General features: G+C 25.3%; 3 protein-coding genes and 1 non-coding gene across 4 annotated transcripts; 1 reads left to right on the top strand and 3 right to left on the bottom strand.

The window, feature by feature from the left end:
• Window positions 1-32,414: 32,414 nt before the first annotated feature.
• On the bottom strand, window positions 32,415-38,072 carry LOC112603741 (uncharacterized protein KIAA2013 homolog). The gene is made up of 12 exons (XM_025352466.1): window positions 37,876-38,072; window positions 37,694-37,769; window positions 37,527-37,624; window positions 35,820-36,297; window positions 35,633-35,747; window positions 35,460-35,576; window positions 35,113-35,378; window positions 34,951-35,038; window positions 34,710-34,849; window positions 32,901-33,050; window positions 32,720-32,844; window positions 32,415-32,643 (listed from the first exon to the last, which is right to left on the bottom strand). The coding sequence occupies exons 2-12, from the start codon at window positions 37,747-37,749 to the stop codon at window positions 32,447-32,449; spliced, it is 1,830 nt and encodes a 609-aa protein (XP_025208251.1). The 5' UTR covers window positions 37,750-37,769; window positions 37,876-38,072; the 3' UTR covers window positions 32,415-32,446.
• A 3,590-nt stretch (window positions 38,073-41,662) lies between these two features.
• On the bottom strand, window positions 41,663-51,817 carry LOC112603742 (RUN domain-containing protein 1). The gene is made up of 13 exons (XM_025352467.1): window positions 51,330-51,817; window positions 49,294-49,378; window positions 48,921-49,061; window positions 48,692-48,863; window positions 48,495-48,589; window positions 47,159-47,249; window positions 46,559-46,650; window positions 45,386-45,513; window positions 44,933-45,134; window positions 42,983-43,192; window positions 42,804-42,901; window positions 42,570-42,664; window positions 41,663-41,815 (listed from the first exon to the last, which is right to left on the bottom strand). Exons 1-13 carry the CDS (start codon window positions 51,452-51,454, stop codon window positions 41,709-41,711), a joined length of 1,641 nt encoding a protein of 546 aa, XP_025208252.1. The 5' UTR covers window positions 51,455-51,817; the 3' UTR covers window positions 41,663-41,708.
• A 3,450-nt stretch (window positions 51,818-55,267) lies between these two features.
• Window positions 55,268-66,499, bottom strand: LOC112603739 (carbohydrate sulfotransferase 11-like). Its single transcript, XM_025352463.1, has 3 exons — window positions 66,230-66,499; window positions 60,502-60,710; window positions 55,268-57,405 (listed from the first exon to the last, which is right to left on the bottom strand). The coding sequence occupies exons 1-3, from the start codon at window positions 66,324-66,326 to the stop codon at window positions 56,713-56,715; spliced, it is 999 nt and encodes a 332-aa protein (XP_025208248.1). The 5' UTR covers window positions 66,327-66,499; the 3' UTR covers window positions 55,268-56,712.
• Window positions 66,500-69,581: 3,082 nt separating this feature from the next.
• LOC112603772 lies at window positions 69,582-69,775 on the top strand. The gene has a single exon (XR_003115183.1). It is a non-coding gene; the product is annotated as a U2 spliceosomal RNA (small nuclear RNA).
• The last annotated feature ends 2,314 nt before the right edge of the window (window positions 69,776-72,089 follow it).

Genomic DNA, 72,089 nt, shown 5'->3' with positions numbered 1-72,089 from the left:
ATTATTGTTTTAATCTCCATAAAGGAGCTAATGATCAGGTACTTGGAATAATAATTATTGTTAATTTTAATATTTTATGGCAAAATTTAGACCTATAGGTACTATGGAAGTAACATGTTTTTTACATCTGAACAAAAACTGACAATAGAAGTGAGTTTTATTTTTTATTTTTGTCACTACTCATAAAGGTACATGCAAAGAAAAATTCATGAAACCTGGAAATCTTTTTCTAACTTACCTGATAATTGTTCAAACTCTTTGCATATACCATGATAATTGTATTATATATTTTATATAATAATATAATATAATATTACCTATATTAGGTTGTAAGTTAAATGATTATCAAATTAGTTTTAATTAGGTACACAAATCTTATAATGTATTAAAATGATTTATAAGCGTTTGGTTACAATTGTTTGGCACGTTTGCACTAACGCATAAATATATAGGTACATCATACTATAATAATATTATATACCTATTATGCAACCACGCATATATTTATAGCTGCATCGTATATATCAATTACAAATTAGAATATTTATATCTTATAGTATATATACTGTATAATGTATATAAACGTACCATATTACGCTTACGTATACTTATAATTTTAATAAATGAACACTATATTATAATGATGCGTGAAACATAATTTGTATTTCGTAATATTATAATATGATAGGTACATGATAATTGACAATATTAGCCATTGCGTGTGGAGAAAATAATAATAATATATACAGGTACCTATGTCGGTGTCAGTCTGTTGCATCAACGATAAGCAATTTGGATGTATATTGTATATATTTTGTAAATCATGGAATTTGGAGGACACAATAATACGCATGTAAATCCTATGTGTGTATTCGGGAGTGTTTCAGAAAACAACTGAAGTAAAACGCATTTTTATTGGCACATGCAATTAATTCAGGATTTATTGCTGCGATGTAATATTTTATCTACCAGCAGCTGATACGTACATATATTCACAACGAAAATTTGATCAGAATAAGAATGTATTCAAATTACTTTGCATTGAAGCGGAAAAATTTAAAACATTATATTTTATATTATTTGTTACGAAACGTACCTACATACAACGTGTCTTAAACAACGTTTAATGATTGTCAATTGGCCTTTGATAGCATAACAATTATTCAGACAATAATAAACACGCGTGTTTCGCGCGATCGAGTAATAATAATGATAATTTATAAACTACAAAGTCATAAAAAATATGATTTATAAAACGTTCTGAATATTTTTTATAAAGGTTAATCGAATGTCAAATAAATGTATAAATGTTTTTAAATATTTGATATGATATGAATAAATGTATTTATAATTATTGTTTATTATAATACCTATTCGATATAATATCTAACATAATATAATATTAAATATCATTAAACGTTTTTAAAGACATTATGGCTAAAACATTATAATATTTTAGCTTATACTTCGTTTATACAGCAGAATCGGTCGCGACATTAAAATCACATATATCTATTTAATTGAAGAACTCCATCTTTCAGGTACGACTATATTCTCAGATCCTCTCAGCACTATAAATAACAATATAAAATTACAAACATACACGATCCTTTATATATCAGTATAATACAATAAGGTATCTTTGTGTGGCATGAGCTATTGAGTGCAATGAAAAAGCAGATCTAACAGTAAAAACCCCAATAATATCACCTCTAATATCCCAAATCTCAATACCAACCGAAAGCGACCTTCTCTTTGTAACAAAATCAAAATACGACTCCGACTGGAAAATCAATTAGAAATTCCGATAAACAAAGCTAAACGTTATGCAATGGATACATTATCTCCGGAAAATTCAAGGCATGATTAAAACCCACAAGTACGCTTATGGGCTATCTATCACAGGTATCACGCATAGTTTCCCTATGGATAAAAATGAACCAATAGGGCCCACACATAATCTAAACTAAATGTTACACTTATAAAAATCTAAAAACAAAATATAATCTCTCGGATCAAATATCTTTATTTCTCATCTCGTAGATTCGAACAAATACGCTCTTATTCATTGATCTAGGTTAATTTTTTTTTTTTTTTAATCTACTATTGCATTTATCAATGGCCATCACATCATCACCTCAAAACTCTTAAAGAAATTATGATACGTATTTATTTTATATCTAAGACTATAACATGTAATTTTATTTAAATTAATTCATTATTAAAAACAAAGTAAAATTGTAATACTCTTTATTTATTTGTATGGGTCATGTTTCCACAGGTCACATAAAAAAAACATTTAATACAATGTTTTTCGTTATCATACATTATTTTTTTTTTATACTGTATTTTTAAATTATTCTATAATTGTCGAGAAAATTAGTATTTACTTTTAAAATTATTACTCCGTATACTATTTGAATATGTCTAAACACAATAATCTATAACGTACCTATAGCATTAAACTATAATTATGAAGTGATTAAATAATTGGACTGAAATATTTAATAGTTTATTCTAACCATACTAGTTGAACTAAATTGTACCTGCAGATACGGATAGCTTAAGTTGTCTATTTAAACACACATATACATATACATAAGCTTATACTGATTTTATTAGTTTGCGTTTTTCAAATAAGTGAATAAAAACGGATTTGGTTGTCAATGTAAAATAAATTCAAGGCGAATACACCTATTTTAAATTACTCAGTATGAAACAAGGGTATACAAGAGTAATTGACATCTTGTATAACATAAATTCTACCAGTAAATTAATTCTTTGTGATACGTAGTAATGCAAAAGTAATTTATTCAGTTAACTTTATGTCGCTTTTATTTTTGCGAATTATACCTAACCTACATTTAATAATATTATATGAGCAGTGTGTAATGTTATTACTTTTATTATGAAAATATGAGAGACCAATGGAGTGGCAAGTGGGGACGGATGCATGGTGGCCCATCGTATTTTCTTGTTACCCGCCGTGTTAATCATATGTGAAAACGAAAAATTTCTAACATGGTGGTCCGCTTGAAGCTATTGTTTAAAATATTTTATAATATTATACACGAGCATTTGCATGCACTACTTATATATTTTAAATTGCTTTACGCAAATATTATGTTTTTCAAGCAATTATTAAATTTTATTTTGACGATTCTTTTTTTGATTTGAATTTTTATAAACTGTAAAAAATTATTATGTTAATACATTTTTAATACTTTTTTTTTTTAATCACTTTTCCACTGACGTGTCTTCTAAATTTACTATAGTCATAAAGTAAACAGCTAAAGTTTTTAAATATATTTTTAATTTAATCTGGAAGTGTAAAAATTATTAATAAAAAATTATTTTTGGCACTTACATATTTTACAATATATATTTTGATTTCTTATGTTGTATTAGGTACCTATTTTATAAGTAAATACCTACGCATATTAGATTACCATATACATTAATATTCAACTACTAAACAACAACAATAAATATATAAAATAACATGATAATATTTTATAACTGATGTTATTTTATTTTTTTAATTTATAAGTTTTTTGGTATACCTACCTATTTATTATTGACTTTAATCTTCATTGTTGATAGCACTGTGTGTTTTGCATTCGCGTCTATAAACAATTTACCAAACGGAATTGTTGCAGTTTAATTTCTAATTTCAAGTACAAACTCAAGCTTCTGGTATTAAATTCTATTATTATTTATTAATTAATGTACAACAGTTGTTTAATTTACTATCACGAAACACCAGTAGGAGGTATATATTAAAGCATAATAATTAGTAATGACCCAATTACTACTCAATTATTTAACGTATATTTCATAATGATGAATATATTATAGTAATCAACAATTTTCAACACGAAAACTGTTTTTCTCAGGGCCGTAACTATAGAAAATGTATTTATATTAGTCACTTTAATAAAATATTATATTAAATATATACAGTGTATACAAATTATTTTCGTTTGAACGTAGTTTTCATAAAAAAAAAGAGAAAGAGTGAGAGAGATAAAATGCACGAGAGTGAGAGGTCGTATAGGGGTATTCATCACAACAATCATCCCCTCTCGATTCTGTGATATTGCTTTGCTCGGCCAGAGCATCACACAATACAAAAACACCCTTTACATTTGTAAAATGCCCTACAGCTGCTGAAACCCATTCTTCGACCATCGTCATGTATATATAGCCAGAGTTGCAGCAGCCTCGACAATATATTATACATGTATATACGCCAACGGAATAGCACGAACACCCTTATTATTATTTTCCTTTTTGTCCCTCTCCCACAGGTGACCGCCATGTGTGTGACTACGCGTAAAAATGTGAACGAGTATGACGAACAGCAAGAAAATTTTTAACTGCGTTGTAAATACAGCATAATGTATATAAACAGTGCGCGTATACACAAATGGAACAAAATGAATTTATTATCCTCCAAGACATATTATATTATTATTATTACTAAGCGCGCATATGTATGACGTTGTCACGTCGGAGTTTCATTCATTCATGTATTATATTATTATTATACATACATGTATTAAATTCTTAAATATTCTTAATATGCCATGCAAATACATACAAAAAAAATTATTTGTACACATGTCTTCGAATGCACCGTGACACATTTAAGTGTTAGTAAGCACTTAATAGTAAATAATGTCAAAAAACTCGACTTTGTTATCCTTTTATAAACAATTTAGATTACATTATCATAATACCTACTTATACATTTTAGATACATTCTAGATACATTTTCAGTATCAACACCTTTAAAAATTAAAAAAAAAAAATTAAATAGTGTTGAGTGCGTACAAAGCTATTGAATAAATTTTCTATTTAACTAGTACCTATAATAATATTTATATAACCATTCTATTACAACCGGCCTACTATTTGAAAATAAAAATACAAGTTTTTGCGTATTTTTATTTGTATACTATATTGGAATTATATTGTTTATTTACTTTATTATATGAAAATATGTCTATGTGCATAGTAGGTACTTAAGACTCTGAATTTACAAAATAGCAATACGATACGAAAATTTATCAAAGTTATTAAAATATATTATAATAATTATTTATATATAATTTTGAAGAAGCATAGTAGTTATAGGGAAATATTATGGTTAACAGGATAAAACTACGAAATAATTTAAGATTTTATAACTATTAAAAGATATAAATGTTTTGGTATAGTACTAGAAAATTTATCTAAAATAAAATTTGAATTATTACGCAATCGATTAAGTTAAAATTTTAAATTCTAACCACCCGAATATTTAGAATATTTTTATCAAAATGCTACAAAACAAGAATAAAAATTAATCGTTTGAAAACAACTGCTGTGTATATTATCAACAATTTCATTCTAGCACATTAATTTTAATTATGATTATATATAGGTAAATTTTAATCAATCCGTTTTCAGTACCTATTTAAACAAAGTAAACTATACCGATTATAAGTTTAATGTGTATTTTAATTTTATGAATGTATGAATTTATAAAATTATATTACAATCTATATCACTGTATTAAGTTTAAAATAACTATATATATGCAACTTATATGTACCTACATATACATGCGATTAATGTGCTATGCGACCAATTTGACACGCGACCAAATTAATTGCCGTGACAAAATGTATGCGATTATCATATTATGACGTACATTCGAATTCCAAAATAGTAAAAATAGTACAAACAACAGTATAATTGTTTTATATTATATTTATTATTTAACATTTAGAAAATATTTTTTTTGTACTTTGTACGTATATATTAATAATATTATAAAATATAAATTATGATATACATTGTACATATTGTTACCTCGAATATCTTATTTAATATTATATATATATATATTAGTATAAAAGCATCTTTCTTATTTCCTCAGTTAACTGATTAAAATTTATTAGTTACCTGCAATTTTACATTAATTTCCAATTGTAATTTCGAAATCATGTTTTATTGATAGACAATAGTATTATGTGGTATAATATGTATGGACTATATTAAATTAACGGAGTAACGTATTGACCGTTTCTTAGATTAGGTCAAATGATTTCCAAAAGATTCTTGTTTATTTCACAAATATTATTACATCCATTTGGATTAAATTTATATTACTTGGAAATGTATTTTCAAATATTAAAATCAACATATTTATACGACACATTGGAGACTCGTAGTGCGAATATGTTTTATTTTGACGATTATAAATTATAATAATGCGTCATAATACTGTATCATGTTTTTGGTCATAATAAATGAAACCATGATTAAACATCAAGAGTATAATTGAGTTTCTATACATTTTTTACATTATATTATATTAGTCCCTAAATAAAAATATGAAATAATCCTTTATTTGGTTATTCGGGAAGACATATTACATACTACATACTACATAGTATAAATATGTGCTATCGCAGGTCGTAAATAATTGTATCTGTATGCATTAATATTATTATACGATAATACATATTATTATTAAAATGTTTTATTTTTTAGGAACTTATTTTCGGGCACAACATTATTTTAATATTGTTTCTACTGTAAATTAAGGAAGCCACTAAACATAATAGGTATAGGTACTTCATTTAATGTTTCAAATATTATCACCCACCGAGATGACGATTTTTGAAACATATACATAATTATATATAAACTCGTAAAATGACATAATATGACTTTGATATTGAATAATATAGTTTTATTCTGGTAGCATTGCGTCACTTAATTAAATTCATCATGTTTCCTAAATAACGTAAACAAAACTTTATACATTACCTACGTTACACACAATTGTGAGGATCTACGTAATTTATAAAATAATAATTATTTCTGTTAAATCTTCCCATAATTTAAACGTCGGCATCGTGGATATCGTATTATTCTAGACTCTAGAATCTAGAGTGTTGTTGTTGTTATTATTATATACAAAATGGTACCGTGAAACGTAATATCTTTCCTATCCTCCTAAATTCTGATTGGTAAAATGTAAATCTACCCCCCTCCTATTACCATCAAAACCGCTATACTATCCGTTGTTATACATAAATACACAATACACCTATATAGCAGTATTAACTATTAATTACTGCTTTCGATATAATATTTTATGATACATCAAAATTCATAAAACAAACACATTTGAAATAATTATTCAATCCACCAATAATATTCTAATGGTATTGACAATTTTGACGATGGAGACGACAGTAAATAATAATAATAATATAATATGACACTGCATGTTGGCTACAAACAACCGGCATCGTATCCACCGTATTTTGTTTCACCGGATAAAACCGATACTGCGTCGCAATAAATTATACAGGGTGATTCTCATACCACGCGCACCCTAATATTTTCCTTTAATAATGAATTTTTTCAAATTCTTATTTTTTAAATTTGTATATTTACTTAAAAAGATTATTTTAAAATTTTCGATATTTGTTGTACTACTTAAAGTCTTAACTTATATTTTTTAGATGATAACATCCCCTTTTTATGTGAATTATTTAGTAGATCATTTTTTTTTTTAAATTATGATTTACCTAATTCAAAATCCGAACGATTAGTTTCTTAGTTCTTAAGTTCACTAAGGATAATTTAGTTTTTAAAAATTAATTTTACAAAAATATAAGATAGACGTAATATTATTACTAGTATATTTATTATGCTTCGACTATTTTCACAAATTATAGGTGGGCAATTAATGTTTATGGATTAATTTTAATAAAACTACTATAACTCCCCCCCCCTTAACTTTTGGACTCTTAATGGTATATACATATAATAAAGTTTCAATTTTCAATAAGAAAAAATGTAAATTAGTTTTATTTTACTAGTGATTGAGTTTCTTTATACTTTCATGTTTTTTTGGATCACCCTGTACATACAGGTCCAACCTTAACCGCGCGAGACCGTCTTCTGTGGTGCCCAGATGTTTACGGCGGTGGCACATAATAATATTATATACATTATACATATACATATATACTTGGATATGTACTATATATATATGTATGTATATATATGCGTACGATATATATAATATAACATAATGTGTACGCTTAATAATAAGACGAACACCAAATATATAAGTATAGTATAAATACATAATATGATGCAGTCGCGTTTATATGGACGGGCTATACACTATAATAGGTACCTACTACCTACCTAAAGCTGTTTGTTCCCCTCTACCCAAATGGAATCTCACACACGTTTCGAAGATCTTTTTTTCCTTCACATCATTCGTACATATTTCGTAGTCGGCAAAGGTATTATATACCTGTATAGTATAAAATATATACTACATGACATATAGTATATATAGGTATAATGCGTTTCATGACATCGGCAAGACCGGCGAACTGAGGACGGTGTTATGATGATCGGTGGCAGGGAGTAGTGGACGAGGGCGATGATGAGATAACTACTATTATACTAATACTGCTACGATTAAACGCATTTATATACGAGACGACTAGCGAGACTTGTTAAGCCTGCAGCGGGTGATCGGTGTGCGTAAAAGAAAAGATTTAGCTCCCAAATCGTGCAACCCTTCTCCGACAGAGCGTCACCTGTAGTCACTATATAATAACTATAGTTAAAAAATATACAGTACCAACGTTTACACTGAGATAAATTGTAAATAGTATGTATTCTTAACACTGAATAAAAGTTAATTTTTCAATTCAAATAAAAATTGAAATAATATAGTTATGAACTACAATAATATTATTTATATTAAATAAGCTAAATATTACACGTTATAAACTTTTTGATATTATGGCCAACATATTTGACTAAGACAGTCAATGATCAAAAATCCAGGAACAAGATGTCATTTTTTGTAATAGTATTTACCTTTATGTTAAACTACTATAACGTCTATAACTTTATTAGTAAAATTATATATCTATTAGTATTCTATCATTACGAGTACATCCACATACTGCTAAAACATATAATTATTTGTATAATAATAACTACTTTAAAAGAAATAATTAAAACATAACACAACATTACACTTACTATTTATTAATTATTATTTTAACTAAATTTAAGTTTGCATAACACAAACAATATTATTGTATCTATATAATAATAAAATTAATATAATATAAGTATGGAAAACTCTGCAGAAGGCCAGACTTGTACTCACTTATCTCTATCCTGCAATGGACGACTATATAAAGAATATAAAATGATTGCCAAAAATATTAATCTTATTCAAAAATGTACAGAAATAATGATAAACCGAAAACTGAGTAGTACGGTGTAACAACTAACAGGGTTATGCTACAGTGGATACGTTTTTTTTATTCATATTACGAGTATAATAGCCCATATAGGTACAATTCATACACGAGCTTACGTACGAAATTACATCGTCTGACATCGTAACGCAATAGTTTACCTAACCTATAAATAACAATAATACAACAATTCATATAAATTATGAATATATTTCGGTACTTTGAAAATAACATGCGTTATAACTTATTACCTACTCGCCTATATGCAAAATATAAAACATTTGAATGCAATTTAAATTGAATCTCAAAATTCTCAGAATAATTATTATTCGCCTTTAGGTATGTAATCACGTAGTATAGTATTTGTATGGAAATAGAGACGCAAAACAGTACGAAAATCGTTACAATAATACAATACGTGAGTCTCGTTCCCCAATTTTCTATGCTATATAATATATATATATATATATTTACGTTATTATTAAAGTTGACAATTATATGCCCTAAAACCTTAGAAAATATATCTACAGTTAAACCCTAAAAATTACTTAAATATGCTCTTAAAAAAAAAGACACAATAATTAATTGTAATGTTCTATTTTTAATTAAATTATTTATTTATTATAATATATTATACCACCATTATCAAAAGACAATACTTATAAATTATCGTAATAATATGAAAACCATTATTTAAAAAAAAAAACATATTCACGTTTTTTATTTATATCAGTGTCGTTTGTTCCACTAACTTTAAATATATTACTTCGTACAGTTTCTTTTAATTTAACTGAGTCTTCTAGTAAAAGATTCTGGTAAAATGTATTGAATCGTTTGTTATTGGGTGCCAAGTCGTTAAATGTTACGTTTGTTTACCTATATAGTTTATACGTTTTAAGATGTTATAAAACTGCAAATCATTTTTCATAAGTAACCTTATCCTCACATATTTTACAAAACAATATTTCTCCATCCGAAAAAAATATATTTTCACTATATTCAGGGTTGTAACTTTTGACACGACTAGTGTTAGAAGTTTTCGATTTCGTCATTTTAAAATGATCTATTTAACAACGCATCTCACGAGTATAAATCATGACTGATAACTACTATAGGTACCATAAAATACGTTTTCTATTATGTGAAATTATTATATGATACCAATTGATGATTACCGGTTAACAATTCGGGTTAATGTTATTTTAATCTCACCTATTTTTATTAATAATTTGAATTACAAATAATAACTTATATGATTAAAACAAATTAATATTTTTATTTTAATGATTTTACGATTCTCGATTCGTTGAATCTTAAAAATTCTAAATATGTACCTACTAAAAATGTACAAAATCCTAAAATATTATAATATACAAAAATGTGCAAAATTATATTTTGTATACAGCATCGTCATACACGTTTTTTGCTTTCCTTATTATTATTATTGTTTTTTGTATCGTATAGCTTCTCCAACTGAAAGTTTTCTGTTTACGCCAAAAACGAAAAATGTATGATTCCCATTTCTGTCAAAATTTATTTTTATGAAAAGACGTTTCCGCCAATTATTATTTGAGAGCCATGTACTAATGTTTCATATTGTTATCAAATTAAAATATTCTTATCATATTATTCGAATATATAGGCAGAGTTAAATTAGAGTTTTTAAATATTATACAATTTCATCTCACATATTTATTGTATTTATTTATATTTCGATATTTCAAATTATAATACAAGTAAATGATAACAATACATTAGTTAAATTAAATTAGAGTTTTTAAATAATATTATACAATCGTTTATCACATATTTCGATATTTTATACATACCACAACGCATTTAAAATTAAAACCACTGGTTTCCAAAGTTTTTTTGGTGGAAACGGGAATTGTACCTTTTTCGTTTTACGTGAAAAAGGCTATGCGTAAATCAAGGAACCGGGTTTTTGGCGGAAACGGGCCATGCCCCTCCAACTTTAGCACCACTTATGCAGGAATAATATCACCACAATCGTATACGAAGGTACGTGCCACATAAAGCGTCATCTTGATAATGTAAGTTGGTTAAGTTAGGTATACGTAAAATAATAATAAACCATAAATTTGACTACATATGTTAATGTAACTGGGTACAAAGAAAATAGAAATTATACTAGTTAATAGATATAACTATAACATATTTTATTCATGTAGTGAACTGTATATTAGATTATTTATTACAACGCAATTTTGGAAACGTTAAACGTGGCGATACATGTGCATAGTGCACGTTATTAATATTATGTCTAAAACAGAGTACATTTTGTTATATAACACATTGTATTATTATGTTCAATATCGAAACTGCCGGCTATGATCCTATTTTCAAATTTTCACACATAACATCATAAGAGGACGTCACAAACGCATAACGCATAGTCTCCGGTCTTACAAACGTAGTACAACATACCATATTTTCATTCAGCAAAACTAATTTTGTGTTGTTACTTTAATATTGTAGTGAATATTATATTATTATCAAATATAAGGAAAAATATTATCTCAAGTGAATTATTTCAATGTACAAAATTTGTCATTTTATAACGATTATAACTCATTTAAAAATATTAAAATATCAATAAAAACCTACGAATTACCCTAAATAATATTCCTATCTTTAAATTTGATTATAGGTTCATTCTCTTCAACAATACAAAATTAGCTTTACTAGACACAAATTTTCGTGTGTATGAGATAAAACAACACATATCTGCATGGTGTCCTATTAATATTAATAAAACTTTATGAATAAAGTATACGAGTACACTATAGATTTAAAAAAACTTATAATTTATTATTATTGTCAATAATCAGTTCTACATCTTCTGAACGGTTGATTGTTTTCGAATATTTTACATGGAATTAAATGACTCAATACTAAAATTCTAAAGACACAAGACTATTTTACTAATCTTTCATTTTTACATAATATTATTATATATTGAGTGATATTGTTCATAAATTATAATCTTGATTTGTAATTTACTATTGGACCGACGTGATTGATTTCCAAGCCTTAATAAAAGTATTTTTTATTAGTTGTTTAAAATGTCATTTTAAAAACTGTTTACTTATTATACTAGGTATATTATGTCAAGGTATCTGTGTTTGCTTTAAATTTAATAAAAAAATAAAATTTTTTCAACTTGAATTTATCAATTTATTGAAATGTGATAGCAAGCATCCTTTTTACCAAATGGTTAGATGTACCATATGCCGATGAAAATTTCAATTCAGAATGATGAATTTTAGATAATTAACTACCTATGTATAACATTTTTAATCCGGCAAAAAATAATAATGTATAAAATATAATATATAATATATAATATTTTATAATATTTATTATACTCTATAGATTATAGATGTAATAATATAATATAAAGCCATACAAGTACATAAAAAGTTTTTCCCTTCTCCTCTTTTAAATTAATAGTCATACATGCCCTTGCTAATTGAATTATTTACCGTAAATTATTATAGTAAGGAAAATAGAACTAATAAAAGCGATTAGAAAAATACAGTTTAATAAGATCGTTTATTGCATAGTCCATCATAGGGCATAGAATTTTTTTTTAATTATATTACATCAGATTTTCCTATTCCTTGTGAATTATTACTTAAATAAAATGTATAAATATCTTATTTATCTTTTTATTTTAATGCTATATTTTTTATAATTCAAACGGTAACCTATAAGTACTTCATATTATAAAATATGGATAAAAAATATAATATATATGTAATATACGAGTATATACTTTCATATATACATTTTTTTAATTTTTTTTTATACATAAATGTTTTATTCAAGGTTACGAACGAAGAAACCTCACTCTCTATCTCTTAAACTGATGTACCGTGTCAATCATATATTCATGTACATAGTCATATCTTTCTACCTAATCGTCATCACTTTCTCGTATCAGTAGAGGAAATGGCTGTTAGAGTGTTCCAATCAATTGAACTGTCATATCGCATTCGTGCCTTTTTATCAAATCATAAAGTCATGATAAACAGAACGTGTCCTAAAATTTAAATGATTTAAGACACATTATATTGTCATTGTTTTAATAACTAACTAAACGGCAGGTCAGCATATTAGTTTTACTTAATATTCCTATTAATTTTTTGTCGATTTAACCGAGTGTATGAATTTACTTAAGCATTTTAGAATTTCAAAAAGTATCTAGCGTTTCAATGTATTATTGTGTGTGTGTGTGTGTTTATTATTTTTCTTTTGAGAGGAAAGACGTATGCATCATATACACATATCATATGATATTAATTATTACTACCATAATATAAATATAAGTAGACCAATAGGCAATAGGTACATATTTACAAAGACTTGTATGTAAAAATGTACAGCAACAATAGTAGTATTATAATTCTTTTAACCTAATTTTGTATTATGGTAATGCTTGGGTTAAAAATATAAGTAAATATTGATAAGCGAACAAAGCGATTAGCTTTTTTTTTTATTTTAAAAACTTTATTCTCTTTCTCCCGATTAAAAACTAAAATTACGCTACTAGATGGACAATTAAACCAATGATTAAAAATGTGCACACAAAAACTGTACTTGAACATATTATATAGATAAAAAATATTTAATGTGGAGAGACAAGGGTAACAGCATTAAAATAATCTACGAGTTTAATAGTACCAATTAAAATATTAAGCTATATAATTTAAATAAATATATTTTTTATTGTTAGAGCTTTGAATATAATAAAGTAGTATAATATGCTTTATAAGTTCATTATCAAAATAAAATTGTATTTCATGATTTAATAACATTTTACATTGAATTTATACAAAAATGTTTATTTAATAATTCGTGTATAAAATATGTGAGATACTTTTAAAATATTACATTTTATTCAACACATTCTTATAATTAAATTTCACGTTTGTTTACATTTTGTTATAACTTTATTTTTGATCGCTTCCCGTCTAATATAGTTATAGTGTCATACACAGTATGAAAAGAAATATAAATAATATATTTATTATTTTCTAATGTTGTACAGAAATAAAAAAGATATGTATGAATGATGTTGTACCTACTCTAGAATATTATTGTATATTTAATAAATATTGTAGCAATGATAATTTTTCAAGTGTTATGGTTAACAGTTTTTAAGCAAAGAAATGCAGAAATATCAAATGGCGTATACCAATAAAATGATTTACCAATACACCATTGATTATAAATTAGAATATATACTTTATCCTACACAAATCATAAACTTTGCTTTATAGACGAGTGTCTCCTTTCGTAGCTAAAACCTAATTTGCTAAAACCCTATTTATCGACATCTCAATTAATCGACTAATAATTTATATACTCTCAATTTTCTAGTTCTCAAATTTTTCGAAAAATTTGCTACCCAATCATGAATGCCCATAAGTAACATTTAAAAAAAAAATCTTAAATTGAATCTAAATAAAGGTGTTATATTATTTAAAATATAAATATAAAACAAAATTATAAGTTATTATTTATTTGTATTAGTACATTATAGTTTAATAGAATAACGGTAAATAAAAACTGCGCATTTCTTTGTTTTATAATGTCTAAGTCATTAGGTGATAATACTATGGTAATATTTATTTAATTATAAGTTAATAATATATTTTCCGGGGAGGGGAGAATTAAATCTAATAAGTCAGTATAATACTCGTATGTGGATGTGTTAAATTTTAATTTAATGTCAGCCTTATCACCAAGAACAATAAAATTCATGGTATTATGTTATATGTACCTATACAAAATTAAAAATCATTATAAAATAATTACATTCATCGTTTTGCTAAAAATCTAAAATATTATAATTTATGTAGGTAATATTATGTGATATATAAACTGGTTCAATAACGAAAATTCGTAAATAATAATGATAATTGTAATTTAATATAAACAGTGTGTATACTGATTCAATAAAAAAAATTTATAGTTTCATAATCTCATAAACTGATTTGTCAATAATAAATTTATTCTTCTATGTGTAAATGGTATAATGAATGTATTCGATAAATGATATTTATTATTTCTTCGGATTTTAGTCTGAAAAAATTGCATACTATACCTAGGTATTTGTACCTATTTATAATTCTATGAGTAAATAATTAATTATTGTCAAATATTTTATTTACGCGTATTTTGTATTTGCTAATCTCTTTTTAAGGTTACGAGATCTGTACATTTCGATCGGTTTAAAGCTGCATGCTAATCTTCCAATAGCTGTTCGTATCTTATCAAGATGTGTGTGGAAAAAACATTTTCACATTGAACTTGACGTTATTTCTGTTAACATTATTGTAATATCAGATTAGTTAATACTATTGTCGCCTGACGGTGAACTGAGAATATTATTAAAAATTGATAAAACTAGTAGGTAGGTATATATTTATTGACACGTCGGCAAACTAGAATTTCGGCGAAATGGGAATGTTTTCAAAATATTATTTGTTTGGGATATCAGCGAATTGAGTTTTGGCGAAGTGAGTGCGAACCGTACCACGGTGTATATACATTACTTACCGTGTAAAAAAATCATATTTTTAACCTTTAATAGTACGTATAAGTAAACTGACGGCCGCTTATAATAACACAACATAATATTGTGTTTAACACCATGTTGTACGCGCCGATGAAATAACCATAATATTATGCAGGCACCCAATGGAATATATCGGAATATATTTTGTACCACTGCACCAGGTGTTATAGAAAGGGACATACCTATACTATATTATATAGGTATATGGGCACAACTGGAAATACCTGTGGCACATCGGCGAGGATCCTGCTTCGCTTTATTATACCTTTCGACAGCTGGTCCACATGCAGCGCCTATACACACACACACAAAATATATATATTATATTTTTTTTAGTTTGCAGGATGGTATGGGTGGGTAAGCATATAGCAGTTATATATGTATAGGTACCTACGTCACCATAATATACGAACGCGGTTCATGCACGAACGGTCTCCCTCTTTAAATGCACATAATAATACATTTATACGACGATACAAAGAGTATAGATATACACACACACATGATCAGTATATACGCGTGTGGTGGTGTTGTTCCATGTATATATACAACTACAATGTATTATAAATATAAAGGTAGGTCTACTCATGTGTCGAGTCAAATGACTAAGAAAGCCGTAACAACTATTGTTGCATTTGCTCTTCATTAACCCGATAACAGTGTTTATTATTATTATTATTATTACGTCGGTAGACTTTTTTAATGGATTTAACTGAGCCACACGGAAGAACAGAAAATGTATATATCTTTGTTTTTGTTGTTGTGGTGCAGTTGGTGGTGGTAGTTGTAGTGGTGGTGGTGATAACGATGGTAGTTTTTGTTGTTGTTATTATTGTACTGAAACACACGGGCGCCCCGAGACGAAGGCAGTAGTAGTATTCTACTATGTAAGCGGCAGTTCAACCTCATCTGAATACTTAAAAGTTAAAAACCCAATATTGTCGTATAAACTGCAGTGCACTCCGTAATAAATATCATAAAAAATAATAATAATGTATCGTATGTAGTTTTCGTATAGTATTTCGTGTGGTCCTCTCCCTCTCACTGCAAGCAAAATTTTGTGAAGGTCATTCGAAAGGAAACTTGGATTTATGTATATATATATATATATACAGTAAAAGCCGCTTATTAGAAACACTTTGGGACCAAGGTGAATTGTGTCAATTAACCGATTGTTTCTAATAAGCGATTGAAAAAAAAAAATGAATAATAGGTACGCGAAAAAAATATGTATGTATGTATGTACTTATATTGTATAATTTAAAAAAGTATGCACAATTGTGTATATTTTACGATATTATGTAAAATATTTATCATTCGTAATTTGTTTTTTTACGTCGAGTAACTCCATGACCATATTTTCATACGAGTAATATTGCCCCTTTAGCTTTGTCACTTATTTTGAGTGCGTATGTGTGTTCAGGTAGAGCTCCAAAATAAAGCCCAGTCTCGTCCGCATTGAAAATATCAGAGCGTGTGTATTGGGCTAGCAAATCGGTCAAATGAGTTTCAAACCACGAATGGTCGCATGAAAATTGGCTAAAATCTTAGCGTTTAGACATTTTTAGATTTTTAGAAAAAGGAAACACTAATAATCTTTACATACGCACGCTGAAGCTAAACTACAAACGGTACGACCAGTACGTACAGAAAGAGCATTCTCGCGATAAATTACAGTAAAAATAAACGTAACGACAGCAAAGATAAAATTGAAGTACATTGGTTATCGCTAGATTATCGGTGTATATGTCAACTGACCTTCTCCCAATTGTTTCAAATAACCGATGTGATGTTTCAATAATCCGATTTATTTTCAATGTTCTAATATACGGCCGATCCGTCCCGAGACATTTTGTTTCAATAACACGATTGTATCAATTATCCGTGTTTCTAATAAGCGGCTTCTACTGTATATATAAGTACCCACACGCTGTAAACATATCCACCGCTTATTATAACTGAACCGAATGCAATGAGATTTAAGACAAATGACGCTCCGCAATCACGACGAGTGTCATAAATCACAATACTAATATATTACTAAATGATAACCATCGTGTTATTGTACTATGGGAAAAAATTGGTTAAACGACATCGTTCGGATAAACATTTTTTATAATAATACAGTAGAAGCCGCTTATTAGAAACACGGATAATTGATACAATCGTGTTATTGAAACAAAATGTCTCGGGACGGATCGGCCGTATATTAGAACATTGAAAATAAATCGGATTATTGAAACATCACATCGGTTATTTGAAACAATTGGGAGAAGGTCAGTTGACATATACACCGATAATCTAGCGATAACCAATGTACTTCAATTTTATCTTTGCTGTCGTTACGTTTATTTTTACTGTAATTTATCGCGAGAATGCTCTTTCTGTACGTACTGGTCGTACCGTTTGTAGTTTAGCTTCAGCGTGCGTATGTAAAGATTATTAGTGTTTCCTTTTTCTAAAAATCTAAAAATGTCTAAACGCTAAGATTTTAGCCAATTTTCATGCGACCATTCGTGGTTTGAAACTCATTTGACCGATTTGCTAGCCCAATACACACGCTCTGATATTTTCAATGCGGACGAGACTGGGCTTTATTTTGGAGCTCTACCTGAACACACATACGCACTCAAAATAAGTGACAAAGCTAAAGGGGCAATATTACTCGTATGAAAATATGGTCATGGAGTTACTCGACGTAAAAAAACAAATTACGAATGATAAATATTTTACATAATATCGTAAAATATACACAATTGTGCATACTTTTTTAAATTATACAATATAAGTACATACATACATACATATTTTTTTCGCGTACCTATTATTCATTTTTTTTTTTCAATCGCTTATTAGAAACAATCGGTTAATTGACACAATTCACCTTGGTCCCAAAGTGTTTCTAATAAGCGGCTTTTACTGTATATATAAATCCTAATAATACGTTAATAATTGAAAAAATGCACTTCAATGTCGATAAATAATGATCTCAATGTGCAATGTTATCCCCTATGAAGTAAAAATGGAAAATATTCACAGTTTCTAAATATTATAGTTTAGTAGGAATCGCCTTGAATCCGATACGTTCACTGGCCGAATCTACTATAAAAATATGCTATAAGTACCTAATTATATTCCAAAATATAAAATAACCTAAAAGATTCACTCAAAACAAAACACATAAGACGACTACAGAAATAATTGATTATTAAATAGCATCAATATTTTATGTGAAATGTTCAACTCTGACACTACAATGTGTAAGTGTTAAGAAAAAATTCCATTTTAATGATAATTAAGTCTCTATAATATTAATAATTATCTTGCACGGCATTGTTTATGACGTATTAAATGTCCGTATATTTACTCTTTCTAAAATTCCGTTAAATTTCGTAAACTGCATAGATTTCTAAGACAGTTATTTAAACTGTTTTAATAAAACATAAAATCACAGTAACTCTATTATTTTTTGTTATCAATGACAACGGCGTATAAATAAAATAAAATTATAAATTTTTATGGAGTCGATTATCTATATTCAACATTTTTGAAAAATAAAAACTAAAAAATAATGTTTTAAGATACTAGTATATAGAAATTGTTGAATCTATTGATGAACATTTTATGAAAATTGGTTGAAAACTTTGAGTTTTTCATAAAATTCATCTGCTGTTTTAGTCTTTAGATCTTTGGTTTTATAAAATAAATATATTTATTAATTATAGTCTGTGACAAATATTAAATAATGCAAGTGGATTTACCCTGTCTTAAATTATACGCATTTTTAACACATTAATTTAAATAGTTTTGACCAAATATAAAATACAGATCTAAGGTTATTTCTAATATTATATAATAACTATTTTATTTTCTGTAATTAATAGCAATCCAATACAGTAAAAAAAAATAAAAAAAAAAATTTTCTTGTGCAACAAATATCTATGTATAAGTACCCCTCTAAAAAAATTAAAATTTAAAAAAAAATGACTTCGAAGTGCACATCCTCGGGTATTAAATTACCTATAAGTACCAAATTTCAGAATCATGAGTGCAATTGACTTGGCTGTGGATCGCTTACACAGTTACACACACAAACAACATTGTCTTTTATTAATATAGAAGATAATATTAATGTATAGATTATGGGTTGCGTACAATTTTTACTAATGAAAACAGGTGTAACAACGGAGTGGAAAAAGTAACTATAGGTATACCATTAACGAACTACGCATATTAAAAATAATGTTCGTAAACGAAATGCTCTATATAATATGATATTATTATAAAATGTTGGTAATTATTTTTACCCTTCATAAATCTTTTAGTGAAATTTCATTTAAAAACTTTTTAGACTACTCGTGCGTTTGACGGGTTATTTATACCAATAAGAAGTCTGACGGTGTGCTTCTGTTTGCTTCGCCTGCGGATATAAGTAATATTAATATGTTGATCTCCAGGATAATATTCTTTTCACAAGATTTTATCAATACGAAACCACTAAAATAAACAAGTTGTGTTCAGAATCTGAAATACTTTATGATGTCTACGTTTTTACTGATCGCTAAATAATGTTTTATAATATAGTGTTGTTTCAGTTTATATATACGTATATACAATATACATATATACTTACAACACATAAGTCCCCGATATATTATGCTGAATATGTTTTATATTAAAATAAAAGAAAAATTAAAACTATTTATAATATAATGCGATTCATCAAGCATGCTTACCCCTATTTTTCCCATTAATAATTCAAATTTTGATCATTGAAACTTTTAAAGTAATACCTACAAAAAATCTCGAGAACCTTAAAATATGATCTTTAAGTTTATTAAAAAATTTCAAAAATCTGTTTTTTAACAATGCTATTATTGAAGAAAAGTTGAATGAGCATAAGCACTTGGTGAATGATCCTGTATACTAATAGCGTTACAAGTATATACGTATCCGTATAGTTATATATTTTTATTGTTCAAAGTTGAAACATAAAACATGATATATTAATTTGCGTACACAACACAAGTGAGACGACTACTGTATAATCTCAATTTAAAAATAATGTAGAAAAAAAATCAAGAAAGTGAAACTAACATTATACCACTATAATATACCTACATGCATATAATAATTTTATACGCGTATATGTATACTTTCGTCGTTTTAAACCGACACAATATAATAATATGATGTATTTAAATATTTTTAGTATTTATTTTGTAAATATACATAGATACGAGTTTGCGCTATATAATAAAATAATATAGTACACTAGTCGTCTTACTATCTTTGTATAATATATTAATATTTTAATAATAATTAAACTAATATACCACAAATAAAATAAATTAACATTAAATTGTGTTTTGATCAGAACTCGGTTTAAAAGGCAAACGTTCAACCGCAGCAACTGTAAACAGACGAAATTCAATTTTTCTACAGATAAATGTTTTTTTAATCATTGTTAATTATTATTATGTTGTAAGAAATTAGATTTTTTGCAAAAATTTAGTATCAAAGATAGATATTATACTTAACAAATTGTATTAAAAACATTTTATTCTAGAACAAAAAAATTAAAAACTGACTTAAATAAATAATTACAATAGCAATTTAAAATGTATCACTCCATGTAGTATATAATATAATACTGTTACAACAGACACAATAAAGACATATTTGTAAGTTTAACCTAATAAGGGTGTTTTACCTAAATTTCCGGCAAAAAGTTCTGTAAAAAAAAAGTCTGGTGGAAAAATGTCCAATAAAAAGTCCAACATTCATTTTTAAACTATATAGTACACGGGAATTATTTTTTCAAATAAATACATATTATATATTAACATTTAAATCGTATTTTACTTTGTTTAAATAGCTATACATAAACAAATAAATATAATCAAATAAAAAATCTTTAAAATAAAATACAAATTCATATGGTTATATTTTGTAAATTATGAACAATTTACAGTGTATAGTATATTTGGCATTTGCATACATTATACATATTATTATACTATAGAGTAATTTAATTTACTATAATAGAGTATCTACATAACATGATTATAATAGAAATATAAAAAAAATTGAAAGATGAGTAGTTGGAGCGACGTCCAGCAATTCGAAAAGTGATAGTTAACATTGCTGAAAATTTAACAAGGAAGGGGAATTTCCAAGTACCGTACAATTTAGTTACAAATATATTATTTAAAATATTAATAAACTTGAAATAAATTAAACATGAGTACTAAACACATTTATGATGCTATACGACTTCTACAGCGTAGGTATCTACTTATCGGTTATTGCCTCATTTAATATACGATTTTCGTTAAACTCAATTCCATTAGTTCGACTGCAATTAACATTGCCTTATATCATTTGAAGACAGCTGTGTAATCTAAAAGATCAAAAAACATACGATAAATGCGTCTGTTCAATAAAACTTACCTAACAAAATAAAATCGCCCACAAATAATAATTTAATATTTGTATTAATTCGAGTATTCATAGACTTTTATTTTATTAAACTTTTTTTACCAAGTTTTTTATTGTCGGACTTTTGTTTAGGGATTCCTTAGTAACAAAAAATTATAGCAATTTCTTTTGCGCTTATATAAATTAGGCATGTATATGTTACAGCCTATGGGCAATGTTTTAGATTGCTCGACCAATGCATACTTTGCCCGGTGTTTTTGGACAATATATTAAAAATACTATTTTTCCTTTGCAGGGTTGTACTTTGAAACGATGATTTTACATCAAGATTGTACATCCAATATCAATAATTATTAATAAATTAAAAACTGAAGAAGATTTAGAAGCTGCTATAACATCTATGAATACTGGAAATTATTGTAAAGTTAATGAAACATTGATTGAAGGAAAAATAGATAATAGAATAAATAAAATAACCACTATAAGAACAGAGTCACTTGTAAATTTAATAATTCAAGCGAATTGATTTACATTACCCAACTTAGACTGGGCAATTCTATACAGCTCGAGTAAAGTACAATTTTGCCTACATTGCCCATCATAATCGGGTAATACCATAATACCCGAGCTATGTAAATATTTTCCGATAGTCTATACTTTGCCCGTAACATATTATACACTATCTACACCGCCGTGCGTTATATACACACTCACGTAATAATATTATAGTTAATATTTGTTAAACATGGTTTAATATGATTGTAATTTGGGTTTGAGCGGAGGTACATCAGTAGGTAATATTTACATCGACAGAAACCAATATTGATGCTATTGTTAGTACCTACTTATATTACACAGTTCGTTGTTCACTCGGCATTCCGTGCGAGAAATGTTTCCTGGGAAATAGTATCTCATATTATCTCATTGCGTTTATATAAGTGATATTGAGTTGTTGCCCCACGTTCATCAGATTTAAATCCGTGAGATTTATTCCTCTTGAACAGTCCCAAACTCGAAATGCATACATTTTATGCTGACGAAACTCGGTGCGTCCCGGTTAATTAGATTGAGATTAGTATTGATTAACCGCTTCGTTAATTCTATTCGAAATTCAAATTTTTAAAATGTGTTATACACTGCATTATTATAAATGTAAATAAAAATTTATAATTTAAAACTGTACAAACAATATCATAGGTATGGCGGTATATATTATTATGTCCTGCGTATGCAGCTGGACGTGCCAAGTCATTATTGTTTGTAATTTTTCCGTTTAGAACATTTCCGAACCGTCTATAACTTGAAATATATAATATTATAATATATAGTTGATTCATACAACAATAAGAAATAATAAAGCATACGCCATGACTCATGTGAACACTGTATATATTATAATTTATATCAAATATGCTACGATCGACGACCGCCTCGCCCTGACTTGTGTTAGCCGGTCTGTGTCGGAATAATTTCGACTGTGGTAAACTCGGTAAAGTAATAATAATAATAATAATATAATAATCGTTTGAACCATCGACTATAATATAAAATAATACCAAGTTGTTTATACACGAATGATTGAAAACGTAGGTAGATAACATAACTGTAAGGTAGGTTATACATATATTATTATAAGACCATCGAATATAATGTGGTATCCGTATAGAAAACGTGTTTCCATATTCATTTGTATACGCATGACTTACAGCTTGTTTCCACTACTGTTTCGAGTCACGCTACCTGAGATAAGTACCTACGTAATTCAAACCTCAAATCGTGATAACTCCACAACAAAGATCATCAATATGTCTATTATGACCATGTCAATTCAGTAAGCATAGAAAAAACATAGCAATAAAATAGATTAGGTGTATAGTTCATTTCATTATGCAAGTAATAAAAATATAGGTTGATTGAGATTACTTACCATCCTATTTATACGATGATATACGACGTTGGCATATTATATAATATTCAATTTTATAAAATCACTGTTTTTACTCGTTATTGCACCATTTTAACTTTCCAATACTCGAGACCTAACACCGACATTCAATTCCATACGATACTTGACAAGTACAGTAAAATTATTGACTTATTATGTCTCGTGTTTGTATTAGTATCGATTGTCTAGGAATAAGGCACATCATTATTTTTATTGCTACAATGTAAGCTGTAATAAAGTATTCATTCAACAGGCTATAATGTACCTACAATAATTAATTTAGATTAAGTCCTAATACTGCTAAGCCTGTATACTATTGTTTAAAAAATGTATTTAATAATAAACTTAAAAAAACAAAAGATAATAAAAATTGTATTAAGTGATTTTTTTATTTTTTTTAAACCAATAGGTACACTTATTAATATTTAAATATATTTTCATTTTCCTTAAATTCTAATTAAAATTGCCTATATTACATTTTTTTTAATGCTTACCGGGGTAACTAATTTTGCTAAAATGTATTTTATAATATTTAATTAATAGATACGAATTTGAAATTTTTATTTCCGATCTTCATTAGGGTGTTTGACTTTTTGGGCGACAAATCGAATTGTGGATTAAGCTACGTATTTTGAAATTAATTTTGCATTAAAAATAATTATTAAAAACAAATACTAATACATAGTAATACGGCATAGTATGACGTGAGTACATAATGGATATAATCATTACAATCTCTTAAAATATAACAAAAATATAATATTAAAGATAAATAAATAAACGAATAATAGGCAATAGCTAGTAATACAGGTCACCGACTCTTTCGACAGTGTTTACTGATTTTATTATTAAAATATGGGGTTAGGTCTAAGATCAAGACGTTAACAAGTATTTTTGCTATAAGTTATAACTGACGTGATACCTAATAATTGTAATTTCAAACTTTGTTTATAGAACCGTAAAAATAACATAATTAAACGCGAGTTAGTCAAACATGCATTATGTTGTTGAATAAAATAGTATTGTCAACTGTTAATCTTTTACGAGTATTTATAATAAATGTATTAAATACAAACATATAACTCAACAATATTATGAGTACTTGTTTTTATATCGTTATAAATATGTTTTAGTCATCGAAATAATAATTTTATACGTCGTAGGTATTCATTATAGTCGATTGCATTGGAGAACTATGCCGACGGGAATCAGGACTTTTCCCGAGAGCCGTGGCTAGTAGTGGGCAGTGGGCTGTTCATACATATTAAAATGATTAAAACTATAATTATTGTTTATGGCTGTAAACAAAAATGTATTGAACAATATTTTTATATAGAAAAAATAATTGACATTGTTAAAAATATAAGTGATTTATGAGATAAAAAAAGTATGTAATTTTTTGAATGTTACATTATGTTCTGTCTTTATTAAGTGTAAAATACAAGTTATTTTGTTCAATATTTTGCTGATTACTAATTAGAAGGTAATATACTCTATAAAACTTTAAAATGAGTATACATTTATGAAAAAAAAAAAAAAAATCACTGAATTTATTTTGGGCGAAACATATTTGACGGCAAGTAGTTTTACCGAGCTGAATTATTTTCATAATTAAACACTAGACATTAATCGGCTCTATATTGTGCGTATAAAAATATAAAATATAAGCAATACATTATGCAGTAAAAAATCCTTTTTTATTGATATTTATCAGTATACTAGATCATGAAAATTTAAAAATTTTTCAATCAAAAATCTTAAAATCAAGAAAAATATAATAATTTGAAAAAAATTTTTTATAACACTGTGAATTATATTTGTAGTAATTTGAACAATGATAAAATTACAACTATTTTTTTTTTTGTAAATACTTATTATTTTAAAATTTTAATATATTATTCTAACATTAAACTATGTATGCTTATAGCCTTATAGGTATTATTATTTGTTTAACCAAACCAATAGTTCAAACACTTAACAACATAACACTAAACAAATAGGCGTGTGCGGTTAGTATGATAGAGTAGATATATATAATAAAATGAAATTGACAAAATATTTTCGATCAAAAAATTTTTTTGAATTTATGCAAACGAATTGGGTATGATCATGTGAATTGGAGACGACGGTGAACAGAATTTATAATTATACGCTATAAGTCCAGTTTTGACATTTTTAAGTATGGTCACCACAGCCCGCAGGCTAAACTAAAACTGCAGACAACAGCTGCACGTTATCGTCAAGAATCACTGCAAACGCGTGCTTTCTGCAAGTACAAATAATGTAGTTAGGTATATGCCACTATGCCTCATAGTATTGTTGCACCGACGACGACACGGTAAAATAAAAATATTATTTTGTGAAATAGTTCTAAAAATATATCAAACCGATTGACGACTGACCTGCCTGCTCGACACCCATACGTAAATTTATTGATTATTATATTATACATGTACCTATATTGTATAGGTAGCATTACATGATACTAGATTATGCAAACAAGTAAGTATATACAACCTCCTTGTAGTAAGTACAATTTTCGACCGTGGAATTCGATCGTCAGTCGTCACTCGTGTAGTCATTTACCTATATTGCATCAGTGGCGCCTGCAGCACGGTTCGGAATCGTGTTTATGGCCAGAATACTGTAAGTACCATAATAATATAATATCTAATAAGCAATATCTATATAAGTCTTAAATAAATTAAATTAAATCCTAACACACACGCAGCACTAGAATTAAAAACAATTATTGGAGGTGGAATGTAAAAGCGTAAAAATAATATACGTATAGGTACGCCCTTGAAGATTTAAATGTGAAAATTATTAAGATACGTTTATAGAAGGGATACACTAGAAAAATTTTTAAAATAATCGACTGACTCAGCGTCGGGTTACCCTACAGGCAAAACAATCAGGTGATTAGAGCGGTAAATTTGCCGCTCTTAAGAAAAAAAATGTATTTATAAAATTATATTATAATGTCTTATGACTTATGACTGTAATGAGTATAGGTAGCAACTAGGTTATTAACTCAGTAAGATACGGGAATGGTTTCGGTGAATGCGATCAACTGTAATTGTTATTATTAGCGAATCTATGTTTTTTTCAGAAACGGTTTATATTAAATATATTATGTTTACACATATTACACATTATGGCGATAGCCGATACGACGTTGTTTTTGTCAATTATATTTTATTTTCGTGATTCTATTACTTACAATTACAAAGAATGTTATACATATTCTTTAATCCTTATTATAACATTATTCTGCTTATTAGTATACCGCGACACTGAGACAGTGCAACTTGTGTACGAGAGTCTTTATTCATTTTTATTATAATTCTTCAAATTATTACATCACAATGAGTGATGGTAGAAAAAGGAAAAGTGGTGCAAGATACAAAAAGCTGCGAGAAAAGCATGAAGAAAAAGAGAAAAGGGTTATTCAAAAAATAAGAAAACTCGATACTTTTTTCACAAATTTAAAAACAGGTAAAAACAATTTACTCTATATTTCTATAAAATAAATATTTTTGATGACACGTTCACTGCGGTTAGGTTAACCTGCCAATAAATTGGCGTCATCCGCACAATATTTTACAATACAATGTGTCTCAGCCGACGCTTGAATAAAATAATATTAATTAAGTTATATCAATTATATAATATCGCCCTCGTACCACTTTGCCATCGATCGATTCGTAGTCGCAAATCGACGTTTTTTTTTTATAATATTAGATGTTTTAAAATTATTTGATATATCACAGTCACGAATCGCAGTTGTATTATTTTTGTGTGCCAATCGGCATTTCTTATTTGTATTATTGCACCTAACTCCGTGGTGTTTAGTGTGCGAAATTATATTATAATATATTAATATAGGTAATATAGGTAGCATTTAGGTAATATAGGAATGTGTATTGCAATATAATCCGCAAAGAATGTTTCAAAAATAAATATTAAATAGTTTGGCTCTTCTATGCATCGAAATATCGAATCTGAATTAGTGTCGACAATTGATTTTCAAGACCTAATCAAAACATTCGCTAACCTAAAAAGCCGAACAAAAATATTTTAATAAATTTATTATATAATATTTGACGATTGTATTAAATTTAATATAATAAAGAATTATTAAACTAACAAAGTATTTCTATATGTATTTTGTTTTAAAAAAAAGTATAAAACGAAAGGGCGGCAAATACCCTGCTTGTAAGCGGCAAATTGCTTAATCCGCCACTGGACTGACTCCTCTCCCTCAATTCAAGCGCTGCATAATAAACAGCGACTGTATTGACGTAGGTTCATCATTATTCGCCGACTTTCATACGACCACATTTTAAGAGAACATGTCACTTACATGTGTTGTCTCCATCTTAAACACGTACGACATAGTAAATTTTCGTTCAACAGTTTCAATAGTGTGCTTTTAATTTTGATATTAGAGTGATTTTACCTATTATCGAACTTTTAGGTAAGAATATTATTTCAACTTTCTAAAATTTTAATTTTGGCTCTCCAAATTACGCCTATTGGTGTCATTATTTTACTACTTAACTAAAAATGTTTGCATTTTATTATGGATTTTAATAGTATACATAAATATTAAAATATTAAATAATACAATATAATAATATTAACAATGTTGTATACTGAAAAATGCAATTTCATCATTGATTCATAAATGTAACTTTTAAGATTAAAATTCTCAAAAATAATAATCTTATTTCAATGATTACAATTTACAGACTATTATCAGTAATGAAGATAATAATTTTGTAATTTTCCTTATTGACCATAGTAAGTTGAATACCTGAGTTGTAATTATCTACCATGGTATAGGTTTGTGGTTATCAAAATCGTGTTATCTTATATTTTCTTATCAATACAATTTCTTTTCGTTTACTACATTTTGAAATTTAAATTTTTTATCACAGCTAGAATTTTATTGCAATAGTCGTTTTCTAAAATTGTTGAAACTTGGATATTTGAATATAAATACACGTTATAAATATCCAATATTCTAATGGTGCTCAGCCCCCCTAAATAATTTTAATGGGTTAAAATATTATTAAATTATAAAAAAAAAAAAACAAATGAGGAATTGGTTGGTCAAAATTCTTTAAATTTAATACAAAACCCCACTTAAGTTAATTTTATACCTGCATAAAAATATAAAAAAGCACTTAAAACAATTATACGTTTTAAACATTTTAAGTTCCAACTTAGATGAAATTACTTATTTAAACGATAAATAACGATATGTTAATTATTTTGTTATAATTTAAAAACATCATTCACTAGAAATTCTTATGATTTTATAATACACAATAACATTTTTGATTTATTTTAAAATATTATTATCTATAATTTATGCTATGAATATATTTTTATTGTTTTATATAATTTACAGAAAAATGTTATTAAATTTAAAGTTAAATTTTATACTTAATAATATATATTAATATAAATATATGTAACAATTTAATTACAATAACAAATCAGCAAATAACGATATGTTAAAGTACAAAAATGAAAAAATACAAAACTTTTTCATTAAAATCCTAGGAAATATTTTTGTGTTTCTGTCATATTCCTAATACAGCTCAAAAATGAAAAATATTCTTAAAACGTTAAAATTACCTAAAACTTCATAAACCAAGGAAAATGAAAAAAATAACCTAACCAAATCTGTTGTTAAATTTTAGTATTCACCTGAATCATATAATTGTAGCTAATAAATTTCTAGTCAGGTAATCCAAAAAATAAGATGCAAATTTATTGACAAATTAATCTTCGTGATCACCTATATTAAACTTAACACCAAAATTTTACACATATTAAATATACAGTATACTATTCTCAAAAAGTAATTATTAATGAGATTCATGATAAATACATTTCATAAATTTCATTATTTTGAGCAGAGATTTTTCTTCTATATGATGAGGACACTCAAGAGATAATTTGTGTTTAAAAAAACTATTTGAAAAGAACCACATCTAATATCACACATAATTAATTTAGATACATAACATATGCATCTATTCATTCAAAAAGTTTGAAAAATCGATATAATCATTTGAAATTTTTAAAGAGACTTTTATTAGAATATAATATTAAAACAAATTATAAATTTAAAAATTAATCACAAATTTGACGATGCATGGTAAAAATTTAAAAACAGTCATAGATAAATGTAGTAATACTATACTTTATGTTAAATAGTATTACATTTTTATTTGGTTAAATATTATGAACATTAAATAATGAAATGATTTTTACAAAAAAATGCTTAGGGTAACTTAATTATGTTATATTTTTACAATTGATTCATATTAGTAGCATTATTATGTTGGTAATAATCTAATAATCATAGTTAACAGTATTATCACAAAATACAATAAATTAATAAATAATAAAAATAATATAATATTAGTCTTAACATGAAAATAAAGAAAGTAACTGAATAGAATTGATTACACTTTTAACAATTATACATTAACCTTTATGACATTAAAAAAGTTATCAGTTTTTTTTTTTATTAACTTTTCTAACAAACTACTTGATTAATTTGTTTCTATTAATTATCTGTTTCTTAGTATAATTTAGGTAGTATAGTAAAATAGCTAAAACATATTGTAACTATAGGTAAATAAATAATAGGCAACGTATTTTTTATAAATAAGTATAGTATTTGCAAAAGATTGTTTTTTTTTTTTTTTGCAATTTATTAATAATAATATGTAAAATATTTTATTTAGCTTAAATTTAATCATCTTTGGAATTGTTATTTTTGTAGTAAGATTTCATAATAAATTTTAGGTCTATGTACTAATGAAATATATTGAAAATACATTGTTAAATATTAATCGAAATAAATATATTTTCATTAATTTAGATCGCTGTGAAAATGATAGAGTTAAATATATTTTCTTTTGAATTTAGTAGTTATTATACATTTTCAAATAAAGTTATTAATCCTTAATTTTTTAATAACAAGATTTCACTGAGAAAGCTTAAAATACAATGAATGTGAAACATATTATAACATTAATTCTTAGTTGTAGAATAAAAAGTACATTTAGTGATTTTATAGCAAAATTAATTGAATAAACTAAGAGAATAAATATTTTTTTATATTATTTAATGTCAATCTCAATTACAAATCAAACCCATAGAAAAATAAACAAAAAATATCAAATAGTTCACATTTGATTAATAAAAAAATATCAATCATTTATATTAATAAAAGAGGATGGGCAAAATAGGTATGTATTTTAGATATTATAATCTTATAATATATTAAATTATGTTTTGAAAACTTTGAGATTTTACTACGTATTTTTTGGTTTAAAATTAAAATAATTGATAATACTGAATATCGATCTAAATGCCATTTTTATTATATGATTTTTGTCCCTTTTTTATTAAAATCTAACTCCAAGCAAACATCTTATAAAAGATTAAATTTTTGAAAAACTTACTATTTATCAACATACTTTATATTTTTATGTTTTTTTAGCTAAAGAATATGGAATTTTCAATAGCCATAAAGATTATATTTTATTAACGATAGTTAAAACATAAATTATCAATAGAAAATTATTTACTTAGCATACAATAATATAAATGCGATTCTACATTTGAATAAATTATTCAACCGTTTTTTACAACCCTGTAAATAATTAAATTATTAAATGTTTTTATTTATTTTTTCCTTACATTTAATAGTAAGACATCAATCTAAATGGTGACTTAAATGTGAAATATTTTTATAATTATTTTATATTCTTATATAAATAATAAGTTCAAATCCTTAGTTGTAGTTTTGAGTTTATTATTTGTATTTTATATTTTATAAACATTAATTTTAGCTAAGATAGTAATAAACTGTCAATCAATAACAATAAAATGAATTATATTATTCATATTTATTCATAGTTATTTTACCAATCAAAGTAATTTAAATCTATGATTAGATGTTTTAACATGAGATCTTATAAATTTTAAATCAAATTAATAATGGTTAAATAAATCAAGAATATTTAAAATATTTTATAAATTACTTTCATGATAACATATATTTGTAAAATAGTTTATTACTTTTACGAGCATTGTGAATAAAAATAATTTTAATGATATTTATTTATAAGCTAGTTTGCCATATTTTATTCTTGATTTATCTTGCCAGTTAATGTATTCATTGTATATTAGTTTGAATAGGAATAAGTGAAATACAACAATCAAACAACCGATTGCCACCCAAAAAAAAGTAGGTAATCCTCCAAGACGGTGGCCATGTTTATGAAGTGCTAATACATGATGTTCATGTGCAGGAGCTGAAATATTATTTTTTTAAATGTGTTAATATTAATAATATTAATTGAAAAGCAAAATAAAAAGCTAGAATAATACCTTCTGAAACTTCTTTAACATGAATTGTATGTTTTAATTCTTCCATGTGTTTTTTATCATAGGTCAAATATAATATTCCCGTTACAGGATCAGTTAGCTTAACTGGAAATGTTTTATACTCAGGCCTGTAAAAAAATATTGATTAGATTATTTTTATAATATTTTCTAAAACAATATTTACCCTAATAAAACAGGTTCATCTAAACATCCACCATCACATGCATAATAATTCTTATCGCTGCGGTCAATAGCTACAGAGATAATAGCTTTATTATTTTCTTGGACTGAAACTGTTACATTTATGTGAGTCATATTCCCATAATTGAGGCGTCTATACAAAAACATATGTAACATACTCGTTAAAAATAATAACACATAAAAATAATATAATATGAAATTTAATGTTACAATTGCTGTTGTAAATAAAATTTGCATTTTGAAGACAATAATAATTCAACTTTAAATTTGAATAATTTAAAATAAATTAACTAATAGATTTAATTAAGTTTTTATAATAACAACCAGGGCTCATGACATAGCTTTAGAAAGGTCATGATAAGCGCAATATTATGCACTAAAAACAAGTGCTTGAATATACATTAAAAATGCTAAAATATGTAAAAAAATATATTAAAATATAAAAGTGAAAAAAAAAAATTAAAACATAATTGTTTTTATTAATTAATAATGTTATAATTTAAATTTAATATAGATGAGTTTTAAACATTTTTGTAACTACATTTTTTTGTGATATTCCAATAATTTCTAATCTTCTTATAAAATTTGTATGTGAAATACGAAAATATAAATAAGTATAATTGAGTAAATTAAATACCGCAAAATAAGATAGGGCCTCTTTATCAATGGAATTATTTAAACATTAACAATATCATGTTTAAATAACAAATTATTGTATAAAAATAAGCTAATGAAACTGATTAATAATGATAAAAAAATACATCTTCTTTTAAGAAACAATAAATGCATAAAATAATGCTAAAAACATACAAATAGCAAAATAGAATCAAAACTTTGAAATGTGCAAAAATGTTCAAATGCAATAAGTCATGAGCCCTTACAATAACATAAACAATGTATTTAAATAACAACTAAAAAGTGTCAAGTGAGTACCAGCCTACAGTATGGTAAGTGGATCACTGTGATAAAATGTTTAATTGAATTTCATTAATATATCATTAAATAAGAAAAACAATTCTGAACGGATTATCAGTCTAAATCGCATGATATATTGTTTTATAATTGCTATAAAAGAAACTTATTTTAATATTAGTATATTTAATAAAATATAATAATATTCATAAATATTCTATACCACAAAGAATATTGTTTTTGAACTATAACAAAATAATGAATACTGTTATTTAAAGTCTCATTAAATAATTTCGTTCAAATATGAGCTTAAAATATTTATAAAAAAATATATGCTTAAATATTTTTTAGATTTGTTTAGTGTTTAGTTTCAGTATAAATTACTTGTAATTTTTATTGAACTTAATATTAAATTGTAAAGCTTTAGGTATAAAAATTATGCACTTAAAAAATGTTCAACTGCAAAACAAAAATACTGGGAATCCTAATTTTAACTTGTTTAAAATATAAACTAGTTACAATTCAATACCCAAACCTCCCTCAAAATTACTAACACACACAATACATACATCATTCTAAAATCAATAGATTCATCCGTTTAGAATTTAAAATAAAAATGTAATGTGTAATTTAATTGTTGTATTTAATGGTGTATTTTGTACATTTATACACAACACAGTATGCACATTTTAATTTATATAATAAGAATACAAAATTCTGAGTGGAAATTAAAATATTTAATATTGCTTAGTATTGCCCATCTTTAAAACTTTAAAGTACTAATTTATCAATTATATTTCATATAGTGATCAAGAAATATTTAGCAATAACATAAATTATATTTTTAAATAGACATAATGCATAACAATTTTAATATTACCGGAAGTAAAAATCTCTGTGTAAAAATTTTGGATGCATATTAAATACCAAATGTTGATTGCTAAATCGAAAATTACCAAAACTTAAAACCATTGCTTGAGCTACCCCAGAAGCCCCAGCCTTAACAAGATTATGACATCCCTGAAACAAAGATTAAAATTAAATTACATAATTATCAACTATAAAAATAAATAAGTGTTTATGTAGTTGTTATATATGAAAGTAAAATTTAAAACATTTACTTGTTTTTCTAAAGTAAGAATCCATAATGACACAGCATTGTTAATTTTTTCAATTGAAGAAAGATTTGACCATAAACCTACTGCTTGTCTAAAATAATATCAAAAAATATATGATTAAATTTCATTATTTTTTTTTTTTTACAAATCAAAAATTATACGTACAAAGTATCATGATTTGCACCATAACAACCTTCAACATATGAAAGACTATTTGCAACTTTAGCAAGAACGGCAGGAGAAGATGAAATTTCATAGGAAGGTGCTCGCACACTAGATAGAACATTGTAAACTGTCGCATTAATTAAATCTCCATTTAAAACACCACTGGCTTTTGACATGCTTATAGAAAACCCAGTACTCCATAGCTTTTCCCAAATATCAATATGAGTTTTCTCAATGTTTTCATAATGCGAGACTTTCAATATTGACTGGAGATTATTAAAATAGATACGACACAAATTAACATAAGTATTATAAATAACAATAATAAAAAGAATAATCAAACTTACTTCGATTGATTTTTTTTCTAAAGTTGACTTTATTTCAGTAAATTCTAAGGAGTTTTTCAAAACCAAATATTCTAGTGCGATAATAATACGTAATTTAAATATACTATGTGGTACAACCTAAAAAAATAAATATGATAAACATCCATAATTATTTAATTTACTTTTTGATTTACCTTAACACTAGTTGGGAATTGAGAGTATGTTATTGAAACACCATAAATTGGATTGTCAGATGTTGATGCACTAATACCAGATTCAACTATATAATTTTCAGTCTGGTCAGGTAGTCTATAGTAATAACATAAAACAATATTATAATACAATTTTTTTCTTTAAATATGAGTTTATAAACCAACTTACTTTATGGAACGTGAGTTAAACATTGACCAACCATGTGTTTTATAAGAGTGTTTTTTCAGTTTAGCAAATAATACAAAATCTGTAGGATTTGTTAGTTCTATATCTTGGACTAGAATTGTTGGTAAGGCTCGGAATGCAAAATATTTAATACTATATTGGAGTCGATTGGAAAAACATTCATACCGGTATGCTATACCATTTTTATAATCAACAACTGTAGCCAATTTTGATGGAGCTTCAATATCTATTTTGATTATTGGATACCAATAAATAGGTATTGACAATGCTCTATTTCCTTTTATATAGATTGGAGAATCATAATCTAGTGTTACTCCAAAATAACCATTTCCTATAAATTCTTTGTAAGGCTTTTCATCTGGATCCAATGGTTCATGCTTAATGTTGGCATCAAATAAATCATAAGCTTGCTTATGCAAAGATAGCTTCTCAAATAGACCATTCTTCATAAATAATTCATCTATAAATAAATAAAAATATTTTATTGATTATTCGATTGAAAATAATTGTATTAATGCATCAATATATTAATAATATTAATAATGTTAGGTAAAAAGTGTAAATTAAATATAGAACAGGTATTTAATAAATTTATTTATATTTAATGCTTATAATGATCATTTAGTAACTATAATATGCAATTTTTTTTATGTTTTACTAAGGTATCTATAACATTTAAGAACTATTTTTTTTCTAATAATTAAGCTAATAACATTAGACATTATTTTAAATTAAGCATATGGAAGCATCTGAAAGGTTTAAGTAAACTACATACATAAGATGCACTCACTCAGGAATTTTAAAATTTATAAGACAATAATTGTGAATATTTATATGAATATATTCCAAAATATCAAATATCATGTTTGTATCATGATATTAAAATAGTTCTATTTCTCAAATACTAGTACATATTTTCACTGATAAAAAAATAAATTCAAACTATCAGTTAAAAGTGATTACTTATGGATTTCAAAAAGTTTTGACACCATCATATTATAAATTAACTAATACTTAAATTAGTTTATGAATATTGTTATTTATTTTCTACCAAAAACTTTTGCAATCCTATAAATTGGTTTAGAATTAATAATATCTACCATTTATCTTAAAGATACTGCATTACTTTATAATATAATTGTATATAAAAAGTAATCTAAAAATTTTCTATAATAAATTTAATTTTAACTGTATTATTTACATTACTTAAGATAAACAAAGTTAATTACACTTTAGTACATTACAATAAATTCTCAAATTTAAAAAAATGTTTATTATATTAATAATAAACATGTGCGCTGCGGCTCAATTTTGTATACACATTCCCCGGTGATGATCAAATTTACGGTTTTTTTTTTTTTATGATGCCCATTAGAAAAATAGAAAATTTGAGAATGGATTGCACATACATATACAGTAATATACACTAAACAACACTGAAGAATAAAAAAAAAAGATTAAGATGCAACGCTGGCCAAACTGAAGTAGATGAAAATAAATGTAAAAATGATGCCTTAAAGCAATATCCGCAAAAGGGAAAAATCAAAATGACGCCTATGATGTAATTTTGTTGCGAACGTATTAAAGGTACCTATCATTTATCAAAAATACTTATTCAAATAGCGTGTATTATATTTTACTAAAACAATTTATTAATATGCAACTTATTAAAAATGATTAAAAACTTACCATACTCTAGACTTCGGTTGTTAGACGATATCCAGTAAGAACTTAGATAAAATATTAAAGTGACAAAAAAAGTGACCACAATGGCGATTTTCTTCGATCTGTAATTTAGAATGCATAGTTGTTAATCATTTGATGAACGCTCGATACTCGCATAAACAAAAGCTTACATTTTTATTTTTTCTAAGCTTCTTCTCAACCGGTACAGAAAATCTCGTGGACTCATATCGTTGCAATGCGTGTGAACTATCAACAACGATAATAATTAAAAGTGCATTTAGGTTTAGTATTATAGTTACATGGTTGCGTCACACAAAATAAACAAATACAATTCTACAGTACAGGCGTGTACCTGCGGAAGTGCGGGACTAGATGTCTATCATGCCAATTATTATGGTTTCACATTGTTTTCACAGCCTTATTGTTGACATAAATATTTGAGGCGTTCAGGTGGTCATCAAAATTTTACGAAATTTTAAAACTAATAGAAGTCGTAAGTAGGTACATTTATGCTACGAAAATTCCGGCGTTTAATGATACTGTTATCTCAACGAGTGAATAATAACCGATAAGATAATAATTCAATCATATCACATTAGTCACTTGTGTAGTGTTAGTACTGTTTGTATGTACTATGTAGTTAACGTTCCAAAATGTTATAACTACTAACTAGCAAATCATTTCACATTTTCAACATAAATATATGGATATTATAAATATAATGATTGAGTCGACTAGGAAGATATGCGAATGAACAACATTTTTTTTTCAATCTGATGTTTCTCTCGCAGTGATATAGATACCATTGATTTTAGAATACCTATTATACATAAATATTTATATGTTTATTTACACGTATATTTCAGTATATTCTAAAATCAATGCTGATACGTAGTATGAGAAATTTAATGTTGACAAAACATTTAACTTAAATCCTGTATTCCATAATTATCAGATGTATTTATTATAAATTTAAATGTCTTATTATTATTCCTAATCGCACTTGGATTTAACGACAAACATTTAAATATTCATATTTATAAAAGAACAAATTCAAATTTAATTTAATTTCATAATTTATCTATTAAAAACATCAGACTAATGGTAAACTGTATAGTAAAAAGCTAAAAATATATATTTTCTACTCAAAGATGAATATAATGTACACTTTTTTTAGAACATTGTGAAAATTTATTAAGACAACATGTATCACTATAGTCATAGTGTATGGTTTATGCCTAATGCCCAACAATGAATTGCTCAAAACCATATTTATGATTAAACATTTGAACATAAAACAAACAAGTTTTATTTAAATTATCTTCACACAATATTTTAAAAAGTTGTAACTTTTTTAAAAATATTTTTTTATGATTTTAAATCAATTCTGAAAAATAATATAAGATTTTTCATTGTTATATGTTTAAAGTTTTTATAATTTTTTTTTAATGCAATTAATTTTTTATTTTATATTCTGAAACAGGCTATAATTGGGAGTACCTATTTCAATCAACAAAATAAAATTTAAGATGAGTAGTTTATTAACTATTCATTCAAAATTAAATTATAATGTATCAAAATATTCTAAAAAAAAATTCTGCTTTGGAAAATTAAATGAAATATATATATCGTCGTTTTAAAAAGTATTCATATTACATTTATTACAATATTATCAATGAATATAGTCTCTGGTATTTGAGCCATAAAATCTTTCAAATTCATCATGACAATCATAATCAAAGAAAGTATTTAAGAGAACTCAAGAGTATTTTTTATTAGATAAGACAGTAAAAACCGTTATAGAAAAAAGTTAGTCATTTTGTCAAAATAAATATATGATAACTTTACTCTCGTATGAAAATTATTGTTGATCAAAATAATCCAAACCTAATGTAACAACAAAGACAAAATTATTTTAAATATAAAAAAAATATTAATGAAACTAAATAACTATTTAATATATTCAAAACTATTCCAGGTATTTATTTTATGATTATAATTTATTGTAAATCATTTTTTTTTTTTTTTAAATAAAAAAAATTGAGTTAACAAATGATGAATTGGTAGACAAATTTATTATAACATTATACTTACTGAATTTATGACACAAAAATAGGGTAAAAATATATCATAAATATTAGTAAAATATCATTTTTTTTTTATTATTATTATAATTACTAAATTTTGAAAATAAAAAGACTAGAAGTTAACTTTATCTATAACTCCACATCAATCACTAATAACTAATAGGTTGAAGAGAATTTAATCCGAAATAACACATTAATAATACTGTGTCTATGAAGACAGCTCTCAAACGTTTGCCACTTATGCTGTTGTGAATGATAAATAATTATGAACATGATTGTAATATTAAAAATAAACCAGTAATTTAAAACCAAATTATTAAAACAATATTTAAATTTAAATTAAATAAAATATACAAAGTATTATCATATTAAATTGTCAATAATGTTATATTATAAATTATAATTATTTTTACTATATTAGTAAATTATTTAATGCAAATTATGTGTAGGTATTGTGTAATTTTATTTAAAAAGATATTTATTGAAATATATTTTTATTTTTATAAAACAAAATCACGTGAGAAAAATTTACTTACGTCACATAAATATCATTAATATAATATACTATTTAATTAATATGAATTAGATATACATAATATAGCATATAATTTCAGAAATAATTATTAAAATGTGTTTTTGTTATAATTTAACGGAATGGAGTAGATATGTAATGAGCTTAACTGCTTAGCACATTTACATTCTATAATTATTGATTTTAACCTTGTTTACATCTTATTTTAGAATAGTTAAATAAGTATACAATTCTGTGGCAATAGGTGCATTTTTTTAGTGTATAATTTAAATAAAATTAAATATTTTGTTTTGTACACTAAAAATGCATGTTGACTGTTCATATAATTTTTTATTCAAATACTTATTGGTTGTTATTCAGTTTTGTTATTTATACATATTAGTTACCTACCTTTTAAAAATTATGATAATTGAATATAGTGTAATGTGAATAGCTGAATGAATAGTTACTTTTAATTAGTGATTTCAAGTTAATATATTTTTATAAATTTTACTGGAGACTTATTTCATAACCTTTTATACTTATTTATTGCTAAATTAAATTGAAATACGAAAATACACTTTTTAATGATTACATTGTATGTTAATAATAAATTACCTTGGTATTAACGTTTTCTGATGCAAAATGTTGATTACAATATTTTCATTTACCATACTTATTAATTTTGTTTTTGTTTGATTAAAAATGTAGATAGGTACCTATTTGAACAAATGTATTGATTTTCATATCACATTTTGATATAGAACATTTGATATGATTAATTTCCAAACTTTTTTTCAGAAAAATTACATTTTCGTTGTTTTATTTTTGTACATTCTTCATTACTATTTAAATCATCATTCTAAAAATTATATTTTAATAAATATGTTAATTTAGTGGGTATTTAGGTAATTTAATTTAGTACATATTAAATTAATTATTAAGTAAATACTTATCTATACTAGTCATGAAAATAATATAATTAAAAAAAAAAAAAATTACTCAATATGGATAAAAAACAAAGAAGTAAAAATGTGCAAAATAAATTTGACTTATTCTGAATTTATTGAATTCAAAACAAATAATTTATAGAATTAATTTTTATATCTCCAAAAAATAATTACTAAATAAAACATAATACATGAATAGAGTGGTTAAGATTACATACCAAACATATTGTGAATTGAAAAAAAAATTAAAGAAGCATTAAGAATAGAAAATTACTACTAACCAGACACAAGTCCTTGAGCAATTAACGCAAGAAAAAGAGAGAGATAGGTACTTCAGTGTATTGGGTAATACTAATATAAGAATGTTATTAAGCTTATATATTAATACTCATATAATATGATATAGTGGTTGATACAACACTTAGACAGTATTTGATTGAATAAGTTTTTAGAAAAAAAAACACAGTTTACTCAACTATATGAAGTAGATAATAGATCTTCACTACACATTAGTATAAAAGGAAAAAATTCTTATTTAAACTTATTTATTCTACGAAAATAAAGTAATAAATAACAAAGACAAAAATTAGTTATTTTCTCTTTACAAAAATATTAATCGTTTTTATGTATAATGATATTAAAAAGCATCTTTTATGTTTTGTAGTTGTCGAATAGCTAAATCTGCAGGTAGATCGAAATTATATTGATTCAATTTTTCCAGTGAATGCAATGCATCGTCAAAACCTGAAGAAAATAAAATTAAAGTTTTAATTTTTAATTTTATGTACAGACTATAATTATAGATACTTAATTCTACTTACAGTCTGTTACTATTTTAATATTTTAAAATTAAAACCTATTTAAATTTTTTGTATTTTCTACTTTCTGATTCAAATTCTTAACACTTTCTAATAAATACAAATATTTGGTATAAGTTAATATTTATTTTATTAGAAATAAAAAAAGAAAAAGAAAATAACGTTAATTAATTCATTATTTATTTATTTATTTTTTTAATTTGATACGCATTTACAATGTTAATAGTTCATAATTATTAATTTGTAAGTTTTAATACATATGATTCCAATCTTTAAACTATAATAACTAAAAATTTAATATCGATTTTATGAAATAAATATCTATATGGAATATAAATATTCGTATTCATATATTATAACTGCGATATCACCATCACTTTCTTCAGTATTTAGGAAAATAAAATAATAAACTGAGTTTTGTTAACTCTGTTTCCAACACGTAATGAACATCACAGAAACGAATTTAATAAATACAGTTTTATATCGTTATTAACTGTTTGTTATATTTGTTTTAATTAGTTTTGATTAAATTTTTTTATCACTATATGTTTAAATATAAAATCGTTTTTAATATGTACTTTTAATTTATATGAGACAGATAACATAACTTAATTTAACGTCTTCTTAACATCAATATATCTGTACCTATATTTTTCAATAAAGTAAAAAATAAATCGAACCTGTTTGTGCTACATAACTCCAAGGTTGATAGTAAAGTTCGACCAGTGGTTGACATTTGAATATAAATTTTAACCAATTGACTAACATTTTCGAACTGAAATAGTAAATTAAGTATTACTAATAATAATTATAGCTTATTGAATTAATTGTTTGTGATCAGCCAAATTTACTACTATTTATATTTTTAACTTAACACTTTAAATATAGATAGTGTTAAATTGTATACATCTTACTTCAGTCCAGCACATACGAATGCCTTAAAGCACGAACCGTAACTTCGTTTATATCGTGAATGGGATGAAATTATATTCCCAATAATAGATAGTAGACACTATATTAAAAAAAAAACAAGGTCGGTTGAAAAATAAAAAATTCTAAATTCACAAAAAAAATTATCGATGCGAGTAATTACTTGTTTATAAGAAATTGATGATTTGCAGCCTTCAATGTCTAAATTGAAACTTTGAGAAAGTTTACGGGCTGGTGTCGAGTTGAAATAATCACCGTTTTTTATCTCATAGTATTTTAATATGAGCTCCCAAGCGTGCATTGATGATTTTGAATTGTTCATCTTTGGATGCAAACAGTCCACAAATGGTACGACACTCGTGCTTTGACCCACCTGCATAATATATTATTTTTACGGAATTAGAATATTTTTTCCTATTGACTAGGTATCTGTAATATAATTATTATAATTAATATAATATTAATATCTAAATGTCCTAATATAGAGGCATTTTAAATTGTTTAATAACTTTAATACATTATTATTGTCATTAAATGTGCAGTTAGTTAGTTAGTTATCTGTATTATCTGTATATTAATACAAATAATACAGATAACTGCAATAAAAAATTTAAAAAGTTGGATAAGAGGGTACCTCAAAGGTACCATTTTGAGTTACGTCTGTGTGGCTGTGTAGGTGTCGAGTTGGCCAGTAGCTGTGATGGACGTGTTAAATTTGAATTCTATGATACGATATTATTATACATGAAAAAAAGAAGGAAGACGGTCTATCAATTATTAGTCTATAATATATCACTTAGTGATACATTAAATGACATTTATAATATTATCAATTATTAAAATAGTATACATTTATAACATGTAGATATTTAAAATGACGTTGTTTGTAGTAAAATATAATAATACTAATATATATTATGTTAAAATTTCAAGTTCTGCACAAGAATAATATTTTGAACTACCTACTTAAAATTAACTAAAATTGTTATTATTCATTAAAATATCAAATTCTGTCAAAATATTAATTTCAAATGTGCATAAAAAAAAAAAATGATGCTTATGTATTTTTAAAAATTTTGAATTTTATTAAGTACTACTAATTATGAATCTCGTATTAAGTTTTCCAACCTCAATTATAAAAATTGTAAGTCAAAAAATTATTAATCAGTTTTAGTAAATTTTAATAAATATTCTAAAAATTTAAAATTCAAACGCTTATGAAAAAATGTGCTTATTAACTTATGTGCATCTTCTATTAAATTTTTAAGCTTTTTGTTGGATCCTACATCTTTTTATGTAATAACTTATATAATTTCAAAAATTTTAAATGCCTTTAATAAATAGCGTACAATTTGTCTAAATAATTTAAATGTTTCATTAAAAATAAAGAATGATAATTAAAGTAAAAATAGAATATTTCAAACTTCTAGAAAAATATTTTTTTAATAACAACAATCAGTTGAAGATAAATCTTGCTATATTTATTATACATTTGAATATATTATTAAAATTTGAAATTCAATCATTCATGAATTACACGAGCTACCAAAATACTAATTATATATATCCAAATTTCTAACAGGAACTACTTTCAAGGAGAGGATCAAAGGATTTTTTCTAGGTATTTTAAATCGTATACACAAATATTGAGAAAATGTTATTCATTATAAAATCATTATGCATTCATCACTCTATTCAGAATATAACAATTAAATAAATACACAAAACTATAATAAGTAAAAAGTAAAAATGTACTAGATGTGAAAACTATGTGTAGCAAAGCACTCATCTCACTTCACTTTGATATATTCAATAAATATCCATATCTCTATACCTACTATACTATATTGCATTATATAATGAATGATTTAAAAATAAAATTATATTATTCTTATTACTATTATAATATGTTTTGAATAAGCGACGTCCCTCTCTTAAATAAATAGAAAAATCGACTTTATTTTAAAACAAATTATTGTCTTACATTAAGGTAGTCGACCATTTTTAGAAAAATTGTGATGTTTTAGATGAGCAAAAGATTGGAATTTCTGATTACCGTGATACAATGTAAAATTTATGATCTATGATTAAAGTATTTTAAATTTCACGTTACCACCATGAGGCCATGTTGAATCAAATGTTGAATGGCTGGAGCTAATCGATTTCGAACCATTAACGCTATTTTCCCATTGCATTCTGTTGCGGCTATAGCACCCTCAGAATCTGACATATAATCACTATCGATATGAATTTCAGGTAAAGCAAGAGCTTCCAATAATTCTGAAACAACCAACTCTAAGTTGGCTCTGTAGTCACTATAAAAAATATCAAACATAATATTATGTTTTAATGTTTATACATTATTTTTTCAAATACAATACAAAATTATATAAAACAATTTTGTGATTTAAACTTTTAGAATTTTCCATCATCTGGCTTAATATTATAAATTTTTATGCATATTATTTTTATAAATAATAATATTTACATAATATAATGTGAATTCAAGATGTTCATATGTCTACTTTATATACCTATCATAAGTAAACGTAAAGTTTAGACTTACCCCCAATGATTTATTTTCATGGATTTCTTCAGTGTATTCATTTTGAAATGTTGTTGAGAGCATGATATTTGAGTACCGATGAACATTTGTATTATTGCAGTTAACCGTCTAACTGCACCCATCGTTTTCTATATGTATTTAAAATACAAATATTTTTAAAGATTAGGAATACAAGAAATACACTGATAAAATCAACATAATTTTTTAAAGTATAAAATTTATATTTTTCATCATTAACACTGTAACTAGGTTAATATTATTTAAACAAGTTATTCTATACTCGATATTCATACTAAAATAATAGCATTAAGAACAAAGTTTAATTTATTTTTACTATTTTATCGTTATAATCTACAAAAATATTAGAGTAGTAATTAAAATTCATAATATATTAATGTTTTATTATTTTTGTTTTTTGAGACTAAGCGAATATATTTTATTAACATACAAAGAAATAAAATTAAAAATTTGACTTATGAAAATCTTGAAAATATTTCAAGTATTTAGAAAATGTTATCTTGATATGTAAGAAAAGGCAATACAAAAATTTTATAAAAAATTCAAATATTTATGATTTTTTTATATTTGAATTAAAATAAAATATCAAAAATAGTTATTTTACAGGTGAATATTTAATGTTGCAAACACTTGAACTTCAAACGCTCATAAAAAATGTATAAGACTTTTTGATAAACTTAATTTTTATTATAAATAGAAAAATTTATAAGGAATCTTGTGTTAAATTTTCAAATCTTAACTATAAGAAGAAACATTTTTATTAATATCTTATTACAAAATAATTTGTTAATTTTCCGGATTTTAAAAATGTTATCAATATTATAAATGTAAATACTCATAAAAAAAATAATATTTTGACTGTGTGTTTTTGATATTATTTAATTGATACATGCACATATTTTGAGGAATCTTTTATTCCATTTTTCAAAAATTTCAAGTGTCTATAATAACTCAAAAATTTAAATGTTTTAAAAATTATAGTGTATATAGAAAATGCTATTTTTGAAATTAAATATTTTGTAATTTTCAACTTGTTTTTACCTATATTTAGCTCATTTTTATACCGGTAATAAAAATAATTGTATTTAATATAAAAAAATTAAGACTATAATAAATAATAAAAGTACATAACGTGATTAAATTAAGTATAATTACCACGTCTCTCGATTTGCGTTCAAAACATCTGTCTTTAGATACTGATATTTTTGTGACTTTCTCTCCTGATGATTTTAATTTGATTTTACCAGCTGTAAATTGTTAATATAAAAAATTTAAAAATATATCTAGGTAACAGGTATACTATGTGTCAATTTTGTATTGAATTAGAAGTTAATCTAAAAAAAAAATATTTAGTTAATTCTATATTTTGTTATCGACTTAATTTCAAACAATTTCGTTTATCAATTAGTATAACTTAAAAATTATTTTGAATTTTTAAACCTTTTTAGTCGTACTTTTTGGTAAATATAATAGTTAAAATTTATTTACAATTTAATTATTAAAAAAAAATAATAAAATTGTATTTAAATATTATTGTACTAATTTGTAAGGTCTCTTTGGATTTTAAATTTATTTTTATTATTATTTAACAAACATAAATAAAACATGATTATATATGAAAATTCTTCAATTCAAATAAATTATATTTGAATTAAATTTAACTAAATTTTGAATATATATATAATCATATGAAAATAATTAACACAACTCTCTTGGTATGTATTCTGTACAATAATTAATTAATGTTATACTTACTTTGTAAATATTGTATAAACCTCTCAAGATCAGCTATTTGCGTTTTTAACTGACCGACCAAATGTTCTGTGGCTTTCATTGGATTTACCAACTAAATAAAAAGTTGGATATGTATATTTTACTGGTTATTAAACAATTTTATACTATATTTGGTATAGGTAAAACAGTCAAGTTGTACGATTCAATTTAATAAATCGAAATTGTTAATTATTTTTGATTTAACTATTCCAATTTTATATATAAATTAAATGACATTTAATATTTATACTCAATACATCTTATATGTATTTATAAAAATAAATATTATTAAATAAAAAATTCTTCTTTTTTATAATAGTACTTCGTAAGCAATATCTTATTTATGGAGAAAAGATATTATACATATCTACATTCTACAATGAAGAATATTATTACAGGTTTAACAAATAATATATTTCACGACAATATATTATTCAAAAACTCAATACTTGAAACTTGAAAGTTAATGAGATATTTAGACATTTGAGTAGGTACTTGATGCTTCTCAATAATAGTGGTGTGTAACCATCGAGAAGTATATACATCTCGATGTGTGTAACATAATAACAAAGTGGGTGTATAATGGGTATTGATAGAAGATTAATACTAAATGCATAAGGAATTAATTGAAATATGATATAAAATTTAAGTTTAATAATACCTACTACTTAAAAAGAATAAAAAGTTTTTCTAAAAGATGTGTTCTACTAACTCAAAAACTCTATTTACAAAATTTTGAAAATGTTTTAAGAGGTAGGTAATTTACTATATTATTTAAGCATTTTTTGTTTATATTTTAAACATACACATTGCTGCTCAATAACATCATATTATAATAGGGTTATTGAATAGTGCATTGTACTTGGTATTATTTATAAATTTATAATTGTATCAATACATTACCGAAAATAATTTATTGACTGACAATAATATTATATAATACCTATTGTTATATAACACCCACACAACAAGAAAACACAAATTTTACATATCCTTATATAATGGGCATTTTCTAAGTATATAGGTAGTGTTAAAACTTAAAAACCTCGTATAATAAAGGAATTACGAATATTTCATTTAAAATATTCACATACTGTACCTAAACCTAATCTATACCGGCTGTACTGATTATAGGTATTAACTAATAGATATAACATCAACAATACTGTTTTAATAAGCTATAGAGAAGTTGTCAGTGTTAATTTCAAATAACCTACTTATGAGATGTTAATGTAAAAGTTTAGGCATTTTACTAAAATATAAAATTATAGTAACTTAAAAGTGTTAAGTAGTATGATTTAGTTGATTGATTATGTACCTTTTGTATGGCGTTGTCGACTTCTTCTTTTAGTTCTTCTACGGACATGTTTTTAGAGTTTTTGATACTTAAATTTAATTTTTTTTCTACTTGATCTAAAAATAAAACCATTGGATTATGATAAATTAATAACCTGTACGAAAAAATAAGATAATATAGAATATAAATTTGATGTAAATTAAAAAGAGGATATTTACTAATTATATTATTTTGCCTTTCGCGGAAAACGTCTACGAAACTTTCTGGAAGATCAAATTCGTCTTTGTTATTGTATATATGGTTTTCTAAAGCTTCCAGCTGTTTTTTCATTTCTCTGATTACTTCAATTTGAACTTGATGTTTTTTTTCCACCAATTTTTCGTCATCATTCTAAAGGTAAAAAGACTATACATTTTCGTTCATAAATTGCAATTAATAAAAGTCTACCGTCGTTACGAGTAAGTGGTTCAAAGAACAATTCGTATACACATTTGGGATGCCTTTAAATGCAAATTCCTCTAAATTTTTAAGCAAATGTTTTTTCTCTTCATCAGGTGATTCAATAATTTGATGAATTCTTAACTGTACCTACATATTAAACACATATGTATAATTATAATCAATTTGGGTACTTCGTGTTAGTAAAAGAAGAATTGTTTCAAAATTTGAAATATAAAAGTATTATAATTTTAAATAATTAGTTATCAAACTTATATAAGTCTTCATAAGAAACTATAGTGCAATTAGTTAAAGAACCAGAAGAGTGTAATATGATAAACAATATATAAGTGCTTGTACTCATTATAAACGTGTATGCTACCTGTGAAAAATGTGAAGTCAAAGCTATAACAGATGAATGAAGAATTTCATATTGTTCTTCTAAGTATCCAACTTTATTGTTTTCACTAAAAAATCAAATTTTGACATTTCATAATTCTGTATTATTTATAATAATATATTAAGCATATCTATTTGTTATTTTTAACTAAGTAGTTATATTATAATAAAATAATACACCACTTATAATTATAATAATAATAGGAAAAGCAAAATTTGAACAGTCCATTATTTGGAGTAATTAATTATAAGTGGTGGATCATTTAAAGCCAAATCGACTAAGATAAGAATCGAGTATCAAACACAAAAATATAGTTTTTTTAATTTTGTATTTCTATATTAAATATAATTAATAATTTATTGAAGACATTTTACTATATATTAAAAACCATAATAATAATAAAAAAATTGTTCATCGATTTAGCAGAACTATAAATTACAATTTTTAATACATAATTAACAACAGATTTCCGATTAAATTATATTGTTATAATAAAAGTTATAAATTTATAAATGTTTAAACGTGTGCCTCTTTCCTTTAACATTCAACAATATAGACATAATTTTAAAGTACTGTATGGGTTGGTGAAGTAGTGTCTCGCAATATCATAAATATCCTCCCAATAATTTTTTAAGTTATAACGCTCCAAAACGAGTCTTATCAAAAATTTATTTGGAAAACTTAAGCCTCTCAAAAATATTCTATAGTTGTGTTCTGCGCTAAAAATGTCTTTTGAATGAAGGTTTTTTTTCAACTACTATACATTTGAATTATTGCATATGTTTTTTTTTTGTATATGCTAATTAAAAATTAAAAATACAAAAATAAATATTACATACATTACGGAACTTCATTCTCCTTCTCAGTTTTACATCGCAGACTGTCTATATAGTACTGCTATGGTACAGGTAGGTTAAACATTTTGTTTTGCCATTTTTATTTTAAATTGTTGTCATGTTTAAAAAAAAATAATAATAATATTATGGCGCTGGTAAAAATGTACTCGATACTTCTTTTTATAAATTTGAATTTGTTAATTCATAACTGTTATTATTGTCAACAATAATATACTATGATAGATAGGTCTTAAAATGATGAGCAATGAAACATTTTATAATATTCTAATATTATGACACTATATGATTATAAAGAAACCTATATTACGATTGTTGGCTGTCATTATTATTAAACAAGCAATATAAATATTATATGTGTGGATGAATAATAATAGACACATTTTAAAATAGTAAATATTAATAGGGCTACAACTCAAATATTACACAAAAAACTCGGATATAACGTAAGTACTAAAACCCAGGCAGCATTTCGAATTAAAACTAATATTTTTTCAACGTTATCTTTGGAAGGCAGCTAGTGTATAGTCAAAATTTTAATTTTGACGTTCATTTTTATATTTTATTTTACTTACATTAATATTTTAAGTACATAATAAATTGTAACGTATGGTAGAAATTAAAGTTCCTCGATGATAATAGGTACTTTAAGCATTCAAGCTCTAGCGTACTTTTATAGGACTAGAAATTAGACACTTCACGATTTCCCAACGTTTTAAAGAGTATTCCAGACATAAGACAGTCTATTCGAGGATCATAGATATAATTAATTGTATTTAATAAAGGAATTAATCATAGAGGTTGAGCAATAGATAAATTCAATTTTTGTAAATATTCTAAATAACTCAAGTCGAAAAAAAGGTTTTTATAATTTTAAATTAAAACAATTTAAACCATATGGTGGTATTTTTAAATTCAATCAATATACCTACTATTGTTTTACATTTTAAGACTTTGTGCGATAAATTATAATTTTCTCTGGTTATATATTGCTCTAATTCAGGATTCATACTAGTAACCTATAAGTACTTACTACTAAAATTTAAAAATCTAAAAATGTTCATATTTTAAACATTTATTTATTATTTCGAAAAATTTTAAGAATAATGACTCTATAAAAAAAAAATATTTTAATAATTTTAATAATTTAATCGTAGAACTTACTTCCAATTCATGTGACTATTTTCACAAAACGAATAAAGTGCATTGTCGTGTTCATCTGCAATATCCGTTCGATTACAATTATTGATGTTAATATTACTGTCATCGTTTGCTTTTATTATTTCCATTGTAAAATTAGTTGACGTTTAAATAATTGTTTGCAAAATTAACTTCAGAAAAGTTTGTTCAATATGGCAATTTAAATGATTAGAAAAAAATTGTGATTAGATAGAATTAAAATAATATTTAATAATATTTCAAGTAAACGAGTGTAATTGTATTTTTTAATTTTTTTTATTATCGTTGCTTCAACTTTACAGACATAGAAATTTCACACGATACATTAAAAAAAAAAAACAAACGATATTTGTCTTTAAATTTTATATAAACACTGGAAGTTGTTGTTTGCTATAACAAGTTCGCTATCAAACTGTCATGTGTAAAGCGACTCGGTTAAAGAACACTAAATACGCAACCCACACGTTCGTCAGTTGCAGCTGTTAATACTATATAGAAGCCTAGATATGTGTTACAGGGAGGGCCTATCGATTTTTTGTATGACGTCAGCAATGGGTTCTCAAAGTTCGTGTTCGACTTAGCGCATAGCATATCATTATACTGTACGTTGTCAAGTATACAACATTGAATATATAATAATATAGGCCGGTAATTGCACACTATATATGAAACCTTAATAAAAATTAATTAAGTGTAGATTGTGCAGCGTGCGCATAAGGATTTAAATGGATACTTGTATATAGGTATTATATTATAAATTAATTGGTGTGTGCTTTCGCACTTTTAAATTCACGTTAAATAACATTATTATTTATTGTTTACGCAGTAGTATAAATTAATTAATAATTATTTTATAAACTGACATGTTACGTATATTACATAACCTAAGTAGATACACTGACTATATATTACCACAATATTTCGCATGGTGTTAAACAAATATTTACTTAAACGATTTAAACGATCAATTTATACTTTAACAGGTTGTCCGCCGATAATACCTATGATTAATTTTACGTTATTAGTTTTCATAATAAACACTATTAAAACACATTAATTAATATTGTTATAAAGGTATACCTATTAAATATGTTAAGGTTGAATTTTATGTAACTATTGAGGAAAATAAAATTATTTGCTTGTCAATAAATCATAACGATAAAATGGAAGTAAATTTGAAACTATCTACGTCCAGTAGTGGACTATATTAATATACCGCGGCCAGCAGGATATCCGGAATTGCTTCGGAAGGACGCAGCGAATAGTGGACTGTTCGATTAATAATTTGATGAATTTTTGTTTATGGCTATAGAGGAAAATACATTATATACATTTAGTATTATATTCTGTTTTTAATTTTTATCAATACAAAATATAAGTCATTTGTTTAGTCATAATTACTAATAAATTTAAAGGTAATATATTATCTAAATTACTACAAAATAATCAAACACCAATGCCCTAAAAAAAAAAAAAACACTAAATATAATATACAAAGCGTTAAAAATTTAATGGCCGGTGAAATAATTTTCTCGAGCCAACATTTTTTTCATAGTCCACCATTGCCCACATCTATAATTTATTTATTTTCTTAAGTTCTATAATTTAAACTTTTAAGTTAAAATATATTAATCATTAGTAATTTTATACGATTTAAGTCGTTCTCAATATTTTAATCAACTGATATTATTAGTGGCGCAACAAAGAGAGATAAAAGGGTACGATAGCTGCCGGGCTCAGACCCTAGGGGACCCGAGGTACATTTTTCTTTTAATAATTTACTGTTTTAAATTTATTTTAATTAACAGTTAAGTTAAATTTTAATTTTATGTAATTAATATGAACAATATTACGTTATAAATTCAATTTTTATGTATACGAAATGCTTATAATGACTTATTGGAAATTAAAAAAAAAAAACTTCAAAGTATTTATACATATTTTGTAAATAGTAAGAACCTATCGATAGGTAAATCACATATATGTAAATATTAAAAATTATATACTTATTATTTATAATTAATTATATTTAATCTATATATTATATTTTACAAAGCAAATATTATATCGTAGGTATATATTAAAAATATATTTATAGAAAATAAAAATTATAAGAACTACAAAATATGCACAACAGATTATTGTTTTATAATTTATAATGGAGGATAAAATTAAATAAATATTTTGTCATCACATAATTTATTTTGATTTTAGAATTTAACAAACAACATATTTCACAGTTAAATTGTATAGAGTGATTATTTTATTAAAGAACACTTATTTTCAGAATCTGTTAACGTTTTTAAATTTATTTTTTTTACATAATTTCTGGTCAAAATAAAACAATATATTTATTTTTTTAAATAATATTTTTATCGCTATAATTTTTTAAGTTTTTACTTTTTTTAAAGATGATATACATTCTTATTTTTTATTTTCTGAAACAAAATATTATTCGGAGTATTTTGAATGTATAAAAATCGAAATTCAGACAAATAATTAAAGTTTTGGTAAACGGAGTAGAGTGATACGGGAATAACCCGCCAAATATCAGTCAACTTCTTCACTTACTTAAATTTTAAATACATATAATTTATAATCTGCTCGTCCGAATTTCAATTTTTATATATCAAAACATAAAAATATTCTGCTTCAAAATATGAAATTAAAAATGTATGTTATCATACAAAACGTAAAAAACTTAAAAAAATTATGTTTTACTTTAACTATAGGAATTATGTAAAAAAAAAATATTTCCAAAAACTTTAATAATTATAGAAATTAAAAGTGTTGTTCGATAAAACAGTCACCCAGCATATACAAATATAGTATAAAAATAACTGTGAAAGTGTATCTGAATGGACCTCGTCAATGCAGAATAGGTAACTGTAAACATTTTATGTACCTAGTAGTAAACGTTATAAATATATGAAAAACATGAAAATAATAAAAAACTATTACTCAGATAAATCTGAGACGCTACTCGACGACAAAACATAGTTATGAACAATTTAAATTAAATCTCATATGGTCATAAATTTGAATATAAAATGCAGCCGATAAACAATAGTATTGACAATTTGTTGTGGACCACTAATTACTAAAAACAGTTTGAACATTATAATATTATATATTATATGATATCTACTAACAAATGATATTTTCTATAAAAATGTATTTTAATTGAATCTTTAATTAGCTTTATTTAATATAAGAATCTATAACTTTTTACAGGCGAATTTTATTCGAATTTATTTTGAATGGGTTCATTATAAAACTTTTTTATAACGCGATAAATTAAAACATTTTCACTAATTTTATTATGCTTTGTATATAGTAAATGAAAAATTAATTGCAAAGTTTATCTATATTTTGTTAAAATATATTTTTTAATTCTAAGCAAAGTTACGAGTAAATATTGGTTTTATACTACACTTGGTGTCAGTCGTCACATTTAGAAGCAGTAGAAATGCTCTAATTTTCAACTTTGAGGGTGGTTTCTGGTAACAAATTGGATCTAGTTTGTACTTTGGTAACTCGTAAGGTCAAAAGATTAGAAGTGTTAAAAATTACATTTGCTATAAATATGAGTTAATTTAGATAATATAAGTTTATAGATCCATAATTCAAAATTAAAACCCATCTTATCAGTTACCTTATCAGTTCTTCAGTTTTTTCAACCGTAAATAACATATTTTCTTGTGATCTGCTAGACATAGATAATTTTTTTATGTTAATAAAAAGTGTTTTGAATTAATTCGTCAAAAAATACAATAAATAATTGTAATACTTAACATTAATTATGTACTTATAATAGTACACTATAATACCCTGTAATATTGTTTATGAAATAGGATTAATAATAAAATACAGATGACAGGTATACATCAATAGACATTAGAAAATTTTATAGGATGTATTATTTAGGTATATTACAATTAATAACAATAATAATTAATCGTATTATTATATAAAAATTAAAAATGTACAATTTTGTGAAAGTCTCACGACTCGTTTACACAATAAATATTATTTAATAAATTAATAATAAATTTAAGTGTACATAACATATAATAGGAAGCTTAGTATCATCGTAGACCGTAGTTCAGACGTAACAGCTGGTACACATAAACAAAATTTTTATTGGGTAATATAATTTAAATGTACGTATGTGGTTGCTACAATGTTTGTACTTTTTGCGTACATAGTAAATTATGAATTATAATATTTATTACATATTCTATCGTATCAAATGGATCAAAAAATGTTACGTTAAAATTATGAATAATACATCAATATATAAAAAAGTCATTTCAAAGAACGAAAATATCTTAAAGTTTAGAGAATACTGCATCGTACATTACACGGGTACACAAACGTATCATAACATTGTCGTAACCAAATTCATAGATCTCATACGTTTTCTCCTGTAAGACTAATGAGTTCCATATTCAAAGATAATTTTCCAGCGAATTTACTAAAAAAAAGTCGTGATGATAGTTTTTATTCGTATTCATTAAATTTATCACATAGTTTCTAGTGAGCACAACCTTAAACCGTTTTTAATTTTCATCGATAAAAACATGTAATAAATAATAATTAATAGTTAAAATATTATTATTTTATAATACACAAAAAAATTTCTAAAAGGTATGCACATAAAGAATATCGAAAATACGTTGGATAAAGTTATCCGGATAGTATTTTGCAGTAGGTTCCAATAATAATAATTAAGACAAGGATTTTGATGCACTTTGCATTGTTTTCTATAAACTAAGTATATTTTAATCACAATAAAAAAAATGTATTTTCCGTTTTATTTACAGTTTTCTATTTTAAGGCCATTTTATTTATTGTTCAGAGCATTTTTAGGACACGTAACACTGAAATCCAGTTTTTTTTTTTATGATTTTTACTTAAAAAAAAAAAGTAACTTTATAACGTGCTAACAGGTTTTTCAAATACAATCAATCGAAATCTTTCGAAACGCGATGCGACGACGAAAATCTAGATTACCTACGAGTGACGACAGAAAATCAAATGGAAATAATTTTGTTATCAGATTAAAAGTCCGCGTACAGAAGACTTGAAATCGTGCAATCCTGCAAAAGTTGTTATTATTATTTTTATTTTTTTTGATTTAATAAAAAAATTAATATTGTTTGGGTTCAAAACGTGTTTTAAATTAAATAAAAAAAAAAAAAAATGCGTTATTTTGAACTTTTAGAGCACGCGTAAAAGTTTTTCTCGGATTTCTTCCGACCGCATATAATGATGATGATACTCGTAATAACAGATTAACGATGATTCGCACGGGTGCGGCGCCTGCAGTCGACTACGAAGTACTGCGGTGAAAGCGCAGCGGCCCTTAGCCCACTTCGTAGCCGAATATGTTCTGCAAGTTGTAGTTGAACAGCTTGAAGTCGAGCTCGAACGTGCTGTACAGCCTGAGCACGGTGTCGTGGTCCAGCGGCGCGAAGTACTTGACCAGCTGCGTGGAAGTGTTGGAGTCTGGACCCTTCGGGAACCGGACGTCGGCCGCGCCCACCACGTGCCGGAGCAGGTAGTCCGAGTCCTCGACCAGCGACTCGTGCTTGCCGATGAAGTCGTAGTTGACGGCGCACGGCCGGCACAGCCTGTCGATGGGCGCCCAGTGCTCGTTGAACACCGTGTCCCGGGTGTCGGCCACGAACGCCGCGAACTCGGCGAACGTCACGTCGTCGCCGTCGCGCAGGGACTGCTCGGTGGCGTTGGCCCGGTACCGCCGGACGATCCGCCGGCCGAACCTCGACTGGAAGTACCGGGAACTGTCCTGGTGCCGCTGCTCCAGCTTGTTCCGGTACGCGGACAGCAGCCGCTCGAACGGGTGCCGGACGAACAGGAACTTGGTGTACGTGGCCAGCATGTCGGCCGCCCGGGCCGCGGAGTAGTCGCTCAGCCGGTCCAGCGTGCTGGGCTTGTGCACCATGTCCGCCGGAATCTGCGACAGGTTCGGCGCCGCGTCCGGCTGCGCGTTCCCCGACAGCACCATCAACACCCGTTTCCAGTTGGTGCACGCCACCTGCGGACGAAACGTCACAGCGATGGTCAACGAATGCCGTGTAATCAGTGTTTATTTTTTTAGGGGGTGACCGGGGGGTAATACTTCCCCCCCCTTCCCGGAAAAATGTAAGACTTACTACGTCGACTAACAATAAGACAAAATAAATATCATGATAGAGGTTATAGGTTGTATTGGAGATCATTAGGTACTCGTTAATTATAAGACCACTTCTTATGTGAAAAAAAAACTACAAAAATTGTGTTCCTGTGTAATTTAGATTTATTTTTACTTCCCTCCATTATTTGGTCTTATCTTATTGAATTCTTTTGAAAATGTACGATACCTCCCGGGATAGGAGGTCTGAAAAAAACACTGCATTTATAATAATACACGAATACGTGAGCTGCAAAGGGCGAGGCGTTGATTTCGTGGTGGGTGTTGTGACTCAACGATGACGTGGGTTTTTATTTTTTTTATTTTATTGACATTTGTGTCTTGATATAAAACTTTTGGAAAAGTAAAAACTCTTTGGTTTACAACTATTTAAGTCAGTTTTTTGAAGCGAATTGGATCTAATGGATGTCAAAAGTAAAAAATTCACAAAACTTAAAAAAAAAAAAATGAAAATCTTTACGCAAAACTAGTATTTGACTAAATCGAATTTTTTTTTTTTTTTGTACATAACTCAAAAACAAATAACCACAGATACTTAAAATTGTCATAAAATATTCGTGTTACATACCATGGTATAATTTTATAAATGTTTTGACTCTTTTTTAGATACGATATTTATTAACATTTGAATTCCCTAAATTTTGTTTAGTTTTTTATCTATAAATTTCGATAAAAAAATTATTCAATAGTTAAAAAATATGCTGAAAATTTAATACAAGGTTTTTCATAAGTTTTTTATTTATCAATTAAAAATATCAAAAATACGCGGTGACAATATATTTTTATATAAGCAAGCGTTTAATGTTAAAATGTTGACAACATTTACCATAAATCACGAAAATTTACTTACTATTATGTAATTAAAATTAGATTTTTTTTCATATTTTTGTATTGAAAATATAAAAATTTAATACAGATTCTTCGTAAGTTTTACTATGTGTAATAAAAAAAAAAAATTACCAGAACTCATATTTATTTTTCATTTTTTATAAGCGTTTGAATTTCAAATTTTTACGACATTGGATATCGCTCATAAAAAGCAATTTCTCCTCAATGGGTTTTTTAATATTCTGTTGTAACTTGTAATTCAAAAAAAAATTTTCCATACACACCGCCTAATATATTGACATTTTTTACATAATATGATATAATATTAACTTTTTGAATTACTTATAGACATTTGAATTTTTTCTATAATGTCGATAAAAAAATCACAAAAACTTGAAAATTGAATACAAAGTTTTTCATAATTTATTATTTTAGCTATTTAAAAATTTAAAGATGCATAGTCAAAATTATTTTGAATAAATTTAAATATTTACAAAATTCCATAAAACCACAAAATATTGCAAATAACTTTGTAGTTATAAATGTGTTGAGCATTAATTTTTTAAAGCATAAGATTGAAAAATTAACACAAGGTTTTCCTTATGTAATTCTAACTGTATTATAACTTTAAATTTAAACGAAATCTGTTGATCAGCTTCCAGCAATAAAATAAAATAATAATATTATGAAATGACTTATGAAGAATCTTGTATTAAATGGTCAAGATTTTTGACACAGGAAATATATTTTTATAGAAAAAAATCTAAAAAAAAAATACTTTGTGTAAAAAATGATAATATTTAAGATTTAAACATTTTGTGAAAATTTCAATTAGTTACGGTTATCCGTTAAGTTAAACCAGAAAAAAAAAATTTTTCAAATGCTACATTCACGTAAAAATTGATGTTTTTCTTTAATTTTTTTTACCTAGGTAACCCATACTACTAATCAGAGTCAATTTACTAGCAGAAATGAATAGCTAATGAAATAGTCAGGTTTTTTTTGGTACACAATAAACCGTATAATATCGTTATTATTATTTTAAGTTTTAAATTATACACAAATGTATTATACATTTTATAAAACACATAATAAACAATACAATATGACGTACTTAGACAATTGTTTTACATCATATTATAATATTAGAACAATAAATTATAGCTATAACGTCAATTTCATTTCCAAAAACATTATTTTATTATAATATATATTATTATTATTTATTACTATTATCTTAAACTTCAGTAATTCAACCTGAAAAGTATTCTTTAACTCCCCAGGGCACCACGGTTCACGTACTTTAGGAACCACTGCAATATATATATATATATATATATATATATATATATATATATATACGAAATAACCTGGACACCTGGTTTAATTATACGTGAGTGTGTATTTATATTGTACGGTACTATATAGTATACTATATGTACAAAGAAAAGTATACGTACACCTCCAATCTGTTTTTGAAGTCGGTCGGTAAAGTATAAGTGGGTTAGTAGTTAATACTATGAACTATGGAGAATAAAACTAGTTTTAATCTTCGTGGTCATACATTATTTACCTAAACGTATGCGCACTGGCCACCGACTGTTTTACCGTAAATACTTAATTATGTTAGAGTACATCATACCAACATACTCATAACGTATTGTCTCTATTTTATAAAATGTATTATAGCACAGCAAATTAGCGTTCGACAAAACCGACTTTGTATTGCTAGATTTAATATCATAGTGATCTTTAATCGAAATTACTTGTACTGTCAAACTTAAATAATTACAATTAGAACATTACAGCCTATATTTGTACGTTGGTATTTTACAATATTTTGATTTTCAAAGTGGTTATATTATGAGCATTTTTAAATAACAATATTTTACATACATATAACCATAGTGATTAAACGATTTAAATACATTTAAATATACCATTAAGTTTGATAATAAATCAATTAATTTTTATTATTGGAGCTAAAATAAAATACAAGAATGTTTTTGATAATCGCAAATCAAATTTTCTATTTTATAAGACCGAGACAACGCTTCCGGGTATAAAATGTCCTATTAAGATCTAATAATCTATAACATTATGTTAACTCACCTTTGGTACGTAACAATAGAGCAGCTTATGTCGATTATCAACCAAAATGTGGTCCAAGAGTACACTATCATTAACGGCTTGTTGGTAGTCATCGTCATCTTTAGGTAACTTGAACGAACGGCACATTACTGACACATGCTCTTGTCTTTCTAGATAGATTAATCTCTCTAAAAAAGACTGTGTGTCATAATTTTCTTCCGTGAAATCATCTACGAGACAAAAAAAAAAAAAGAAAGTTTTTTAGCATTTTAAAGAAAAACCAATTTTTGTACGCCAGCAGTCTGTGTCATTGTAGTATCTTTGTAATTTATTTTCCTATTATCTGTGAACTATTATACAGTAATTTGAACAAGTTTTAGCAAAAAACCTCTCACCGACATAAAATGTAAAAAAATGTAAAAAATTGTGGATTTTAAATGTTTTTAATTTCTATTGAATAACTTATAAAAAACTTTGTATTCAAATATCAGCTCTACGAGCTATTAAATTATTTTTTGATTTGATGAAATTCGTCAAAATTCTAATCTCAAACACTTAAAAAATAAAGAAAAATACGGCTTATATTTATCTACCGTATCATAATTTAATTATAAGAATAATTAAAATTAAAATATAAAACTTGAATAAGAAACCATTAAAAAACTACAACTACAAAAATTTAAAATTTAAAAAAATACTGCTTTAATATATTTAATTTAATCGTTAGAAACACGACTCATTCCTTTTTTCTCGAATTTACCTAGTATACCAACGTAATTTATTATATATTACGGAAGCCTACTAATTGTAATTAAGCGTACAACAATAGTGTGTGCAAAATAGATACGTAGCAAAATATGTTACGCTGACATACTTTCAAAAACGCACATCCAAACACGCATATTATTTCTGCGATTGCAACAATTTTCTAATATTTGATTACATTTTATTCCCCGAAAAGAAATCAATGGTGTTAAAAATCTTATAGCTAAATGATCAACATTTATCAAATACATTTAAGTTTCTGTTCTTACATTTTGTATATGTAAAAATATAATAATTGAGTATACCTAAGCTATTTATTAAGAATATTCTATAATATTGTTTATGATTTCTTCATAATTTTTTTAAAGCGTTAAAAAGTATTATTAATTTATACTTTTATATTCTGATTGGAGCGATGAATGTTATTAGTTTTTGTTATTTATAATTATACGTGTTTTTTTTTTGATTTAATACCTATAACTTAATAGAACAGTAAAAAAAAAAAATAAGAATTTGATTTTAACTTTGTAGGTAGTTTTTATTAAAAAATTAGATCTAGTTGATACTATGAGGGGACCAAAAGTAACGAAATCAATTTTAATTTTTTTATTGTAAACTAAAAATAAATAACTGCAGAAACTTGAAATGTTCTTAGAATATTTATATAATCATTTACTAGTCATCAAATAATTTAAAAATATTTAAATTTAAATTTTGTTTGATATAATATGATAAAATTTTTGTTTTTAGTAAAAAATAAAATTTATAAATATAAATTATAGTACAAAATTCCTATTAAGTTTTTCGTTTATTAATCAAAAAATATTAGAAATACATAGTCACTTCATATTTTCATATGAATTTAAAATTAGAAATAATTACTAAATTCATCGATATCACTAAAATTTGTAAATTATTTTACAATATAAAATTCATAACACTTTTTATATTTATATATCAATTAAATTTAAAAATTTAATACAAAGTTCCACACAAGTTTTTATTACAAGAATTATATAAAATAGTTTTGAACGTAGTCTCGTAAATATTTTTTAGTGTTTTAAGATCAAATGTGAACGAAATTGGTTAGTCGCGCATAAAATAACGATTTTTCATGAAACGCTTTAAGTTGTTTATTTTTACTTTAAAAAGTATTAACCGTGGTTTTTAATAAAATTAAACTTTTCATAGTTGTAGTTAAACTTAAAACATTCCATTGATAAATAAGTTATTATGTTTTTACCAAATGAAAAGTTTTTAAAGTATTTAGATTAATTTTAAAATTAAATTAAACTATTTCCAATTTATAAGTACCACTAACCTATTCACATCGCTCTACAAATAAACGGTATTGAATTAAAAGTTATAACAATAATATATAATATCTAGTATGATAAGTACAATGTTTTGGGAGAAAAAATTAACTTATCGTATTAGAAATAGAAAAATAAATTTCTATAAATTATAATACAACGATATAATTATAAAATAAATTATACTTGGTAATATAGGCTACCTACTAGACCGTCTCCACTAAGAACTGTTTTTCGTATGTAATAATTTATCATTGAATTCAAATAGAAATCCATTACAGTGACCTACTCAATGTTGAAGTACAGTAGGAGTGGTTACCTATTTCCCCCTCTTTTGTTTTTAAATTAAATTTTAAATAATTTACAATCCAAAAAAAAAATGTAATTTTTTTAAATTATCATATTTTAACAAAAGTTAATTGATAAATACAAAAAATTTTTACTGTAATTAACCATTATTGTTATTGCATATTAAGTTTTAGAATTATTATAGCATGAACATAGGTACTGTATTTACCTGTAATTATAATAATTATTAGTAGATAGTATAAGGGCTATAGTAGGAAACTACTGAGTACTGAGGTTTTGATAGAGTCATAATTTTAAGATTAATCTAGGTAGATACCTAATAAAAATAATTATAAGTGTAATTAGATTAATTATTTAATCAAGTGATCTATCTGTGGCTAGATTTAGTGTGGTTGAGTGTACTACAGAACAACGGCCCTAACAAATTTAATTATTATTTTTAAATGTAAATTTAAAAGGTTTATACAGGAAAATATACTCAAAATATTTATTGTATGAGGATACATATTAAAAACAAAGGGAACCACTTTTCTGAATAGTAGGTGTTAAGTATACGCCAGAGTCATAGGTATTTAAGATGAGGGTTTATAAATAGAGTTATTTTTCGGGTAGCTGATTTTTAGAGGAAGCTATTTTTTTTTCATTGTTTTAATCTTTTTGTAATCGGGTTCACTTATTTGCTATAACTAATACTTTGATATTTTTCTTTTTAACTTTTAATAAAATTATACACAATTAAACACAAATAGTAGGTTCTCCGATACTAAAAATATTCAAGCTAATATTTATTCACATAACTAAATTTAAAGGTAGGTATTAATAATTATTATGTTTATACTTTTCAGATTAATGCAATCAATATTTGAAACAATTGTCAATAAATTCCACATTTTAAATAAATAAATATTACGACAAAGGTTCTGACATAGAGATAACATTGAGTGCTTTTCAAACAAATAAGCAATAATGGTTTAAATAATAACATATTCTATATTACTAGATACAGTAAAACATTGAACCTTACAATATTTTATACTAGGTATAAATAATATTATATAATATAGATAGTTTATTAGAATAGTTTTTCCATAAACAACCATTAACATATTTTAAGTATGAAATATATTTATTTTTTTCACGTATAAATTTACCTCGTACGTTTTAATAATGTACATGTACCTAATACTTTTTATTTACGTTTGTGGCTTGTTAAATAAAGTAAAATAAATTTCAAAAATCCGAAATTGTATAGTATTAATGTAATAATATTGTGCTGGCCTTGGCAAAAAATAATAATGTAAAACGTTGCCATTCTAAGGCACAAGAATGTATTGTAGCAGGAACTAAAATTGTGTGTTGTACGGCACACTTTATGTAGTACAAAATGCTAAATGTGTTATACGAAATTAAAAAGTATGTACCTAATGGCCTAATTATTTTTTACAATTTTTATTTTATTTTCTTATTTATTTTTTTTTCGATTAAATGATTTACACACATATATATATATATTAAAATATGCTGACATTTTTTGTAAAAATATCTTTTCTGCATAATACATATGTTACGGACAAAAGCCAAAATTGGGTGAACCTCAGAAATGCCCAGAGAAAACGCGAATTGCCCTCGATACTTGAGCAAAATTTCATGTTTCGGCTTTTCCCTGATACACCTAGTTGTAACCAACCTAAGTAACTTTTTTGGTGGGACTTTAATATAATTATTAATGATTAGTGATCACGTCACGTTTTTAATATTTATCATTGTTATCGTATTTTATTTACTCCTTAAATTAGTTTTATTATAAATATACAGAATACACCTTAACTAATTGTTATAATATTGTAGACGGTAGAATAGAAAATAATCATATATATATGAGCACCTCAAAAATATTTTTTTTGTCGTATTTTTATAAATAAATGTACTCACTGTTTTAATTCTTAAAATCAACATTATCCCTAATATCATTATAAAGATTATAATTATTTATGCGTATTTAATCATGTTTAATTATAGTTGAATAATAATATTTATTTTATAATTTTTTATATTTATATCATAGTATTTAAGACGCTATAGTTTTGTCAAAATAAGGTTGGTCACAACTCACAACTATGTTTGTCCGAGCAAAAGCCGAAATATAACATTTCGCCCAAGTATCGTCAATAGTTTGCGTTTTATCCGAGCATTTTTGAGGTTTTTCTGTAACATAAATTAACTGTTAACTATGTATATATAAATTAATAACGTACCTAATATATATTATCTTCATAGAAAACTTTGACTAATTCGTGTTTATGTGTATGGTTTATATACATTTTGGGGGGTGTGATGGCAAAGCCACTAGTCACTACCATAATACAAAATTTAATATAAATTGTGTATTATGGAAAATAATTTAAATAGTTTCTATATCGTAATCTGTACTCTATGTCTCTACAAAGCAGTGTTTCCAACCTTTGTATTATAGCGATACACTATTTAAATATTTCATACTTTACGACATGATAAAAAAAAAATAATAATAATAATAGTTACCTAATATTAAGTATTTAATTTAAATTGATAATATAAAATAACAAAAAAACAAATACAACTTAAAAAATTATGATAAATTTCGATAACAGATAACTTATTTTTAATCATCATAGAAATTACATATTGTATTAAAAATACCTATCAATTTTCGTAAATCATATTTAATATGCTTAGCGACATATTTGGACTTTCCGGCGACACACTGGTTAAGAAACACTGTTTAGACAACTATTTTGGGCCAATAATAATAAGCCAGTTTAGGTAAAGATGAGCTTCGATGAAATATTCTAATTTTTATATTATATTTTATATGGCGATATATTTAAGTCTTTATTGTATGTTTTTTATAATGGTGCATACCAACATAATATAATGTATTAAATTAATCTGTTTTTGTTTAAATAAAAAAAAACTTTATATTTACATTAAAAATAATATTATATCATGACTAAATGTCTATGTCAATACATCTTGTTCGTTGTGTACTATATTTTACTTTACAATAAATATAACCTTTGTCTCATTTTTATTTAAGTATTACTGTATTATTATTCATATTATGAGCAACTATAACTTATATTTTAAATTGTAAAATATCTTTTTACGTAATAGCGGATATATTGATCGCATATTATTGTATAATAACTAATAAGTAATTAGATAGTTATTTGTTCAAAAAGTACCGATTTATATATTATATTTATATGTTTATTGATTATAAGATATATTGAAATGTATTTAATTTATTTTACACTCGTATAATAAACATTTCTATTAGCAAAATGTTAACAATGTAAATAATACATTATTATAGTACTTACGAGTTTTAAAAATACTTAAGTAAAAATGTTCTGTGTAAAATAACATCGCTGTTGAACAAATTATTATCCAACACAGTATCACAATTTTGAGTATCATAATTTATTTTCTTTAGGTCGCAGTTGAAGAATCATTTTTTTTTCTCTAAAAATGTATGTCACGTAAACACTTTTCCAATCACCTGATTAAATTTAAATTTATAACTAGATAAGGAACACATTATTTAATAATTAATAAAATAGTTAAAAGGTAAAAGAGAAGAAGAAGTTGTCGTCTTTAAGCCACATAACTGAATATTTCTCGAACCACTTCAGTAGGTCAACAATCTATTGCGGCTGCTGACCTTGACTTTAAGAAGGAGTAACGGCGACAGTATTTACCACCTCCAACAAAACAGGTTTAACTTCATAATAACATTATAAGTATTTTATTATTGATAAAAAATATATATCAAAATGATTTCCCATAATATATTATTAATATATTTTAATTTTTATTTAATATATTATTAAACAAATAATTACTTTTGATACTCGCATAAACAACTAAAATGTATCAACTTAACTAAATATGTGAAATAAACTATACGGATGTTTAATATAAGTGAGAAATCATTAAAAATTCTAATAATAATATAGGTCGAGTTTAAATATGCGTGTATTAGTGCATATAAAACCAAATTATATAAAAAAAAATCATTATTTAAAATAAAACAATTAAGTGTGTTATATGTTACTGGCCATGATTCCTATAAATTTCCACAGCATAATTTAATAAATTTAAAAAAATTATACTCAATTCTCAAATCACGTGTTTTTTATAGAAATCAAAGGGTTTTCAAGAAATGGTTCTGAAAATTAAGGGGATTGCAAACGGTCATCAAATAAAATATGTCAATTTTTTGTCAACCATACTAATAGACTTAAGTAATGTAATTAAATTTTTAAAAACTGATTTTAATTTATTATTATGTCGACTGAAAATTGATCAGGCCATCTTTTTTTCAAATGTCATTCCTAACTCCAATACATTTGGTTTGATTACTATTTAAAATAGTATACGATAATTTAAATTTTAGGTACCTATCCAAAATTAAAATTTTAAAATTTTAAATGTGGCTTGATCGATCTCAAGCAGATGTATTAACCAATTCAAATGAGTTTTCAGAAGTTTTCGAATATCTTTCAGAAATCTATCAGTAGAATTGACTAAAATTACATACGAATGAGCATACATACTTTACAGTTCACGAGCGTAACGCCGCAGCAATGAATTATTTACGTGTTAATACAGTAACAGTTCGCTATTTATTTTACATTACACTCGCATACATACATATTCGTGTTCACTTGTTACACACACATTTATACGAAACCCGCACACACACTAGAAAAATTGCCTATACTTAACTCCTTACAACTATCCGTTTGTAATGATTCGGACGACCGTTACTGAGGAGATCAATAAAGGCAATTTTTTAAGCGCAAACTTGTGTGTCGGGTTAATGTGTGCATAGTAAGTAATAATAATTATTAATTACAGTAGTGTAAAATAAATAGTAGTAACGCTTCCGCACAAGTCATTAATGCAAATGAATAATAATAATAATTAATCCGTTTTTATTTTCTTACAATTATGTAGGAAAATAATTATACCATTTATAACGACTGACCTATTTTTCTGATACGATTACTGTGAGAATACTTTGAATTTTTCAGAGTTTAATTGAAAATGATTAATTCACATTTTCTTATTAATTTTTTTAGTTGAATATTATAAACATTTTAAAGTTTTTGGTATTCAAAATTTCATTTTTTTTAAATGGAAAGATTATTCTCAAGTAAACTTTTTTATTTTTTTTACACTAAAAAATAAATATCTTTTTCAAATACATTTATTAAAAAGGTATTTTTAGCAAGTGTGTTTATTTATATGATAAGTACTTGAATTTTTATATCAATTAGATCTTATATCTCGTACATTAAAAAATTAATAATAAGTAGGTAAGTTTTATATTTTATAATGTTAATATATTATTATATCATATATTTTATAAGCAAAATTTTTATAAATAAAAGAACAATTTTTTTTTATAGATGTCAATAATTGAATAAAAATATACTTTTTCTAAGAATTCGTAATAGTGTGCTTCAAGTTAAAAAATTGAATTAAATAAAAAAATGTTTTCAAATAATTCAAAACTAGGATGGATATTTCATTAAATATAATGTATTAAATGCCGAAATAATTGTCAGCATATTTCGATTTATCATGGCAACTTATGTTCGTTTTAATAGTAAATTAAATTAACTTATGATTTAATTTAAATATAAAATTATTATTTGTGTTCTCTGGTGGAATTTTTTTAATATTTAATTTTTAAGGCGAATTAAAAGTGTGTAAAATGAAATGTCAAAAATTCCTCATAATCTGTTTTAAAATTTAAATAATGAAAAAAACTATCAACAAAACAAAAAAATATTCTAATAGTAGGTAATTGTATTGTAATAATTTCTTTGTTACGGAAATAAATTCCTAGCGTAGTTTTTTGTCATACACATTTGCCGTTTGATAACAGTAAAATGAACATAATTAATTCTTATATAGATATTTATCTATACGGTTATACCTGTGTTAAATAATAGAACCGTATAAAAATATATCAATAAAATTATTTTGACTTTTAAAGAGTCAATGTTTTATTTTAAAAAGAACAAACAATACTGCACAGGCATGTGACTATGATATGGTTACCAGAGTGCATTACTGGTATAGAATCGTCGTCGGAGGACAGAAACGTAGTGCCGCTGTATTTCACCGCACGTCGACACTACGTATTTATACGTAACATAGCCATCGATCGTGGCGGTCGTCGTCGGCGATCGCCGTCGTAAAATTTTCATACGTCAAAACATAGTTTTTTAAAATTATATTGAGAAAATACAATTGGTATTGAGTTTAAACGGTTACTAATGTATTTTACTACTGTTAAATAAAATAAAAAACTGATTTGGTGTAGAAACATACAACGGAATAGCCGAGAATACGTGTTTTTGGAGAAATATATTTTATAGTGTGCGTTTCGTTTTCATTGACGGTAGATGGCGCTATTGAAGTGTGTCATTAGATCACTCGAATTTTCAACAATTATACGATACAATTGTGTATTTAAAATTAATTTTCCGTGACAGGTAAGGTGTATAATAATGAGTTATTAAAATATACAGCCATTTTTCAAAATCGGATATATTTGAAAATCGATTTTTTTGCATTTTCAAAAATGTTCAAATTTAAAACTGCAAATGTTTTAGATGTGCGTTTTTCCTTAAGTATGTTTAAAGATGTTGGAAATGTATCGCTTCTCGGCCTATCGGCTAAGATCAAAGTGTAGTATCTGTTCTTATCAGCTTAACATCTGATACACTCTTCATCGAAGGGTTCAAATGTTAAACTAATTTTTTCAAAACTGGTGGAGATTTTGGGGCTTGCTCCTGCTCCACCGCGGGTTGACCCGGTATTGCAGTACCACCGGGAACGGCCCACATAACAAAATTATCTTTTTTAAACTAATCAAAATCATTGTTATAAAAACATTCAAATATTTCCCAATATGTCAAAATTCCAAATTTTTGATAAATTCAAAGATGATATTTTGGATTTCCATATTTTCACTCCTTCGACCAAGAATCTTGTAATTTACAATTCTCTAAATATTCCAAACCATCACTTAGTGTTTATAATTTTATACTTTAACATATTATTCATTAATGTCCAAAACCTTTTCAATTTTATAATCCAAAAGACTCCAAAATATGCAATGATTTTTGACGTATACAATTATATTCTAGACTGTTTGTATCACGTATAAAATCATGTAATGTAATGTTACTGGCATGTGTTGAATCCTGGTTATTGGAACCAAAAATTTATCAAAGAGTTAAAAATTTGCAAGAAATATTTAATTGGTTCAACAAAAAAATTACATCAAAACATTTCAAAGATCAAATATTATTTTAAAAAAAAACGATCAAGCTATAATTGTAAAATTTACAGGCTAAAATTTTATTTTCTGCTAACATTAATTATTCTCGGAGTTCCGAATAATATTATTGTTTATTATATAAAATACTTGGCTCGCAAAAAATCAGTTTATATTTAACTTTTATCGATTATACTAGTTTTTGTTATTTATTTGCTTACCATGTTTAATAATTATTTTAATTAAAAATATATTTACTACAAATTATAATTAACTATTTTTAAAAGTGATAAAATAGAAAAAATTGTGTAATATTTATAGTATGTAGTATGTACATAAATATCAGTATATTTTGTCGATAATAAAATGTATAGGTATCGTTGATACTTAATCAATAGGCTACGACATTACAATATTGAATCTACAAGCCCTTTATTGATGATTAAAAACGCGAGTTATTGTTACATTTAAAATGACTAAAACACCTAAATGTTAGTGTAAAAATTTATTAACTAAAATAATTATCATACACTACTAGTCTACACAATATTTAACAATTAACACAAAGAAGGTGGATCCTAGCACTTTCAACGCCGCCCGTGACTTCGGCAGTTATACCGCGATGCCGCGTTGTTTTTAGAAGCATAACTCTATTAATTCATAAAGTTGAATAAAATTTTAATATTAATTTTTAACAACTTTATTGTTATCTTTTGTGTATAAAATACTTAGACAGTACACACACAATATGTTATATATCATAAATCTAAACTTATAAGATATGAATATAAAATTTCCTAACAGAAAATAACCATATAATAAATAGAAAAATATTGCATAATACAGTATGTTATAATAGTTGTTATGTTTTGTAAATGATTAAATATCAGTAGATAAATTTATAATATGTCTAAAATACATTCTGTATACATGTATATACATTGTTTTGGGAAGGCCGTCAAAAATAACGATTATTCGTATCTAAAAATAACGAAAACTCAAACCAATTATAGTTTTAAATTTAGAGTTTATTGTCTACAGCCCGTGTAAGCTTTCAGAGTTTAATAAAATAAAATTGATTAAATTATGACGGATACAAACGTATATGTTACTGACGCGTAAACGCGTCTTTGGCCCAATGGAATAAACTCTGTTGACGCGTATACGCGTCAGCGGCGTTGAAAGTGCTAGTATAGTATTATATGCATACGATATTATGATTATGATACCTATTAAAATTAGTATAGTATAACGAAGTGCTACATTTCAGATGTATTAAAATTTATAATATATATCGCAATGATTATATTCTTTGTATTTGATGTGTTTTAAAAGAGTTGTAAAAACATAGTTGACAGTATTGACACTATGTTGTTCGAATATCGAACCATTCACCATTAAGAGTGCTAGTGACGTACGTAGGTACGGAAATCGCGGTTCCGGTGAATCGATTTTATTTTTTCAGTTTTTACCTTAATTACTGATAAGACAGACTTGAGATTAATCAGAACTGATAGGAGCACAATATAATAATTATATTAGTATGCATTCCATCCTACAGGACGTTTCAATCGAAATTCAAAATTATTCAAACACCACAGAATTCTGTGTTAACATTCCAGCTGTCGTTATGACTTAGTTCGGTCTAAAACAATCAAGAGATTTCGGAGCTGTACGTACACCATAGATTACTTGCAATCTGTAATTACGATACATTACTTTGACGACATAATTTGAACAATTTTACACACATTTACATACTACGATTGTCTATTCGTCTCCATAATCATGAAACATTTGCAAAATATTATTTATATTTAAAATTAAAATTCCAGGTATTAAAAATATTATAGACTTAAATAAAGCATGTATTAACAAATAAA

This window comes from Melanaphis sacchari, unplaced genomic scaffold (assembly GCF_002803265.2).
Source record: "Melanaphis sacchari strain LSU unplaced genomic scaffold, SCAv2.0 Contig110_pilon_pilon, whole genome shotgun sequence".
In the NCBI taxonomy this organism is placed as follows: domain Eukaryota; kingdom Metazoa; phylum Arthropoda; class Insecta; order Hemiptera; family Aphididae; genus Melanaphis; species Melanaphis sacchari.
Note: the sequence above shows the minus strand (reverse complement) of the source record. Positions and strands in the feature narration are given on the sequence as shown.

Excerpts from the sequence above, each read along its gene's own strand:
- LOC112603741 (XM_025352466.1), bottom strand. The coding sequence starts at position 37,749 with ATGAGTCCACGAGATTTTCTGTACCGGTTGAGAAGAAGCTTAGAAAAA. Across the intron at positions 35,577-35,632 it reads AATTCCCAACTAGTGTTAAG|GTTGTACCACATAGTATATT; the intron begins GTAAATCAAAAA and ends TTATTTTTTTAG. Across the intron at positions 35,039-35,112 it reads GGTGCAAATCATGATACTTT|ACAAGCAGTAGGTTTATGGT; the intron begins GTACGTATAATT and ends ATATTATTTTAG.
- LOC112603742 (XM_025352467.1), bottom strand. The coding sequence starts at position 51,454 with ATGGAAATAATAAAAGCAAACGATGACAGTAATATTAACATCAATAAT. Across the intron at positions 46,651-47,158 it reads GTTTATACAATATTTACAAA|CTGGTAAAATCAAATTAAAA; the intron begins GTAAGTATAACA and ends AACAATTTACAG. Across the intron at positions 45,514-46,558 it reads AACGCAAATCGAGAGACGTG|AAAACGATGGGTGCAGTTAG; the intron begins GTAATTATACTT and ends AAATACATATAG.
- LOC112603739 (XM_025352463.1), bottom strand. The coding sequence starts at position 66,326 with ATGATACTCAAAATTGTGATACTGTGTTGGATAATAATTTGTTCAACA. Across the intron at positions 60,711-66,229 it reads CTTAAGTATTTTTAAAACTC|ATGATTTCACGGAAGAAAAT; the intron begins GTAAGTACTATA and ends TTTGTCTCGTAG. Across the intron at positions 57,406-60,501 it reads TCTATTGTTACGTACCAAAG|GTGGCGTGCACCAACTGGAA; the intron begins GTGAGTTAACAT and ends TTTCGTCCGCAG.